Consider the following 72,089-nt stretch of genomic DNA (forward strand, 5'->3'; position numbering starts at 1 on the left):
AATGCTTAGGTCTCTGTGGATGTTTTGGTTGCGAATATACCATGGTGCCCCAGTGATAGTTCGCAGGATTTTCGATTGAACGCGCTGTATAATGTCTATGTTGCTTCTGCTAGCGTTCCCCCATAGCTGGGAGCCATACGTCCAGATGGCCTTGAGAGTGGAGTTGTAGAGCAAAACCTTGTAGTCCAGACGCAGTGGCGAACGAGCGTTAAGAATCCAGTGGAAGCTGCTGGCCTTTAGTTTTAGATGTACTTTCTTGCGTTCGATGTGTCTTCTCCAGGTTAATCGTCTGTCAAGGTGCACGCCGAGATACGTTACATCGTTGACTTGGGGAATCTGCGTATTATTCAATAACAGTGGAGGGCATGTTTGCCTGTTGAGAGTAAACGTTATGTGTTTACATTTTTGTTCATTTATTTTAATCCGCCAATCAGATAGCCACCTCTCTACTACGAGGAGGTGGTTTGCTAGCTGTGTTGTGGCTCGGCCTGGGCACCTCGAGCGACTTAAAATTGCGGTGTCGTCAGCGAACGTAGATGTTGTTAGTTGCTCGTTCGTGGGAATATCCGCTGTGTATAGGAGGAACAGAGTAGGCCCTAGCGCGCTTCCTTGCGGGACTCCAGCTTTGATAATGTAGTCGTCGGATGTTGTTGCATCTTACTGCGAAGGTCCTGTTGTATAGATACGACTCAAGAAGCTTGTGAGTGTAATCAGGTAAGTGTGTTTTGATTTTGTGCATGAGGCCATCTAGCCATACTCGATCGAAGGCTTGAGATGCATCGAGGAATATTGCGCTGCAGTATTCCCGATGCTCAAAGGCTGTGCGTATTTCTGATGTTATTCTGTTAACTTGTTCGATTGTTCCATAGTTTTGACGAAATCCAAATTGATGAGCAGGGATAACATTGTGTGAAACAATGGTGGTAGGGAAATAGATTCAGATTCGATTTGTGGTAGGAAAAATGAACCAGTGGCAGGGTTCGGCTGGAAGACGTTTCTTAGATGTAAAGCAAAAGTTTCGGCTCTATCTTCGTCGCTGCGGGCCCAGATGCCAGATGAGTTTCTTATCGGAGTGACTGTTTCGATTGGAGAGCTCAGATTTGGGTGAGCCCTCCACAGAGGATGTTTTGTACTAGTTGGCGATAGTTTTTTAATGTACTGCAGCTGTGCATTTAGAGCTCGATTTAGTGAGCGAGCGGCTTTGTTAAGATGTTGTTTTGATGACGGCAATCTGTTGGTTTGCCAGGCACGTCGCAGGCGCCTCTTTTCTAGGACTAACCGTTCAATTTGCAGATTAGTTTTGAAGTGGTTGGCTTGCTCGTCCCTGCCTTTTGGTGTTGAGATAGTGGCTTCCTCCACGAATACTTCTTCAAGAGCATCGGTAGAGCAGTCGATGTCCGCTTCGATGTTGAAGTGAGGGGTTAATTTGATGTGTGAGCTTACATACTTTTTATATTTTAACCAGTTAGTTCTGTGCGACGTCAGCCTGAGGGGGTGATCTGTGGTTTTTGTGCTTTGAAGAAGAGTTATTAGCACTGGCGAATGGTCTGACGACAGGTCTGAAAGCGCTTTGGCGCTTATTATATTGCGGGGAATGTTTTTTGTCACCGCAAAGTCTATTAGGTCTGGAACTTTCCTGGGGTCTGTTGGCCAGTATGTGGGGCTGCCAGGGGAAACATAGTCTAATTTGTTGTTCGGTTTTATGATTGCATTGTATAATTGCCTTCCTTTGGGAGTCACAAGGCGTGATCCCCAGTGCGTGTGTTTGGCATTATAGTCCCCTGCAGCTATAAAGCGGTCTCCAAGCAAGTTGTAGAAGTCCATGAATTGTCCTTCAGAAATTGTAAAGCGAGGCGGGCAGTAGACAGCGGCTAAGGTGAGGTTTCCGTTGCCTGACTGCACTTTGATAGACGTGGCTTGCAAGTAATTAGTTGAAATCCTTTGGTGAAAGTGGTGCTTGATGCCTTCCCTGATTAGGATGCCGATTCCGCCGTGGGCTTTACCATCTGGATGGTCTGTGCGGTAGAAAGTGTAGCCTCGTATTTGGAAGTTGTATTTGTTTGTGAGGTGCGTCTCTACCAGTAGCATAATGTCGATATGATTTTCATTCAGGAACTGTGTTACTTCAAGGTTGTGCCGTGAAACGCCATTGGCGTTCCACATTGTTATTCGTAGATTTGCCATCTGATTATTTGGACTGCTTAGCTGCAAGTAGCTGTAACACCATGTTCTGGTTTTAACCAGTGTTTGCATGGTCGTTTTCATGAATGACATGAGTTCCATCATACTTTGTTGCATGGTGACCATCATAGTTTCCAGAGTGCTTTGCGACTGTTCTTGGATCTGCTGAGCGTTTCCTAGATTAGACTGGAGTGGGTTTTCCGTCCCCGATCGAAGGGCATCGGCGTATGAGAATCCCTTCTGGGTATTTAGTTGACCAAAGGAGGATCTTGCAGCCGTGCCGAAAAATACTTCCGGCGTCGTACGCGAGTAAGTGTACGCATTTTAGGTATTCTGATGACGCGTTGCTATCACTTTTCGCATGCGGTCCTTCATCTCCTTGTAGACCGGACAGCCCCTGTAGTTTGCCGTGTGGTTACCTTGGCAGTTAACGCATTTTTTCTTTTTTGGTGTCTTCTTTGTTGGCAGGGCAGTTAGCCGAATTGCGGAAGTCTCCACAAGCTACACAGACTGTTCGGTTGGGTCTCCTAAGCCCGTCTTGATTCATTTTCTGATAGAAGCGCAAATCGATTGCTGTCGGATCTCCCGGGTAATATATCTTCTACTTGGACTCGGTTTATTTTTGACTTGTTACCTACCGCGGTGTTCTGCGGGCTAAGCTTACGCTTGATATGGATGTACCGATCTAGTATGGCCGGACCCGCTTGCTGAATTTTGTTTTGTTTTTGATTTGTTGTCGTGGTTTTTGTTGCCGTTGTATTTAGAGCTGCGGTTGCAGTCGATTCCGAAATAATAGTCGTAGCTGTGGTTGTCGTTGGTTTTTTTGCCGTAGCTGTAGTTGTTGCTGACAATTTAGTGCGGATGCAGAAGTTTTACCGTTGCATGTTGTTGGTGCGCCAGGGGTCGAAACTGATGGTGGGGGGGGTTTTGCATTGTTGACTCCACGCCGTCGGAGTAGGGGTAGCCGTAAGTAAGCATGGTGAGCAAGATCGTGCTCTTTGGCTATCGACCGACAGTAGGGTCGTTTTTTGCACTTCGCTATCACGCTTTGAGACATACGAAAAGTAACCGTCTCTTCGGCTCGCGGAGATGAGTCGCTCTTTATTCTGTTTGTAGCTCATTGAGCTTTTATTAGCGTGGCACTTATTTATTATTATAAGATGAAAAAAATGTATGTGCTAGTTAAAGTCATTACATCGATTTTGTGTTGAAACCTAAATTTCTTTGGGTTTTAGCGTCTTTTCGCTTATTTGAAATTAACCAGTTTAGTTTTTGTGTTTTGTTTGCATTTAATTTATCAACTTTCTTGCACTTTTCGCGGAGCTCGCACAAGACACGTCCACTCTCTTCAGCGGTCGCGACTTCCAAGCTTCTTCAAATGGTTTATATCGGTTTTATGACTCATGCCCAGCTCTTGACCGATGCTACGGCTGCTACTATGGCGGTCTCTTTCGACCAAATCAGCGATTTTATCGCAATTTTCGAAGACAGGCCTTCCGGAGCGTGGCGCATCTTCGAGCACCTTTTCACCAGAACGAAAACATTGAAACCATCGTTGTGCGGTGGAAATGGAAACTGTATCGGGTTCATAAACTGCTCAAATTTTATTGGCTTGAGATGCATTTTTGTCTTTATCGTAGTAGTACTGTAAAATATGCCGTATTTTCTCTTTATTTTGTTTGCGACGCTACTACTAACGAACGACTCAAAAGAAATAACGTGTTAGCTCGTGAAAAAATAAAAAGTCGGATATAAGAGTTATTAGAACAGGAAGTAATTAGGCACAGTCACTCACCTTGGAGTGCACCAGTTTGGCTGGTACCAAAGAAAATGTACTATTCAGGGAAACAAAAGTGGAGATTGGTGGTCGATTTTAGGAAGTTGAACGAAAAGACGATAAAGGATAGATATCCGATGCCGGTAATCGGCGAAGTATTGGATAAACTGGGAAAGGCCATGTACTTCTCAGTATTAGATTTGGTATCCACTAGTACCATCAGATTGAGATGAAAAAACAAGACATTCCGAAAACGGCATTTACAACAGATAACGGGCACTTTGAATATGTAAGGATGCCATTTGGATTGACAAATGCTCCGGCCACATTTTAAAGAGTGATGAATAACCTGATGGGAGAGTTAGTAGCCAAGATTTGTCTGGTCTACATTGATGATATAATTGTTTAAGGACAGTTTTTAAATGATTAAGTGGAGCAAATTTTTAATTTCAAACCGACAAATCACAATTTTTAAAGAAGGAAATTGAGTATTTAGGGCTTATTGTGGCCAAAGAAGTCCACAAAGTTTTTTTTCTTGCCCAAAGCACAAAAAGAAATAAGGTCGTTTCTAGGACTCATTGGGTATTACAGGAAGTTTATAAAAGATTTCTCTAAAATATCAAAACCATCAACTAATAGACTAAAAGGAAAACAACATGTAATCATAAATGATGAGTACACAAAAACCTTTGAATTCTGCAAAACGTTTTTATGCGAGGACCAACTTTTGAGGTATCCCAATTTCACAAAGCCCTTTATTTTAACGACAGATGCTTGCAATTTTGCTATTGGTGCGGTGTTATCACAAGGAGCAATGGAAAGTAATTGCCCAATTCCACGGTGAGGTGGAAGCTGTAACTATTGGAGTAAGAACCGGAGGTGACCTAAAAAAAAGGGTCCCAAAACGTCATGGCAGACGCCTTGAGCAGAATTGAACTGCAAGTTCACAACAGTGAACTGGAGTCAAGTCAGGCCACTTGTGCGAATGCAGGCCATACAAAAGAACTGGAATTAAGTAGCATTCATGTGGATGAAAGGCCACTGAACGACTTTAACACCCAGTTAATAATTGGCCCAACAATTAGCATAACAGCGGTGACACCGTTTAGGAATAAAAAAGAAGAACAATAACGGCCATGGAGTTTAAAATAGAACAAATTGCAAAAATTCTAATGGAAGTGATAAAACCGTACCGTATGCGTGCTATATACACATCAGATGAGATTTTTAAAGAGGTAGGAGAAACGTTTCAGATTTATTTAGCAAGGCAAACTGTTTAAACAGATGTCTAAGCTTCCTGCGGGAAATAGCGGAAATTAGTGACCAAATGGAAGAAATACGGAGGTATCATACTTCAGGTAATAATAGGGGAATAGATAAAACGTTTTGGAAAATGAAACGTGACATTTATTTCCCATTAATAAAAAACCGAATAACTCAGGTCATTAATGCGTATGAAATTTGCCATACCTTAAAATATGATCAGCAACCACAAAAGGTAGTATTCCAAAATACAGAAATCCCGTGCAAACCACTTGACATCATACATTCAGATTTATACACAATCAACAAAAACCACGTCATAACAATCATAGATAAGTTTTCTAGGTTTGCTGTAGGGTACACCATACCGGCAAGAGATAGCTTAAATACAGTTAAATCAATCAAAGGTTCATAAATCAGTACGGTGTTCCCAAGAAGATCATATGTGACAAAGGCGCAGAGTATGCCTCGGCATTGTTAATGGATTTCTGTATGCAATATAGAATTAAACTACATGTGACGTCATTTTACCAATCGTCTAGCAACCGGTTAAAAGACTACATTCAACGCTGACAGAAATCTACAAAATAATCGAAACCAAGAAAGGACTTGAAGCTTGAAAATGAGCATGAGGAAATTTTGGATGAAATATTCCTAACTTATAATAACTCAATACACTTCAGTACCAAATTAAAACCATTCTAATTGTTTTTGGGATAAACACACGTTTTCAAACGAGAAATCAATTTTGACACTGAGCATGAGTACTTGAGGAAGCTAAATGCTTATAAGGAAGAAGTGTATAAGAAAGTTAAAGAAAAGTTGGAAGAACTTAAACAAGGTAATACCGTAAACTCAATGAGGGAAGAGTTGGAAGAGGGAGATTTACTCCATGAAAGGAGAATAAAAGAAATAAGCTAACGCCTTGATTTACGAAGCACACAGTAAATGAAGATATTGGGGTAACATTTGTCACTAAAAGAAACCAAAAAATCCACAAGTCAAAAATAAAGAAAAGAATAAAAAGAAAATTAATACTAATTCGTTTACGGATACAGATGCATATTGGTCCAGCAACAGACAATAGATGAGCGAAGATTAAAACAGGAAGAAACGATCGTAAAGATGTAGCTTGGGTAAGCGAGAGTCATGGTCGGAGCAAAGACGTTCGACCATATTATAAACTTTAAGGATTATTAAGGTAATATTGAACATATAGAAAGAGCGTTGTTGGCCATAGAGAACGTTAGATTCTCAGGAGAGGCAGTAAAGGTCGTTAAGGGAAAATGATATCAGGTTAAGGAAAAACAAGAGAAACTTAGACCAAGGACAAGGGTCAAAAAAGGTATTTTTAATGGGTTACGTAGTATGAAAGGGGTAGTATCTGGAAACATTGAAGCTTATGATGAGCAGGAAATAGAAAATAGGATAAAAAAACTAAGAAATTAATAAAGAAAGCGGATGAACAAAAAAGCTTTTGCTAAGAAACTTTAGGTAGATTTACAAAAAAAAATAAATACATTCAACATTACAAAAATTACGTATTCAAGGAATTAACGCAAGAGCCCAATGAAATACATATGCTTTAGCACTTAAGTAGAATTAGTTACAGTACTGATTTGTTACCAGTACACACGAACAATATTGCGGAAAGGAAATATGCTAGCGAAACTTCGCATTGTGCCTAAATTTATTTTAGCAGAGGCAAGGGCTTAAAATTGATTTAAATGAACAAGCAATCAAATTTGCAAGCTGCTCGATCGAAATAAAGGGCATAAAGTATGATTGTTGTTGTTGATGACCAAGTTATGGAACAAAAAGAAGACCACATAGTACTTACCACTACAATAAGTAAACAGATATTTATTAATAAGCAAGAAATGAAAAACAGTAAAGACATTATCCTGTAATATACGGTAGCTCTTGCATTAACGGTACTGGCACTGTTTAGAGTTAGAAAAACAGAGACAATCCTCGCCCCCAATGCTGTTCTTCACAATGTCGCTCTGAATATACCACAAATGTGGCCATCGCTCCATTCTCGGGGGAAGAGTTACCGTATCGCTAACATACACTACGCCACAGCCTAAACCTCCTCGTGCTACCCTATTTCATTTGGACAACGACCGGCAGTTGGCCGTTCATTTTCCCACATAAGATTTCCACAAGAAATGCAACACAGCAAGCCCAAGAAATACTTTTTTTGTATTTTGAAATGATTGAAATGTTACATTTTAAATTTGGTTCAGACCCACGTTAGAAGCTTTGATAGTTTCTGAGATATCAGCGTTCATTTGGACCATTTTTTGAAGTTTGTGGAATTTTTTGGGCGTTAGAGTGGGCGTGGCAATAATTTTGTAAGGTCAATCCATAGGTTTTTACAAGACCAATACATTTGTAGGAGCCACAGTGCTTGGAGATTCATGGTCGTTAAAGTGGGAGTGGTATATTTGCGTATAAAACTTGCGCTGCGTACGAGGATAAGGAATCTTAATCTTATATCGCATTTTTCTAGCTTTGATAGTTTCAGAGATATCTGAGTTCATTCGGACGATTTAGAGTGGGTGTTTAAACATTTTTTTAAATCAGCTTTAGTTTTCAAACTGTAGGCTCGAGTTCGTGTACGTTAGAGTGGGCGTGGCACTTTCGCGTACCAAACTTGCACTGCGTTGAAATCCCAACCTTCTAGATTTGATAGGTTTGGAAATATCTAAGTTTATTTGGATATTTTTTAAAGTTTGAGTGGGCGTGGCATCCATCTTTTTTAACCAATCGATCGATATTTCGAGACAAATACATTTAAGTTAAAATTTTTTATCTAGCCTTAAAACTGCAGAATCTAAAGTTTTGGGAGGTTTTTGGGCGAAAGATTGGGCGTGGCATATTCGCATAACAAACTGGCGCTGCGTACAAAGCTAAGAAATCTAAAGCTGAAATCCCAACTCTCTAGCATTGATAGCTTCCAAGATAACAGAGTTCATTTGGACAATTTTTTTAAAATTTTGGGCGGTTTGTAGGCTTTATAGTATGCGTGGCCTCCTTTTTTTTAACCAGCTGTACTATGCCGAATTATTGGGCCGATTCGCCGCCGAATTGCAGAAAATACAACCCCATTTGGCGAAGAACAAAGTACTCTTCCATCTTGACAACGCACCGGCTCACACTTCCGCCCTCGCCAAGGCCAAATTGGTCGAATTGGGCTACGAACTTCTACCCCATCCACCATATTCTTCAGATTTGGCCCCGAGTGACTTCTTTTTGTTTCCAAACTTGAAAAAGTCACTCGCTGGACAGAAATTGGCGTCGAATGAGGAGGTCGTCGCCGCCATAGAGGCCTATTTTGCAGACCTCGAGAAAACGTATTTTTCAGACGGGTTAAAGAAGTTGGAGCATCGCTGGGTCAAGTGTATCGAGTTAAAAGGAGATTGTGTTTTCCAAAATGTTCGTTTTTCTTTTGGAGGCTTAAGCCTTGCAAAGCTTAAGCCGGTTTCAAAAAAAAAGGTGGCCACGCATCCTATAAAGCCAAAATTTTCAAAAAATTGTCCAAAGGAACTCTAATATCTTGGAAGCTATCAAAGCTGGAGAGTTGGGATTTCAGCTTTAGATTTCTTAACTTTGTACGCAGCGCCAGTTTGTTACGCGAATATGCCACGCCCTCTCCTTCGCCCACAAGCCTCCCAAAACTTTAGATTCTGCAGTTTTAAAGCTAGATAAAAAATTTTAACTTAAATGTATTTGTCTCGAAATATCGATCGATTGGTTAAAAAAGATGGATGCCACGCCCACTCAAACTTTAAAAAATATCCAAATAAACTTAGATATTTCCAAACCTATCAAATCTAGAAGGTTGGGATTTCAACGCAGTGCAAGTTTGGTACGCGAAAGTGCCACGCCCACTCTAACGTACACGAACTCGAGCCTACAGTTTGAAAACTAAAGCTGATTTAAAAAAATGTTTAAACACCCACTCTAAATCGTCCGAATGAACTCAGATATCTCTGAAACTATCAAAGCTAGAAAAATGCGATATAAGATTAAGATTCCTTATCCTCGTACGCAGCGCAAGTTTTATACGCAAATATACCACTCCCACTTTAACGACCATGAATCTCCAAGCACTGTGGCTCCTACAAATGTATTGGTCTTGTAAAAACCTATGGATTGACCTTACAAAATTATTGCCACGCCCACTCTAACGCCCAAAAAATTCCACAAACTTCAAAAAATGGTCCAAATGAACGCTGATATCTCAGAAACTATCAAAGCTTCTAACGTGGGTCTGAACCAAATTTAAAATGTAACATTTCAATCATTTCAAAATACAAAAAAAGTATTTCTTGGGCTTGCTGTGTTGCATTTCTTGTGGAAATCTTATGTGGGAAAATGAACGGCCAACTGCCGGTCGTTGTCCAAATGAAATAGGGTAGCACGAGGAGGTTTAGGCTGTGGCGTAGTGTATGTTAGCGATACGGTAACTCTTCCCCCGAGAATGGAGCGATGGCCACATTTGTGGTATATTCAGAGCGACATTGTGAAGAACAGCATTGGGGGCGAGGATTGTCTCTGTTTTTCTAACTCTAAACAGTGCCAGTACCGTTAATGCAAGAGCTACCGTATATTACAGGATAATGTCTTTACTGTTTTTCATTTCTTGCTTATTAATAAATATCTGTTTACTTATTGTAGTGGTAAGTACTATGTGGTCTTCTTTTTGTTCCATAACTTGGTCATCAACAACAACAATCATACTTTATGCCCTTTATTTCGATCGAGCAGCTTGCAAATTTGATTGCTTGTTCATTTAAATCAATTTTAAGCCCTTGCCTCTGCTAAAATAAATTTAGGCACAATGCGAAGTTTCGCAGGCATATTTCCTTTCCGCAATATTGTTCGTGTGTACTGGTAACAAATCAGTACTGTAACTAATTCTACTTAAGTGCTAAAGCATATGTATTTCATTGGGCTCTTGCGTTAATTCCTTGAATACGTAATTTTTGTAATGTTGAATGTATTTATTTTTTTTTGTAAATCTACCTAAAGTTTCTTAGCAAAAGCTTTTTTGTTCATCCGCTTTCTTTATTAATTTTTTAGTTTTTTTATCCTATTTTCTATTTCCTGCTCATCATAAGCTTCAATGTTTCCAGATACTACCCCTTTCATACTACGTAACCCATTAAAAATTCCTCCTTTGACCCTTGTCCTTGGTCTAAGTTTCTTTAGTTTTTCCTTAACCTGATATTATTTTTCCTTAGCGACCTTTACTGCCTACGCTCTTTCTATATGTTCAATATTACCTTCATAATCCTTAAAGTTTATAATATGGTCGAACGTCTTTGCTCCGACCATGACTCTCGCTTCCCCAAGCTCCAACTGTACGATTGCTTCTTCCTGTTTTAATCTTCGCACATCTATTGTCTGTTTCTGGACCAACATGCATCTGTATCCGTGAACGAATTAGTATTAATTTTCTTTTTATTCTTTTCTTTATTTTTGACTTGTGGATTTTTTGGTTTCTTTTAGTGACAAATGTTACCCCATTATCTTCATTTACTGTGTGCTTCGTAGGTCTAGGCGTTAGCTTATTTCTTTTATTCTCCTTTCATGGACTTAATCTCCCTCTTCCAACTCTTCCCACATTGAGTTTTACGGTATTATCTTGTTTTAGTTCTTCTAACTTTTCTTTAACTTTCTTATACACTTCTTTCTTATAAGCATTTAGCTTCCTCAAGTACTCATGCTCAGTGTCAAAATTGATTTCTCGTTTGAAAACGTGTGTTTATCCCAAAAACAATTAGAATGGATTAATTTGGTACTGAAGTGTATTGAGTTATTATAAGTTAGGAATATTTCATCCAAAATTTCCTCATGCTCATTTTCAAGCTTCAAGTCCTTTCTTGGTTTCGATTATTTTGTAGATTTCTGTCAGCGTTGAATGTAGTCTTTTAACCGGTTGCTAGACGATTGGTAAAATGACGTCACATGTAGTTCAATTCTATATTGCATACAGAAATCCATTAACAATGCCGAGGCATACTCTGCGCCTTTGTCACATATGATCTTCTTGGGAACACCGTACTGATTTATGAACCTTTGATTGATTTAACTGTATTTAAGCTATCTCTTGCCGGTATGGTGTACCCTACAGCAAACCTAGAAAACTTATCTATGATTGTTATGACGTGGTTTTTGTTGATTGTGTATAAATCTGAATGTATGATGTCAAGTGGTTTGCACGGGATTTCTGTATTTTGGAATACTACCTTTTGTGGTTGCTGATCATATTTTAAGGTATGGCAAATTTCATACGCATTAATGACCTGAGTTATTCGGTTTTTTATTAATGGGAAATAAATGTCACGTTTCATTTTCCAAAACGTTTTATCTATTCCCCTATTATTACCTGAAGTACGATACCTCCGTATTTCTTCCATTTGGTCACTAATTTCCGCAATTTCCCGCAGGAAGCTTAGACATCATTCTGTTTAAACAGTTTGCCTTGCTAAATAAATTTGAAACGTTTCTTCTACCTTCTTAAAAATCTCATCTGATGTGAACATAGCACACATCTGGTACGGTTTTATCACTTCCTTCAGAATTTTTGCAATTTGTTATATTTTGAACTCCATCTTCGTTATTTTTCTTCTTTTTTATTCCTAAACGGATTCACCGCTGTTATGCTAATTGTTGGGCCAATTGTTAACTGGGTGTTAAAGCCGTTCAGTGGCTTTTCATCCACATGAATGCTACTTAACTCCAGTTCCTTTGTATGGCCTGCATTCGCACAAGTGGCCTGACTTGACTCCAGTTCACTGTTGTGAACTTGCAGTTCAATTTGCTCAAGGCGTCTGCCATAACGTTTTGGGACCCTTTTTTGTAGGTCACCTCCGGTTCTTACTCCAATAGTTGCAGCTTCCACCTCACCAACGTGGAATTGGGAAATTACTTCCCATTGCTCCTTGTGATAACACCGCACCAATAGCAAAATTGCTAGCATCTGTCGTTAAAATAAAGGGCTTTGTGAAATTGGGATACCTCAAAAGGTGGTCCTTGCATAACAACGTTTTGCAGAATATAAAGGTTTTCGTGTACTCATCATTTAAGATTACATGTTGTATTCCTTTTAGTCTATTAGTTGATGGTTTTGATATTTTAGCGAAATTTTTTATAAACTTCCTGTAATACCCAATGAGTCCTAGAAACGACCTTATTTCTTTTGGTGCTTTGGGCGAGAAAAAAAGCTTTATGGACTTCTTTGGGTTTTGTTTGACGCCCTCTTGTGCCACAATATGCCCTAAATACTCAATTTCCTTCTTTAAAAATTTGATTTTTCGGTTTCAAACTAAAAATTTGCTCCACTTAATCTTTTAAAAACTGTCCTTAAGTCTTGCATGTGGCCTTGAAATGATGGGGAACAAACAATTATATCATCAATGTAGACCAGACAAATCTTGGCTACTAACTCTCCCATCAGGTTATTCATCACTCTTTAAAATGTGGCCGGAGCATTTGTCAATCCAAATGGCATCCTTACATATTCAAAGTGCCCGTTATCTGTTGTAAATGCCGTTTTCGGAATGTCCTGTTTTTTCATCTCAATCTGATGGTACTAGTGGATACCAAATCTAATACTAAGAAGTACATGGCCTTTCCCAGTTTATCCAATACCTCGCCGATTACCGGCATCGGATATCTATCCTTTATCGTCTTTTCGTTCAACTTCCTAAAATCTACCACCAATCTCCACTTTTGTTTCCCTGAATAGTACATTTTCTTTGGTATTAGCCAAACTGGTGCACTCCAAGGTGAGTGACTGTGCCTAATTACTTCCTGTTCTAATAACTCTTATATCCGACTTTTTATTTCCTCTCTTTGTTTAAACCCATATCTGTATGGCTTTTTATATATTGGTATATCATCCGTTGTTGGTATCGAATGGGGCACCGCGTTGGTAAGTGTCAGTCGACTTCCTTTTGTATGAAAAATATTCGGACATTTTGAACACAGCTTTTTAGGATTTCCTGATTCTTCTGTATTTAGATGGGACACATCCCACTTTCCCAGCCTTGCTTCACCCTTGGTTAATTCCATTGTGTTTAATTGTTTTTCTACATACTCCTGTTGAAATGGTTCAAGCATTTCGATTTCTACATAGTCCTTGCAATCATATGCAGTGACCGCCAAGGGCTTTTCCAGGTTTAATTTTCTTGCTGTAAAATAAACTACCTTCAAACTTTTTTCCAATCTTTGCTGTCGATCCTTACTAACTGTTGCGGGATATAAATATGAATTTGTAGCTCCCAAGCCAATAAACAATTTTAGTTCGTCTTGGTTCTTCTTATTAATTATCAAAGCTCTGCCTGTTAAATTCCCCTGCAGTATTGAAATTATTGTTTCTGAGTACCTCCTTGGACCGGTAGTAGATGTTTTTCTCTATTATCGCTATCTCATATGTTTCTTAGAGCGTCTATGGAACTTTTCCCCTGACAGCACTACATAAATTGCCCTTTAAACCTGTTACGAACGCCTCCAGGCACGTTTCCTCATATAACATCTTCTTGACCTGAATTGCGATGGAGTTTGTATCAGTCCTGTCAATAACATTACACAATGCCTTATACCAAGCAGAAACCTCCGAGTAAAATATTTCTACAGTTAGTCCTTTATTTGTCAACTGTTTTAATTATCTTAGTAAATCGGGTTCTGACCTCTTATCTGCGAAATGGGCTATTAAAATTATTTTAATTTAATCTCAATTTAGTCTACAACTTTTTCCCCATATAAACGTGCATCGACCGGATTGCATCGGAAATTTTTAGCGTGCCTAACATCTCAAACGTTGCCTGTTGCATTCCCAAATGTTCCTGTTGCGCTATTGTATTAACTTCCTTGTTCTCTCTTGCTCTTAATGTCGAAGGTTCAAAATGTAATTGTTCCACTATTGTCGGCAAACTAGTACCCTTTTTAATAACTATACTTCTACTCGGCCGTAGTGACTCTTTGACTTTATTAAGTTTTGACATTTACAAATTTCCTTTTCTACTCTTTTAATTATGTCTTTCTTGTTCCTCTCTTTTTTAAAATTTTTTTTTTTATACTTATTATCTATTGTATATATATAAGGTTGTCAAAAAAGTCTTTCATATTTTACAGAACTACTACGATAAAGACAAAAATGCATCTCAAGCCAATAAAATTTGAGCAGTTTATGAACCCGATACAGTTTCCATTTCCACCGCACAACGATGGTTTCAATGTTTTCGTTCTGATGTAAAGGTGCTCGAAGATGCGCCACGCTCCGGAAGGCCTGTCTTCGAAAATTGCGATAAAATCGCTGAATTGGTCGAAAGAGAGCGCCAAGGTAGCAGCCATAGCATCGGGCAAGAGCTTGGAGTCACTTAGAAGCTCGATGTATGGGTGCCACACGAATTGACGCAAAAAAACTTCTTTGACCGTATCGACGCATGCGAATTGCTTCTCAATCGCAACACAATCGACCCGTTTTTGAAGCGTATGGGGACTGGCGATAAACAGTGAGTCACTTACGACAAAGTTATTAAAATAAGTAAGTAAGTAAGCGCAAACGACCCAAACGGTGGTCAAGCCTGGATTGAAGGCCCGGAAAGTTCTTCAGTGTGTTTGGTGGGATTGGCAGGGAATCATCCACTCTGAGCAGCTGCTCTATGGCAAAACGCTCAATTCGGACCTGTACTGCCAACAACTGGACCGCTTCAAAGCAGCACTTATGCAGAAGAGGCCATCTTTGATCAACGAAGGCCGAATTGTCTTCCATCAATACAACGCCAGGCCACACACATCTTTGGTGACGCGCCTGAAGCTCGGATGGGAGGTTCTTTTGGATCCACCGTGTAGTCGGGATCTCGCACCAAGTGATTACTACCTGTTTTTGTCCATGGCGAACGCGCATGGTAGTCTAAAGTTGGCCACAAGACAGTCCTGTGAAAATTGGGTCTCCGAGTTTTTTTCCAATAGGGAAGCGAGCTTCTATAAGAGGGCCATTATGAAGTTGGCATTTCGTTGGAAACGCGTCATCGAACATAACGGCGCATATTTGACTTGAATCATATAATTGTAACCTATTTTATAAACTATTCAGTATTCAATAAAAATACCGCAGGACTTTTTTGACAACCATATATATACTTGATCAGGATCACTAGTCGGGTCGATCTAGCCATGTCCGTCTGGATGAACGCTGAGATCTCGGAAACTGCAAAACCTAGAAATATTACCTTCATAATTCTTAAAGTTTATAATATGGTCGAACGTCTTTGCTCCGACCATGACTCTCGCTTCCCCAAGCTCCATCTTTACGATCGCTTCATCCTGTTTTAATCCTCGCACATCTATTGTCTGTTGCTGGATCAATCTGCATCTTTATCCGTGAACAAATTAGTATTAATTTGGTTTTTATTTATTTTTTTTTCTTGACTTGTGTGTTTTTTGCTTTCTTTTAGTGACAAATGTTACCCCAATATCTTCATTTACTGTGTGCTTCGTAAATCAAGGCGTTAGCTTATTTCTTTTATTCTCCTTTCATGGAGTAAAGGAATATTTAGGAATATTTCATCCAAAATTTCCTCATGCTCATTTTCAAGCTTCAAGTCCTTTCTTGTTTTCGATTATTTTGTAGATTTCTGTCAGCGTTGAATGTAGTCTTTTAGCCGGTGAATTGCTAGACGATTGTTGAAATGACGTCACATGTAGTAAAATTCCGTATTGCATACATAAATCCATGAACAATGCCGAGGCATATTCTGCGCCTTTGTCACATATGATCTTCTTGGGAACACCGTACTGACTTATGAACCTTTGATTGATTTAACTATATTTAAGCCATCTCTTGCCGGTATGGTGTATCCTACAGCAAACCTAGAAAACTTATCTATGATTGTTTTGACGTGGTTTTTGTTGATTGTGTATAAATCTGAATGTATGATGTCAAGTGGTTTGCATGGGATTTTTGTATTTTGGAAAACTACCTTTTGTGGTTGCTGATCATATTTTAAAGTATGGCAAATTTCATACGCATTAATGACCTGAGTTATTCGGTTTTTTATTAATGGGAATTAAATGTCTCGTTTCATTTTCCAAAACGTTTTATCTATTCCCCTATTATTACCTGAAGTACGATACCTCCGTATTTCTTCCATTTGGTCACTAATTTCCGTTATTTCCCGCAGAAAGCTTAGACATCTTTCTGTTTAAACAGTTTGCTTTGCTAAATAAATCTGAAACGTTTCTTCTACCTTCTTAAAAATCTCATCTGATGTGTACATAACACACATCCGGTACGGTTTTATCACTTCCTTCAGAATTTTTGGAATTTGTTATATTTTGAACTCCATCTTCGTTATTTTTCTTCTTTTTTATTCCTAAACGGTGTCACCGCTGTTATGCTAATTGTTGGGCCAATTATTAACTGGGTGTTAAAGTCGTTCAGTGGCTTTTCTGCAACATGAATGCTACTTAATTCCATTTCTTTTGTATGGCCTGCATTCGCACAAGTGGCCTGACTTGACTCCAGTTCACTGTTGTGAACTTGCAGTTCAATTCTGCTCAAGGCGTCTGCCATGACGTTTTGGGACCCTTTTTTTTAGGTCACCTCCGGTTCTTACTCCAATAGTTACAGCTTCCACCTCACCGTGGAATTGGGCAATTACTTCCCATTGCTCCTTGTGATAACACCGCACCAATAGCAAAATTGCAAGCATCTGTCGTTAAAATAAAGGGCTTTGTGAAATTGGGATACCTCAAAAGTTGGTCCTTGCATAAAAACGTTTTGCAGAATTCAAAGGTTTTTGTGTACTCATCATTTATGATTACATGTTGTTTTCCTTTTAGTCTATTAGTTGATGGTTTTGATATTTTAGAGAAATCTTTTATAAACTTCCTGTAATACCCAATGAGTCCTAGAAACGACCTTATTTCTTTTTGTGCTTTGGGCAAGAAAAAAAACTTTGTGGACTTCTTTGGCCACAATAAGCCCTAAATACTCAATTTCCTTCTTTAAAAATTGTGATTTGTCGGTTTGAAATTAAAAATTTGCTCCACTTAATCATTTAAAAACTGTCCTTAAACAATTATATCATCAATGTAGACCAGACAAATCTTGGCTACTAACTCTCCCATCAGGTTATTCATCACTCTTTAAAATGTAGCCGGAGCATTTGTCAATCCAAATGGCATCCTTACATATTCAAAGTGCCCGTTATCTGTTGTAAATGCCGTTTTCGGAATGTCCTGTTTTTTCATCTCAATCTGATGGTACTAGTGGATACCAAATCTAATACTGAGAAGTACATGGCCTTTCCCAGTTTATCCAATACTTCGCCGATTACCGGCATCGGATATCTATCCTTTATCGTCTTTTCGTTCAACTTCCTAAAATCTACCACCAATCTCCACTTTTGTTTCCCTGAATAGTACATTTTCTTTGGTACCAGCCAAACTGGTGCACTCCAAGGTGAGTGACTGTGCCTAATTACTTCCTGTTCTAATAACTCTTATATCCGACTTTTTATTTCCTCTCTTTGTTTAAAACCATATCTGTATGGCTTTTTATATATTGGTATATCATCCGTTGTTGGTATCGAATGGGGCACCGCGTTGGTAAGTGTCAGTCGACTTCCTTTTGTATGAAAAATATTCGGACATTTTGAACACAGATTTTTAAGATTTCCTGATTCTTCTGTATTTAGATGGGACACATCCCACTTTCCCAGCCTTGTTTCACCCTTGGTTAATTCCATTGTGTTTAATTGTTTTTCTACATACTCCTGTTGAAATGGTTCAAGCATTTCGATTTCTACATAGTCCTTGCAATCATATGCAGTGACCGCCAAGGGCTTTTCCAGGTTTAATTTTCTTGCTGTAAAATAAACTACCTTCAAACTTTTTTCCAATCTTTGCTGTCGATCCTTACTAACTGTTGCGGGATATAAATATGAATTTGTAGCTCCCAAGCCAATAAACAATTTTAGTTCGTCTTGGTTCTTCCCATTTATTACTACGTATGGTAATGTCGCCTGATGGGTATCTTTCCTTACATATCCTCTTTCTTTCTGGAGGCATTTTGACGAAAATTTCCTTTGTCTTCAATGTTATTTATTATTGTCCTAACTACTATCGTTTGGCACTCCTAGGCCCAGTTTACAAATATTTTGCAACCTCTTGTTTTGGCAAATTTGCTTTCTATTGTAACCTGTAGAATTAGAGGTCCACTGGTCGTCATATTCTCTATTTCTTTTCTCTTCCCTATTCCACCTGTGATTCCTGTTATTTCCTTCTTGTTGTCAATATTCTCCATTATCCCGGGTATAGTAATTATTATACCTTCTGTTACTATTGAAACCAAAGCTCTGCCTGTTAAATTCCCCTGCAGTATTGAAATTATTGTTTCTGAGTACCTCCTTGGACCGGTAGTAGATGTTTTTCTCTATTATCGCTATCTCATATGTTTCTAAGAGCGTCTATGGAACTTTTCCCCTGACAGCACTACCTAAATTGCCTTTTAGACCTGTTACGAACGCCTCCAGGCACGTTTCATCATATAACATCTTCTTGACCTGAATTGCGATGGAGTTTGTATCAGTCCTGTCAATAACATTACACAATGCCTTATACCAAGCAGATACCTCCGAGTAAAATATTTCTACAGTTAGTCCTTTATTTTTCAACTGTTTTAATTATCTTAGTAAATCGGGTTCTGACCTCTTATCTGCGAAATGGGCCATTAAAATTATTTTAATTTAATCTCAATTTAGTCTACCACTTTTTCCCCATATAAACGTGCATCGACCGGATTGCATCGGAAATTTTTAGCGTGCCTAACATCTCAAACGTTGCCTGTTGCATTCCCAAATGTTCCTGTTGCGCTATTGTATTAACTTCCCTGTTCTTTCCTGCCCTTAATGTCGAAGATTCAAAATTTAATTGTTCCACTATTGTCGGCAAACTAGTACCCTTTTTAATAACTATACTTCTAGTCGGCCGCAGTGACCCTTTGACTTTATTAAGTTTTGACAATTACAAATTTTCTTTTCTACTCCTTTAAATATGTCTTTCTTGTTCCTCTCTCTTTATTTATTTTTTTTATACCTTTTTTATAAACTATTCCAAATTCAATAAAAATACCGCAGGACTTTTTTGACAACCATATATATACATGATCAGGATCACTGGCCGGGTCGATCTAGCCATGTCGGTCTGTCTGTCCATCCGGATTAACGCTGAGATCTCGGAAACTACAAAACCTTCTTGCGCAGCCCAAGTTTGTTTTAGCAGGTTGCCACGCCCACTCTAACGCCCACAAGCCGCCCAAGCCGGTAGCGCCCACAATTTTTATGCTAGCAAATAAAATTTAACTGAAATATGTTAGTCTCGTCAATACCTGTCGATTAATCTAAAAAAAGTTTGCCACGTCCACTCTAACGCCCATAACGCTTAAATCTGTGTATCGCCGGTAGGTGACGCATTTTAATCTCGCATTGCTGCTTGAATATCTCCATCTACATCTACGTTTGCTGATGACACAGCTATTCTTAACCGCTCAAAATGCCCGATGCAAGCAAGCGTACACCTCGACAGAAGACTCACATGGCACCGGCACATTAAAACCAAAAGAACACCCCTAAAGCTAAAAGCCAGCAGACTTCATTGGCTTATCAACGCTCGGTGTCCCCTTAGCCTTGAATATAAAGTCCTGCTATATAACTCGGTACTAAAACCTATATGGATGTACAGCTCCCAGTTATGGGGGAATGCCAGCAATAGCAATATTGACATAGTCCAGCGAGCTCAGTCGAAGATCTTGAGAACAATCACCGGGGCACCGTAGTACGTTCGCAACGAAAATATACATCGTGACTAAAACATTCTACCAGTCAAAGAGGTAATCGCAGAACAGAAGAGAAAGTACTTTACCATGCTATCTTTGTACCAAGAACCAAGGTTGAGCAACCAATCCGTCTCCGTCACAATGACTTACCCACCCAGCGACTGACTTGAGAGACGCTCAACCAGAATGTAGTCTTCGTATACGGTTAGTTAAATTTTAATGTTAAGATTCGTAAACGTATTGCTAGCCATACCCTTCTATACCCTTGCGCGATGCAGTGGTATCCGGTTCCGTTATATGTCTTGTTCTTTTATTTCATACTTTAATTGTCGGCCAACCGTTAACCTTGCGCGATGAAGTGGTTTTGGATGCCAACAACTTCTCCTTTGTATGTGTTCTTGTTCGTTTTCTCTTTAATTTTGGTGTTTACTAAATACCTTTGCACGATTCTGTGGTTTCTGATGGTAACAATTAATCCAACTTTCGAACATCATACCCACGACACGCTCCGTCGAACTATGTGATTCAATTAATGTTACCGCTGCCGGGTTAAGTTGCAACGAGATTCACAGCCACTACATTTGTTTATTTAATTCAATTATTTCAATTCAATTCAATTTAAACTGCAACTTTTTTTAAATTTATTTTAATACATTTATTAATTTGGGCGTTATCTTTTCTTTTTATTTTAACACCACACACCTCACTTCCATTACATTATGTAATCATTATTTTTTTATTTAACTTACTGCTTCATATAGATTATAAAAATAATTGTTTTTATCATTTTGGCTCTTCCTCCCTTGCAGAGGGTATTATGATTTCTGTCAGAAGTTTCCAACGCAGTGCAGGAGACGTTTCCGACCCCATAAAGTATGTATATTCTTGATCACCATCACTAACGAGTCGATCTAGCCTTGTCCGTCTGTCTGTCTGTCCGTCCGTTTCTACGCAATCTTGTCTGTCAGTTTTGCAGCTACCGGACTGAAACTTTCACAAAAGTCTTCTTTCTTATGCAGGTAGTATCTAAGTCGTATCAGGCCGGATCGGAACACTGTATCTTATAGCTCCCAAAGGAGCTTTTTTCGTGTTTCATAACATATAACCTCCTACGCTTGGAAATACAATTTTTAATTAGTTCTGAATTTTGAATTTAATTTTATCAAAATAGCTGCCATAGGAACGATCGGAAAATTGGTGGGAAAATTATTTGAAACAAGTCATAGCTTCGGTGTTTTGTAACATATTACCTTATACTATTGGGAGTACTATTTTTTGTATTTATAAGAATTTCGAATTAAGTTAAATAATTGTAACTGCAAGGGTATACAAACTTCGTCTTGCCGAAGTTAACTTCCTTTCTTGTTATACCCGTTACTCGTAGAGTAAAAGGGTATACTATATTCGTTGAAAAGTATGTGATAGGCAGAAGGAAGCGTTTGCGACCCCATAAAGTATATATACTTGATCAGGATCACTAGCCGAGTCGATCTAGCCGTGTCCGTCTGTATGAACGCTGAGATCTCAGAAACTATAAGAGCTACAACACTGGGATTGGGCATGCAGATTCCTGAGATTCCTGCGCATCGCAAGTTTGTTTCAGCAGGGTGCCACGCCCACTCTTACGCCCACAAGCCGCCCAAGCCTGTGGCGCCCACAATCTGCATGCTAAAAAAACTCATTTTGACTGAAATGTATTAGTCTAATCAATACCAATCGATTGGCCAAAAAAAAGTTTGCCACGTCCACCCTAACGCTCACAAACCGCCCAAAACTGTGGCTCCTACAGTTTTGATGCTAGAATAAAAATTTTAACGCCCACTTTAACGCCCATAAACCACCCACAAACATCAAAAAATTGTAAATATGAACCCGTATATTTCGGAATTTTTCAAAGATGGAATTTAAGATTTAGATTCCGCAGCCTTGTACGCAGCGCAAATGTGTTATGCAAATATTCCATGCCCACTCTAACGCCCACAAGCCGTCCAAACCTGTGGCGGCCACAATTTTCATGCTAGATAAAAAATTTGATCTGAAATGTATTAGTCTCGTCAATTCCTATCGATGGATCAAAAAAAAGTTTGCCACGCCCACTCTTGCGCCCACAAACAGCTGTGCGCCATATGCACACATTCTTCATGATAAAAAACATTTTTAGCTGATATGTATAGTCTCTTCAATACCTATCGATTGACCCAAAAAACAGTTAGCCACGCCCTCGCTAACGCCCATAACAGTTAAATCTGTCTATCGCGCACATAACCACATATTGAGATCACGCGTAGGTGGCGAATCTAAATCTCGCTTTGATAGTCTGATAGTCGAGATAAGTAGCTATTAAAAGCATTTGCGGAGATTTTCTTCAGCGGTTTTAAATGTATTTTGTTATGAGTTGTTTTTAATTGCAAGCATATACACATCCCATAATCAATGTGTTTGGTATCCTCCCGTTTTATTGCATTATAAATGTTGTGACCCATCATTATATTCTATGAATGAGCAGGAGAAAGTGAACCCGCGTACCCACAAACCCGAATTTCAACCCCTACCATCGAGTGTGAAATTATAAATTTGTGAGTCTTGTTTAAAATGAATTTTATATTTTACAGCGAAGAAAATTATACCATTGGAAAGGGCTTAAAAAATGCTTTCCAATGACACCAAACTTTTTTTTTAGTGAGGGGGCATACTAATTAGGGTATCATTGTCTTTTTTTGCCTTTTTCAGTCGAGTGAATTGCGGCGGATTGGATGGACGCTAGTAGTAGGGAAACGCGGATTCTGGGACAATTAGCATATTAATGGCCCCCGCCCCCTTACTAATTATCATATTAATGACCCCCGCCTCTCACTAATTAACATATTAATGGCCCCCGCCTCTTCATTAATGTATGCGGGTGTGGGACAATTAGCATAATCCATAAATTATCTGATTTTAAGGGGTTTAGATGTCATAAAAATGTCACGATTCTCCCCAACCCCACACCACCATGTGACAATACTGATCACGTGACCTTTTTGCCTCATTATCAGCAATTAATATTCAGCAGGTGTTGCTGTACACGGGAGAAAGGTCGCACACTTTTCCCACATCCCCATGTGACAATATTGATCATGTATCCTTTTCCTCATTATCAGCAATTAATATTCAGCAGGTGTTGCTGTGCACGTGAGAAAGGTCGCAAGCCCAAAACATCTAAAGCGATCATGTTGGGGAATAACGTTTCCTATGATTGTAAAACTAATTTAGAAATCAAAAGAACCCCAATAAAATAAATCCCACAAGTTAAACGGGTCATAAACATATCATAAAAGGGATTCAAGCAAGAGCTACCCGAACATGCGCACCTGTCTATTACCTGACCGGAATAAAAGGGACACATGCACAAGTCTGAAGGCGCACGCCCATTGACAAGATCGTGGGCCTCACGCCAACGCCCTCACGGCTGACTGCTAGCTCTAATACGTTCCCATAATAGGGGTTGAAATCACGACCGCGCAACAACTCGCAAGTAGCCGACATATCTCAGTCAAGGAAATATTTTTCATTCTCCGTACCTGTAATTTTAACTCGAAATAAAATGTCAGAAGTTTATTTTGTACCATAATAATACATTTATTCATTTATTTTGGTATTGCGAACATTTTTTTATATATAGAAATTAATTTTCTGCTATGAGTCCGGCGATTTGCATAGAAGAAGCAGGCGCACGTTTCCGACGTCATTTCTGGATTACAAAATGTAAAGTGTTCACCATAATTCGTAGTTTTGAGGTCATGTCCACCTCGATTCATGAACATATAGGGTATTCAATTGCGTTGCAAACGTTTGAAAAGTGTAAAAGTGTAAGCAGTTCTGACAACAATTTCCATACAAAATAGTTTTCAAGGCCTACAACACCCCCGCCTATGTATACAAATCTGTTGTACTTGTGTAGAAATAGGGGGTTAATAATGGGTAGGAATTTTATCGAAAATACTAAAAATATACTGAAAAGTCGGGTTTAAATCCATGGAATTGACAGTGAAAGGAAAGAAATAAATTTGAATTTTAAATGAAAAGAAAAAAAGTTGTCTTCTATTAAACAAAATCATTTAATAACAATTTCAATTGAGGAAAAACCCTCAAGAAAGCAAGCCAGGGAGGTCGAAACTAAGCAATGGTCTGAGAGCGAAGTTAGTAAAGCCCTGGATTATATGCTGGAGCAATACAAAAATTTAAAAGTTATCTTTTTTTTGTACGTCAATTTCCTGCAACGATGTTTAAAATAGAGGGCGTTCACAATTCTCGTCTGGCAAACTAACAAAGTTTACACTTTTGCAACGCAATTGAATACCCTAATAGTTTTTGTGTTTAGAAGGTATTGAAAATGCTGACCAATTATCTCTCCTTTAAATTGTTCAATAAATTGGACAATTTCCTCATGAAACTTAATTTGGTTAATTTTGTTTTCTTGCACATCTTTACACATCTAGTCTCAACTTAAAAATAATGTATAAAAGTTATTTTATTGTTTTGAAGCTACTTTTAAAAAATGTCAAAATAATGTATGCATTGTTTAGAGCACAAACCCCGCCCTTAAGGTGTGTTCCACAATAGGGAAACCAGTTTCCTTTAAACTTGTTTAATGACGGGCAGCCCATTTCCTCGACATTAATGAGCTGACGACTCCCAAAAAACGTCTGTAGAAATCGTTTCTTTTCCACACCTTTACAAATAATTTGTTTTCCGCTTGTAATTGTCCTTAGATACTTTCGAGTTTGTGGAAAACTATTTTCTCCATCCTTCCAAAAAATTTTGTGATGTGTATTGGTTAACCAAATTGCAGTCTTTCGAGATTTTGTATTTAGCAAAGTAAAATCATATGGTGGTTCTATTAAAAAACTATTATTCAAGTTTGGATCATTTTCGAATACAATTCCAATTTCCTTTAGAATTAAATTATTATTATTATCAAAGAAAACTTGAACATCAATCGAAACAGTATCTTTCAACATTTTTCTAATGTTAAACAACTCGTTGTACTAGTCCGTTTAGTGGGTTATATTCAACTAAACGGTCTTGTATGAGTAGACAGTAAGCTTGGGTATTTTTATGACTTGGTGTCTTTAGTTCTATTGAAATTCTCACATCAATAGGACCAATTTTTACTGATTCATTTTGATATGAAAGATCAACCACAATAATAGGGGTCTTCAATTTAAATTCATTTGGGGTCAAAAATGGTTGTGATTCACGATTATAGTAACTAGATTGAAATCTTGTATACATTTCATATAGGTGAGCATACTAATTCTTACTAAAATCAACATTCCGATTATTATGGATATGACTCAGAATTCAAGTGAACTCTAAAGTTTGATAAGTTATTTGTGATAAGTTCTCCGTTTAGTGTAAATCCAATTATGGCAAATCTTGGTTTTTCGCGGTTAGCCGACAATTTCACATTTCAGCTGTGTTGACTCCCATACCCCAATTTGGGGTTAACATATAAATCCCAACTCTTGAATGCGATTGGTAGGTTTACACAACTTTTAATAATATCGTACATCTTAATTTTTGTAAAATCGCTCAGAGTTACATGGGGAATTTTCCAGATTTTATTCGTAATTTCCAGTTTAAAAGTTTGTTCATTTCTGATTTGTTCAAACACATCACCAAGATTCTTAGTTAGCATCAACACTAGTTCGTGTTTACAATTTAACAAAACTTTTTTATAATCCTCAGCCAATCCCAACAAATTTTTTAATGGTACAGAAAAGTTAAAGTGGGGTCCCGTAGAAATTTCGTCTCCACTGCTCCATCCAGAATTTAATAGGTATTGACTTTGAAGATTATCCAGAGATATACAATTTTTTAGGTAGTAGTCATACCGACATAGACTTGACACGTTGGACTCGTTGTATTTAGTTGTTACCTAGCAGTATTTTGATGGTTACTTTCTTTTTAGTCTTGCTTTTGGATGGTTACTTTTTGTATAGTACCTGTACAGTACTTTATTTTGGATGGTTACTATCTGTTTAGTATTTGTAAAGTACTTGGTTTTAGATGGTAACTAAATGTTAACAAGTATTATGAGTCGCTATAGTCTCTTATTAAGAACTATCAAAGTACACAAGTTAAAGTTTCTAAGATGTGTTAGTCAAACACACTTGCAGTGAACTATCATTACCTGACCGTCATCAAAGTCACATGCCCAAGACCCAAGGACATTGAATAAAATACTTCCCCTTCATTTGTACCTGGAGTTTTAATTACAGTCAGATACAAAATTTGTAGGATCATTCAATATTTCTTTATATATTTTATTATTGTAAACATATTTCATTAAATTCATAATTAATTATATTTTATGTATATTTGTATATAATTAATTTTCTTACTCCATCCCTCTGTAAGAAACATGTCGCTTATTAATCTTCGTTCCAAGCGCAGATTTTCGCTTGGTTCCCATAGATAGATGTAAAATAATTTTCACAATGTAATCTTTCTCAGATGTTGAATTATTTTTAAAGCATTCATTTGTTCCATCCCATAATAATATTGTAACATATTTCGAAAGCATCATTAGCTAGCATAGGAGCGTCTATCAATTTAACTTCTGATTCAAGTTTATGATAGAGGTGTTGGGACCTGGTAATATCGGTTTTTGTTGTCAACTATTTTTCTAGTTCTAGTTTTTTAATTCTATTCTATTTGTATACTATTTGTATGAGTAAGGCATCATTGTCTAAGATTCTGAATAAGTTTATTAAACTCTTTAAATACAATACTGATTAGCTGGTTACTATCTATTTAGTAGATGTATACAAGTTGTTTAGTATCTGGTTTCTATATGTTTAGTAGATGTATACAAGTTATTTACTAGATCTATACAAGTTGTTTACTAGCTGTTTAGTATCTGGTTTCTATTTGTTTAGTAGATGTATACAAGTTGTATAGTAGATGTACACAAGTTTCTTACTAGCTGTTTAGTATCTGGTTTATATATGTTTAGTATCTGTTTACTTGATGTTTACTAGTTATTATTAGCTGGTTACTAGTTGTTATTAACGTCTACGAGCTTTTACAGTCTTTTGTTAAGAATGATCAAAAATTCTTGATCACTAGACGACTTTCGATGTGAAGTAAAAACTTACATTATGATTTTCAACGTGTTTGCTATGTAAGTAAGAAAGAATGCAAAGCCAAAATAGCTCAAGATTGATATATAAATTTTAGAGGAACATGTCTGATTATGTTGGGGGAAGATGTATCCTGCGATTGTAAAACTAATTAAGATATAAATTGTTCACAAGTTGTCTAAAAGCTGTGTAGAAGCTGCTTTGATAAACAATTTTGATTCATAATTACAGATATTAAGAATATATAATAATATCATCGACTTTAACTAGTATATTGTTAAAATAAAACATTTCCATTTTTCATATTCTTTCATCTTATGTAGGTATAATAAATGTAATCTTAACTACGATAGCTAGCCTTAAATCCCATAACCATAGTTATTAGCTACAATAAAATGTCTAGAAAGAACAAAATATATGAATGTCAAAAATCGATTTAAAACTAACTATAATTGGGAAAGTAATTGAAATCGCTCCGGCGTAATACAGAAAAAAACAAAAAACACTGTGAATTTCCCATTTTCTATCCCCATAGCAAATGTGTATACCCACACCTAAATGACCAATTGTATCCTTTGTCCAAAAATGTCTGTGACTTTCACTTATAAATTTGTCATCGATAATTTGAATCAGTACCGTAATTTATCCGTACCATAACCCCAGAGTCAAGTTGGTTACCTACAATAAACATAGGTGGTGGTGTAAAGGATTGCTAAAATGCATCGACGCAGACGCAAATGTCATAAAAAATGATCATAAAAATATAATTAGGAAAGTATTTTTTTACTTGCGAACCATTTATAACTGTTACCAACAACACAAATAGTTATGTTACAAAGGATTTGCTTCAATGCCTCGACGCAGGCACAAAGGTCAAGGTATTGGAAAAAAATTCAAGGAATATTATCCCTTCATAAAAGAGGTCATAAAATATATAGTTAGGAAAGTATTTTTTATTTGCGAACAATTTATAAATGTTACCAACAACACAAATAGTTGTTACAAAGGATTGCTAAAATACCTTGATGCAGGCGGAAAGGTCAAGGTAATGGAAAAATTCATGGAATATTATCCCTTGACCAAAAACGAAAATTTCTTCTATTTGGATAATAAAAAAATACAGATTAATTCAATACTTTGATTTTTCCATAAAAATGCTTAATAAATCTAGTTGTTTGATATTCTCTAACTAATTTAGTAATATGTTTTCAAGTGCCTATTTAATTTACCAAAAACAGTATTAGTCTTCTCTCATAAAATTGATCTTTTGGATCCCTCTAATTCCCCACCGGTGAAATATATGTTCCTCATATTTAGTAATGATGGTTTGTCATAAAATGGGTACTTGTAATTCATATTTAAGATACTTACATCCTTCTCTAACTAATATCCTTTTATCCATCATGTAAACAGGTTTAGAATTGTATTGCGTGCTTCAACCCCTAGCCACACCCACTGTAACAGATTTCACATTTCCAATGGCTGCCCCAGCTACCTAAACTGTACATTTCTTTTGATTTTCTCTTTTCCTTTCTAAGCAATGTACACAATTTTTAAGCTGGTTCTGACCTCCCGCTTTAATGGCATCCTCTACATTATTTTCGTTATATTTCTGATCTTTTCCTAACAGTAGGTTGTTAAACTTTTATCATTTTATGATATTAACTCATAACATGTAACTAGCAGAATATATTAAAAGATATCAGACTCTAAAAAGACTAGACTTACCTACAATTCAATTTACCATCTACAATCCCTGGAGAAGAGCTTAGTATTTGCAGTTTAATTTTCAAATTTATTGATTTCACAGATTCCCGCTGGTGAATACCAATTTTTAACAAATGGCTGCCAACTCCATTCCATTCAGACACTGGTTTACAACCTCATAGAACTGACTCTCAAGGTACCTGTAATGCACAACATATTTCTGTCTCTTTTCTTCTAATCAATATTAAAAAATTTCAAAAACTGGTTTTGGAGTTCATTTCATTCTTAGAATTAAATTATTAAAAATTATTAAGCCAACAGAGATAATAATGTTTTTGTGATAGTATCCCGTTAATAATACATAATTCTTATTTGTATATTTTCAATTTTTTTATATTAGAAAATTATTTATTAATCACATTCAAATAATATTCATAATATATCTTACAATTTTTTAAATTTATCAATAAAGTTTCCCAATTATTAATATGAAATGATATTGCATCATATCTATTTTTAATATTAAATATTAAGAATAAAAATTCTGTTCCACTCCTACTTAATGATGACCATTATAAAATTATAATTATCAACAACTATTATATTAAATACAATTAAATGTACGCATACTCATATAACAACAGTTCCCAATATCGATATATGATGGCCTACAATCTTACTTTGCCTTTGATTTCCGGTTTCTTATGTATTCTTCTTCTCACTTTGACACAGTGTGGAATGGTTTTACTTAAGCCAATCGGATGGGATGGTGGTTTGATTCTTGGGGAGGGGGTTTGATCCTTGGATATAAAGTACCTGCTCGATTCTACGTTCTGTCTTTTCCTGGTTGATGAGATTACAAAACCTAAAACAGTACAAAATTTGAATCGAAAGACAAAAGATGACTGAAATCAGCAAGCAAATCAACCACTGTGACTTTAAAATAAATGAAGATTTGTTGGTTGAGATAGGAATCTTCAAGGAAATTTTAAAGGTTTCCAAAGAGTTGCGGCGAGAATTCGGTAGTATCTATTATGATACTATAGAGGAGTTGGACATCCTGAAATGGCGCTTGGTGGATTTGCAGAGCGAAAACAATATCGATTCCCATCTCTTTGATATTGAGAACGTGGAAAATCGAATCACCGAGCTGATGATGGAGACAACCAAGTTTCAACAGCAATTGATCTTCCAAAAAACAAAAATTGAAGAAAATGGTGATGGTACAGATTGTGTACAACAAGCAAATGTTTGAGAAATGTGATGCAAATGCTGAGAAAATGCTATTGATGAGAGAATCTACTGGTCAGAAGGAAGAGCAAGCACCTGCGATAGAGGGGGCTATGTTTATATCCGGAGACAAAACAAAGTTGAAAGTTGAAGAATCGCGAGGAAAGCTAGAAGAGAGCCTACCAAGCAATTGTGAAAGTTATGAAAGTTTGCCGCTACATCCACTTGTGTGAAAGAGAGTACGAGCGAAAATGTTTCCGTTTATCAACGGTATATCTACGTTACCAACGTGTGTCTAGTATGACAGTATCGAGATATTCTATCTAATGAGACGAATACTACAAACAAAACGACGCGGAAATCGAAAATTATCCGCTGTCACGACTGCTACTGGAAGTTAAGGAGATGATTTTCCGTATAAGGGATTCAATATCAGACTTAGAATGTCTTAAATTTAATGGTGAGGCAGACCAATGTGAGTTGGTCAGCGATATGTCTCGCGAGGACGAACCCATCTTAATATTTAATCTTAAGAATAGATATGATGCAATATCATTTAATATTAATAATTGGGAAACTCTATTGATAAATTTAAAAAATTGTAAGATATATTATGAATATTATTTAAATGTGATTAATGAATAATTTTCTAAAATAAATAATTTTGAAAATATACAAATAAGAATTATGTATTATTCATGGGATACTATCACAAAAACATTATTATCTCTGTTGGCTTAATAATTTTTTATAATTTAATTCTAAGAATAAAATGAACTCCAAAACCAGTTTTTGAAATTTTTTAATATTGATTAGAAGAAAAGAGACAGAAATATATTGTGCATTACAGGTACCTTGAGAGTCAGTTCTATGAGGTTGTAAACCAGTGTCTGTATGGAATGGAGTTGGCAGCCATTTGTTAAAAATTGGTATTCACCAGCGGGAATCTGTGAAATCAATAAATTTGAAAATTAAACTGCAAATACTAAGCTCTTCTCCAGGGATTGTAGATGGTACATTTAATTATAGGTAAATCTAGTCTTTTTAGAGTCTGATATATTTTACTATATTCTGGTAGTTACATGTTATGAGTTTATATCAGGGATTTCGGGTGCTCAATAATCCCATAAAATGATAAAAATTTAATAACCTACTGTTAGGAAAAGATCAGAAATATAACGAAAATAAAGTAGAGGATGCCATTAAAGAGGGAGGACAGAACCAGTTTAAAAATTGTGTACATTGCTTAGAAAGGAAAGGGGAAAATCAAAAGAAAAGTACAGAGTAGGTATCTGGGGTAGCCATTGGAAAAGTCAAATCAGTTACAGTGGTTGGTGTGGCTAGGGGTTGAAGCACGCAATACAATTCTAAACCTGTTTACATGATGGATAAAAGGATATTAGTTAGAGAAGGATGTAAGTATCTTAAATATGAATTACAAGTACCCATCTATGACAAACCATCATTATTAAATATGAGGAACATATATTTCACCGGTGGGGAATTAGAGGGATCCAAAAGATAAATTTTATGAGAGAAGACTAATACTGTTTTTGGTAAATTAAATAGGCACATGAAAACATATTACTCAATTAGTTAGAGAATATCAAACAACTAGATTTATTAAGCATTTTTATGGAAAAATCAAAGTATTGAATTAATCTGTATTTTTTTATTATCCAAATAGAAGAAATTTTCGTTTTTGGTCAAGGGATAATTTTTCCATTACCTTGACCTTTGCGACTGCATCAAGGTATTTTAGCAATCCTTTGTAACAACTATTTGTGTTGTTGGTAACATTTATAAATTGTTCGCAAATAAAAAATACTTTCCTAACTATATATTTTATGACCTCTTTTATGAAGGGATAATATTCCATGAATTTTTTTCCAATACCTTGACCTTTGCGCCTGCGTCGAGGCATTGACGCAAATCCTTTGTAACATAACTATTTGTGTTGTTGGTAACAGTTATAAATGGTTCGCAAATAAAAATTACTTTCCTAATTATATTTTTATGATCATTTTTTATGACATTTGCGCCTGCGTCGAGGCATTTTAGCAATCCTTTACACCACCACCTATGTTTATTGTAGGTAACCAACTTGACTCTGGGGTTATGGTACGGTTAAATTACGGTACGGATTTAAATTATCGATGACAAATTTATAAGTGAAAGTCACAGACATTTTTGGACAAAGGATACAATTGGTCATTTAGGTGTGGGTATACACATTTGTTATGGTGATAGAAAATGGGATAATCACAGTGTTTTTTGTTTTTTACTGTATTACGCCGGAGCGATTTCAATTACTTTCCCAATTATAGTTAGGTTTAAATCGATTTTTGACATTCATATATTTTGTTCTTTCTAGACATTTTATTGTAGCTAATAACTAAAGTTATGGGATGTAAGGCTAGCTATCGTAGTTAAGATTACATTTATTATACCTACATAAGATGAAAGAATATGAAAAATGGAAATGTTTTATTTTAACAATATACTAGTTAAAGTCGAAGATATTATTATATATTCTTAATATCTGTAATTATGAATCAAAATTGTTTATCAAAGCAGCTTCTACACAGCATTTAGACAACTTGTGAACAATTTATATCTCAATTAGTTTTACAATCACAGGATACATCTTCCCCCAACATAATCAGACATGTTCCTCTAAAATTTATATATCAATCTTGAGCTATTTTGGCTTTGCATTCTTTCTTACGTACATAGCAAACACGTTGAAAATCATATTGTAAGTTTTTACTTCACATCGAAAGTCGTCTAGTGATCAAGAATTTTTGATCATTCTTAACAAAAGACTGTAAAAGCTCGTAGACGTTAATAACAACTAGTAACCAGCTAATAATAACTAGTAAACATCAAGTAAACAGATACTAAACATATATAAACCAGATACTAAACAGCTAGTAAGCAACTTGTATACATCTACTATACAACTTGTATACATCTACTAAACAAATAGAAACCAGATACTAAACAGCTAGTAAACAACTTGTATAGATCTAGTAAACAACTTGTATACATCTACTAAACATATAGAAACCAGATACTAAACAACTTGTATACATCTACTAAATAGATAGTAACCAGCTAATCAGTATTGTATTTAAAGAGTTTAATAAACTTATTCAGAATCTTAGACAATGATGCCTTACTCATACAAATAGTATACAAATAGAATAGAATTAGAAAACTTGAACTAGAAAAATAGTTGACAACAAAAACCGATATTACCAGGTCCCAACACCTCTATCATAAACTTGAATCAGAAATTAAATTGATAGACGCTCCTATGCTAGCTAATGATGCTTTCGAAATATGTTACAATATTATTATGGGATGGAACAAATGAATGCTTTAAAAATAATTCAACATTTGAGAAAGATTACATTGTGAAAATTATTTTACATCTATCTATGGGAACCAAGCGAAAATCTGCGCTTGGAACGAAGATTAATAAGCGACATGTTTCTTACAGAGGGATGGAGTAAGAAAACTAATTATATACAAATATACATAAAATATAATTAATTATGAATTTAATGAAATATGTTTACAATAATAAAATATATAAAGAAATATTGAATGATCCTACAAATTTTGTATCTGACTGTAATTAAAACTCCAGGTACAAATGAAGGGGAAGTATTTTATTCAATGTCCTTGGGTCTTGGGCATGTGACTTTGATGACGGTCAGGTAATGATAGTTCACTGCAAGTGTGTTTGGCTAACACATCTTAGAAACTTTAACTTGTGCACTTTGATAGTTCTTAATAAGAGACTATAGCGACTCATAATACTTGTTAACATTTAGTTACCATCTAAAACCAAGTACTTTACAAATACTAAACAGATAGTAACCATCCAAAATCAAGTACTGTACAGGTACTATACAAAAAGTAACCATCCAAAAGCAAGACTAAAAAGAAAGTAACCATCAAAATACTGCTAGGTAACAACTAAATACAACGAGTCCAACGTGTCAAGTCTATGTCGGTATGACTACTACCTAAAAAATTGTATATCTCTGGATAATCTTCAAAGTCAATACCTATTAAATTCTGGATGGAGCAGTGGAGACGAAATTTCTACGGGACCCCACTTTAACTTTTCTGTACCATTAAAAAATTTGTTGGGATTGGCTGAGGATTATAAAAAAGTTTTGTTAAATTGTAAACACGAACTAGTGTTGATGCTAACTAAGAATCTTGGTGATGTGTTTGAACAAATCAGAAATGAACAAAATTTTAAACTGGAAATTACGAATAAAATCTGGAAAATTCCCCATGTAACTCTGAGCGATTTTACAAAAATTAAGATGTACGATATTATTAAAAGTTGTGTAAACCTACCAATCGCATTCCAGAGTTGGGATTTATATGTTAACCCCAAATTGGGGTATGGGAGTCAACACAGCTGAAATGTGAAATTGTCGGCTAACCGCGAAAAACCAAGATTTGCCATAATTGGATTTACACTAAACGGAGAACTTATCACAAATAACTTATCAAACTTTAGAGTTCACTTGAATTCTGAGTCATATCCATAATAATCGGAATGTTGATTTTAGTAAGAATTAGTATGCTCACCTATATGAAATGTATACAAGATTTCAATCTAGTTACTATAATCGTGGATCACAACCATTTTTGACCCCAAATGAATTTAAATTGAAGACCCCTATTATTGTGGTTGATCTTTCATATCAAAATGAATCAGTAAAAATTGGTCCTATTGATGTGAGAATTTCAATAGAACTAAAGACACCAAGTCATAAAAATACCCAAGCTTACTGTCTCCTCATACAAGACCGTTTAGTTAAATATAAGCCACTAAACGGACTAGTACGACGAGTTGTTTAACATTAGAAAAATGTTGAAAGATACTGTTTCGATTGATGTTCAAGTTTTCTTTGATAATAATAATAATTTAATTCTAAAGGAAATTGGAATTGTATTCGAAAAAGATCCAAACTTGAATAATAGTTTTTTAATAGAACCACCATATGATTTTACTTTGCTAAATACAAAATCTCGAAAGACTGCAATTTGGTTAACCAATACACATCACAAAATTTTTTGGAACGATGGAGAAAATAGTTTTCCACAAACTCGAAAGTATCTAAGGACAATTACAAGCGGAAAACAAATTATTTGTAAAGGTGTGGAAAAGAAACGATTTCTACAGACGTTTTTTGGGAGTCGTCAGCTCATTAATGTCGAGGAAATGGGCTGCCCGTCATTAAACAAGTTTAAAGGAAACTGGTTTCCCTATTGTGGAACACACCTTAAGGGCGGGGTTTGTGCTCTAAACAATGCATACATTATTTTGACATTTTTCAAAAGTAGCTTCAAAACAATAAAATGATTTTTATACATTATTTTAAAGTTGAGACTAGATGTGTAAAAATGTGCAAGAAAACAAAATTAACCAAATTAAGTTTCATGAGGAAATTGACCAATTTATTGAACAATTTAAAGGAGAGATAATTGGTCAGCATTTTCAATACCTTTTAAACACAAAAACTATGTTCATGAATCGAGGTGGACATGACCTCTAAACTACGAATTATGGTGAACAGTGGAGACGAAATTTCTACGGGACCCCACTTTAACTTTTCTGTACCATTAAAAAATTTGTTGGGATTGGCTGAGGATTATAAAAAAGTTTTGTTAAATTGTAAACACGAACTAGTGTTGATGCTAACTAAGAATCTTGGTGATGTGTTTGAACAAATCAGAAATGAACAAACTTTTAAACTGGAAATTACGAATAAAATCTGGAAAATTCCCCATGTAACTCTGAGCGATTTTACAAAAATTAAGATGTACGATATTATTAAAAGTTGTGTAAACCTACCAATCGCATTCCAGAGTTGGGATTTATATGTTAACCCCAAATTGGGGTATGGGAGTCAACACAGCTGAAATGTGAAATTGTCAGCTAACCGCGAAAAACCAAGATTTGCCATAATTGGATTTACACTAAACGGAGAACTTATCACAAATAACTTACCAAACTTTAGAGGTCACTTGAATTCTGAGTCATATCCATAATAATCGGAATGTTGATTTTAGTAAGAATTAGTATGCTCACCTATATGAAATGTATACAAGATTTCAATCTAGTTACTATAATCGTGAATCACAACCATTTTTGACCCCAAATGAATTTAAATTGAAGACCCCTATTATTGTGGTTGATCTTTCATATCAAAATGAATCAGTAAAAATTGGTCCTATTGATGTGAGAATTTCAATAGAACTAAAGACACCAAGTCATAAAAATACCCAAGCTTACTGTCTACTTATACAAGACCGTTTAGTTGAATATAACCCACTAAACGGACTAGTACAACGAGTTGTTTAACATTAGAAAAATGTTGAAAGATACTGTTTCGATTGATGTTCAAGTTTTCTTTGATAATAATAATAATTTAATTCTAAAGGAAATTGGAATTGTATTCGAAAAAGATCCAAACTTGAATAATAGTTTTTTAATAGAACCACCATATGATTTTACTTTGCTAAATACAAAATCTCGAAAGACTGCAATTTGGTTAACCAATACACATCACCAAATTTTTTGGAAGGATGGAGAAAATAGTTTTCCACAAACTCGAAAGTATCTAAGGAAAATTTCAAGCGGAAAACAAATTATTTGTAAAGGTGTGGAAAAGAAACGATTTCTACAGACGTTTTTTGGGAGTCGTCAGCTCATTAATGTCGAGGAAATGGGCTGCCCGTCATTAAACAAGTTTAAAGGAAACCGGTTTCCCTATTGTGGAACACACCTTAAGGGCGGGGTTTGTGCTCTAAACAATGCATACATTATTTTGACATTTGTCAAAAGCATTTTTTAAGAGTAGTATCCATGCAGTTCCACAATTGAGCTAAGCGCCCAATCATCACGAAGCCGACTGCGACGTCGGCAGAGAAGCCAGCGACGCCGGCAGAGCTGAGCCGGCGGCAAAGCGACGCGCCCTCAGTCGGGTCCGCAAAGAGAACGCACAAAAAGTAATTTTGAGCTCTCCCTCTCTCGCCATGTCTCAGACGGAAAAGTGCGTGTGATGGGAAGGAGGCCCAGCAACTAAAATATATAGACTTTTGTGCATCCTTGCCTTTTGAATAATGCGACATTTGTTCGTAAATGATAAATAAACCATTTAAAATAATAGGTTTCTGTTTTAAAATATTTGTGTTTCTTAAAAAAATGTATAGGTTTATTAATATTATTTAATAATATGTGAAGTTTTAAGAATATATTTTTAAAAACCGATTTGCATAGTCGGATATGTCTATAAATACGCTGCTTTTATGTGCAAGATGCATAGACCAAACGGGACATGCCAAAAAAACAGAACAACAACGGATTAGCGGAACCGTAGTTGTTGTTGCTTGTTGTTTTTCTGAAGGGCACGCGACTTTTTTCGTCTTTTTCACTTGGGTTTACTTATGTGAAGGAGTTAGAATTGCACGCAATTAAGGTAGTTAAATAAAATAAACCAGTGGTTTAAAAGTGATACCTATACGATTGCCAGGTAAGTCTGTCGCAGACCAATATTAATTTAATCAGTGAGAGTAAAAACAAGTTAATGTATATATTTAAAAAATGGAAAATCCAAGATTCCCAAAAAAATACGTGGCGGAAAAAAAATAGCTGTGAAAAATATTAATTTTTGACGTGAAAAACAACAAATAATGCATATAAATAAACAAATGAATGAATCTGTGAAAAAATTTGAAAATCTTATTGAGTGCTAAGTTCCTAGGGACCAAAAATAAGAGATGTTTGTTTTTATAACTTATGATTTTTTGTATTAATAACATTAAAGCACAATTTTTATTTTTGTGTAAGTAAACAAACATGGCTATTTAAATATAAATCTCAAACATCTCTAATTTTCCGTCCCTGGAAAAGTGGTATTTTTTCCGCATCTGCAAAATAAATAAATAATTTAATAAATAATAAAAAAAATACATAAATAATTTTATACAACAAAATAAAATAAATCAAGTGACCGAAAACAAAAGTTTGCAAATTTCTTCTCGATATTTTTTTAATTTTCTTATATTCTATAAAAAAATGGAAGGCTAAGTCGTTCCATCTTAAGCATATTATCCGAGGAACTTGTTCTGTCCCACAACTTGGAGGGGGCAAAACAAGAAGAGGCTCAGACTACCCAAATTACGCCCGTGCCTTATTAAGTAAGTTTTTGTTGAGGCTGAAAACTATTTTTTGTAAGTTTAATTTTTAAAAGACTTCTGGGATTTTACATTGAATGCCAAAGATAACATTTCTTTTATTATAAATAAATCTTACAAATAACGATTACTTTCGGTCACTCGTTTTTATTCTCGTCTTGTTTTATTTTTAAAACTAATTTTTTTCTAATACTAGATGCAATCGCCCTAGTGGATCCCTCGGAGCCTCCCGAAAAGGCGCTGCAGAAGGCAATGCGGTGCGTTAAAAACTTGAGTTGTACCAAAAAAAAGGCAACGCCGGCACCGATAACACCGGAAACCCCCGAGCTCAAATTTTAAAATAAACAAATAAAAATTACAACTGAAATTTTATTTGCTGCTAAGCGCTCAACGTGTGCTGAATGTGCGCTTTTTCGCTGCTTGAATGAGCGCTCAACGTGTGCTGAATGTGTGCTTTTTCCGCTGCTCAATCGAGCGCTCAACATGTGCTGAATGTGTGCTTTTTCCGCTGCTTAATCGAGCGCTAAACATGTGCTGAACGTGTGCTTTTTCTGCTGCTCAAAAAAGCGCTCAAAAGGGTGCTTAAAAAAGGGCTCAATGCGTGCTATTTTATGAGCACTGATGAACCCTAGGACATGCCTATGTTAATTTAAGCACTTAGTTCCATACAAATTGTGCGCTCATTGAGCGCTCAGTGATGAGCTTTTTGCAGTGATTGAGTGCTCAATAAGCGCTGAATGGTACTGCAGGGATTATTAACGTATTCGGGTTCTAGGATAATTAGCATAATTCAATAAATGAACTGATTTTAATGGGCTTTGAAGTCATAAAAATGTCACGATCATGTCCACTTAATTGCCTCTCGTGAGGAAGCACGTACCAGTCTTGATTTTGGATAGTAATTCGAAATTCATCGATTGGTTTAAATGTTTGATTATACGATGAATAAGTATAAACCTCTTTCTTCGAAATACTCTCATCTGAGTAAAAATTTTCTCATGGTTTTCTTTTCCACCTTTTATGTTATACTCGAATCCTAACGACTTTAAAAATAGATTATTTTTCAAAGTAAGTGAGCTTCTTTTTACTGTTGATCCTCTTTCTATAGCTTAACAATTAGTAATGCTTGGCTGAGGACTTAAGCTACTTCTTTTATTATAAATAATCATTCTATTAACCGAATAAGCCAGCGAATCGAAACGTTTTCACAGAGTAAATTCACAAAATCACCGTTTTGATCAACAATGTGTGCTTATTTCGTCACAGTTGATTGGTAAATAAATTAGGTTATGTGGTGTCACTGTCATTTATACCCAGGCGGAACATTAATGCCAAACTCATGTAACGTATGATTCGGTGTATTATCTACATAAGAACCGCTGATTACATTACATTCCAAACGAATGGTATTAATTTAAATATGTTCACAGTCTGATCTGATCGATAGGTTTTTGTAGAATGTGGTTCTAGTACTTTTTGATGGAAACCAAACAGTTGTCCAACCGATCTTTCCTTATTAAAGTAAACTGACTCTCGCATGGTAGTTATTTCAACCTGAAGTGTATTATTGTTACTTTGAATTTTAAATGTATTTTTAAGGTAATAGTCTTTTAGTTTGTTGTAAATGAAATCGGTGATATCATCCAATTCGTATGATCCAGTAGGAATTTTAATAACATTGTCATCGATGTGAAAGAGATTTTTTTTTTCAACAATATTTGGTATCGAATTACACATATGAAAATCGATAAGAGCGCACTCATACCGACCATTCAATTCGATAGCTGGAATAAAGTTTGTATTTATAATGGAACAATTTCCATTCAAGGATAATGCAAGTGATCTAGACATATTGAAATCTCTTGATAAACTGTGGATTTGTAAGTATCTAACCCAGCTTTATATTGAAATATCATAAAATAAATCATAATAAATTGATCAAATCCTTTTCTGTATCTTCCGTTATCCATTTCGTTATCTAATTAATAAGAATCCGTGCCTGTCCTCCCAATATTGTTGACAAATTTTATCCAATGTTTCATAATTCATTTCTGTGTTAATATGGTTCCGATATACATGCCGCATATTTAAATCATCTTGTTTAAACATTATAATAAAGTCGGCATAGTCACGAATCAGATGTTTCGGTATATGACTATATGTTCGACATAAAAAAAAGGGTCGATATTTTTATGTCGACCGATACAAATATAAGATCTTGTGTTATCTTGTTTTTCACAAGCTACGTCATCGAATATCATAATGGAATTGTTTTTGGCTTCACTGAGGTCTATTACACCGTCATTATGGGAGAATGTATGATATCCCATTCCTTTAATCGATTTGATTTATTTCTACAAGAACTCATATTTAGGTTGATATAAACTTTTGGAAAATATATAAACATTTTCGAATTTTAGTCCATTAGGACTCTCTATTAAACATAACACAATATTAGTTTTACTACAAGTCGAAGCCCCAACAATTAGAGCTCTTATTGTGTTCGGTATGAGAGAACTACGTCGTGGCGGTAGATTTTTCTCGATTTCATCGTTAATATTTCTATCTATATTTTTTTGTTTTTGACTTATTAAACGCATCTTTCAATATAATGTACCTCATTCAATGGAACACGTTTTTAAATTCAACTCAGTTGTATCTTTAATTGTAAACTCGGTGGTGGTCTTGTCGATAAGCTAAACAATACAATACCGTTTGAAGCCCATATTCCGGGATATAATTTTTGTGGGCCCCGTACAAAGTAACAGAAACGGTTGGAACGCGGTAATCAATAAATATACCTTTTGGATGAAGCTTGCAAAGAGAACGATATTGCATATTCTCAAAACAAGGCATTAAGTGAACGACATAGGGCAGACTCCAATGGGGCCGTATTTTCTGCAATTCGGCGGCGAATCGGCTTGATAAATTGGCATGGTACAGTCCTGTAACCGTTTTGCCCTTCTACAGGTAGTCGATGTAGATCACACCTTGTGAATCTCAAAAAACGGTGGCCATCACCTTTCCGGCCGATGGGACAGTCGCCTTCTTTGGAGCAGGTTCGCCGTGTGAAGTCCACTGTTTCGACTGTTCCTTGGACTGTGGTGTGTACCAGTAGATCCAAGTTTCGTCGACGGTTACGAAACGACGCAGAAACTCCTTCGGATTGCGCTTAAACAGCGTTAAACACTGTTTTGAAGTAATCTCACGGCTGCGTTTGTTGTCCGGAGTGAGCAAACGCGGCATCCATCGCGCTGGCAGCTTTCTCATGCCCAAAATTTCATGCAGGATATGAGCCACGCGGTCTTTTGAAATGCCTACTGTCTCGGCTATCTTGCGTATCTTCAATCGGCGGTCTGCCAACACGAGATCGTTGATTTTTGTCACGTTATCCTCCGTGGTAGCCGTTTTAGGGGCACCTGGGCGTGGCTCATCAAATACCGACGTGCGACCACGTTGAATTTCGTTAAACCAATTTTTGACGGTCGCCATCGAAGGAGAAGAGTCATCGTACAAAGCATCCAAGCGCTTTTTGATTTCGCTGCACGATTTCGCTTCCAAAAACAAGAATCGAGTCATGGAACGATATTGCTCTTTCTCCATTTTTCTAAAATCCGCGGACACGTCCGATTCCACACGCAGTCAAAACAAAACTACGAGTCGGATTTGGCTGCAATTTCGACAGTAGCCGTCTACGAGAATGTACTACACGATAGTAAATTTCTCTTGCGATAGTGACGCCATCGGGTGGTGAGGCTAAGTACTTATCGGACTGCCCTCATACTTTGTTACAAACATAATGAAAGCCAAGAAAAAATTTGGTATGGGATTGAATAAAACGGAAAAGAAAGGAACGAAAAAGATACTGAAGAAGACAAATCTTTCGACTGTTATTAATGATGATACTAAGACATTAAAAATCAAAAACCATTAGAAATTATGACTGCAATTAAAGTTGCACGTAAATCAATTCATCAATCAATGGGTTCTAAAAGATATGTTAAAGTACCTCGTGTAATTAATGTACCCAAAACTGAAGGTTTTCTACCAATCGTGCCAATCTTGACAGCCCTCAGCGCTCTTGGTAGTTTTGCAAGTGGTAGCGCAGCAATTTCAAAAACAACTAACAATGCGAGAATGGCTAAAGAAGGTATGGAGGAGAAGAAACGTCACAACAGGAAAACTAAAAGTGTTGCTGTAGGATAAGGATTATATCTCAAGCACTATAGAAAGGCTTATGGTTTCTTTCTTAAGCCCTATAGTAAGGGAAAAGGAATTAAGAAGCAAACAACTAATTTCTCTGCTACCCAATAGACCACTCTCAAATATCGACATTATCCTCTTTCTATAGCTTGACAATTAGTTATGCTTGGCTGAGGACTTAAGCTACGTCTCTTCTTATAAATAATCATTCTATTAACTGAATGTGCATGCGAATGGAAACGTTTTCACAAATCACCGTTCTGATCAACTATGCGTATAGATAGTGTGCTTATTTCGTCACAGTTGATTGGTAAATAAATTAGGTTATGTGGTGTAACTGTCATTTTATACCCAGGCGGAACATTAATGAAAAACTCATGTAACGTATGATTCGGTGTATTATCTACATATGAACCGCTGATTACATTACATTCCAAACGAATGGTATTAATTTTAACATGTTCACAGTCTGATCTGATGGATAGGTTTTTGTAGAATGTGGTTCTAGTACTTTTTGATGGAAACCAAACAGTTGTCCAACCGATCTTTCCTTATTAAAGTAAACTGACTCTCGCATGGTAGTTATTTCAACCTAAAGTGTTATATTGGTACTTTGAATTTTAAGTGTATTTTTAAGGTTACAGTCTTTTAGTTTATTGTAAATGAAATCGGTGATATTATCCAATTCGTATGATCCAGTTCGAATATCATAATGGAATTGTTTTTGGCTTCACTGGTGTCTAGTACACCGTCATTATGGGAGAATGTATGATATCCCATTCCTTTAATCGGTTTGGTTGATTTCTCCAAGAACACATATTTAGGTTATATAAACTTATAGGACTCTCTATTAAACTTAACACAATATTAGATATACCATAATTTGAAGGGCCAACAATTAGAGCTCTTATTGTGTTCGGTAAGAGAGCACTATGTCGTGGCGGTAAATTTTTCTCGATTTCATCGTTAATATTTCTATCTACAATATTTTGTTTTTGACTTATTAAACGCATCTTTCAATCTAATGTACATCATTCAATGGGAAATCTTTGATGATAAAACATCAATAAAATGGGGAAACGTTTTTATAATCGCATCAGACGTATTTTTTATTGTAAACACGGTGGTGGTCTTGTCGATAATCTAATCAATACATTACCGTTTGAAGACCATATTCCGGGAGATAATATTTGTGGACCGGGTACAAAGTTACGGAAACGGTTGGAGCGCGGTGATCAAGGAATAAACCCATGGGATGGAGCTTGCAAAGAGCACAATATTGCATATTCTTAAAACAAGGCGTTGAGTGAACGACCTGGGGCAGACTCCATATTAAATGACAAAGCCTGGTCGCGTGTCAAGGCACCAAATAGCAGTCTTGGTAAAAAAGCAGCATCATACTTTTTTACAAATATAATGAAAACCAAGAAAAAATTTGATTTGGGAGTCAATAAAACGGAAAAGAAAGGGAGGAAAAACATAATGAAGAATAAAATGAAGAAGTCAAACCTTTCGACTGTTATTAGTGTTGCTACTAAGACATTAAAAACAAAAACCATTAGACATTATTAGTGCAATTAAAGTTGCACGTAAATCAATTTATTAATCAATGGGTTCTAAGAAAGATGTTTAGGTACCTCGTGTAATTAATGTACCCAAAATTAAAGGTTTTCTTCCAATCGTGCCAATCTTGACAGCCCTCAGCGCTCTTTGTAGTTTAGCAAGTGGTAGAGCGGTAATTACAAAAACAATTAACAATGCGAGAATGGCTAAGGAAGATATGGAGGAGAAGATACGTCACAACAAAAAAATTGAAAGTGTTGCTGTAGGAGAAGGATTAAATATCAAGCACTATAGAAAGGTTTATGGTTTCTTTCTTAAGCCCTATAGTAAGGGAAAAGGAATTAAGAAGCGAATAAACTAATTTCTCTGCTACCCAATATACCTCTATCAAGTATCGACATTATCCCCTTTCTATAGCTTGACAATTAGTAATGCTTGACTGAGAACTTAAGCTACGTCTTCTGTTATAAATAATCATTCTATTAACCCAATGTGCATGCGAACCGAAACGTTTTCACCAAGTAAATTCACCAAATCACCGCTTTGATCAACTATGGTATTACGAATGGTATTAATTTTAAATATGTTCACAGTCTGATCTGATAGTTAAGTTTATGTAGGATGTGGTTCTAGTACTTTTTGATGGAAACCAAACAGTTGTCCAACCGATCTTTCCTTATTAAAGTAAACTGACTCTCGCATGATAGTTATTTCAACCTGAAGTGTATTACTGTTACTTTGAATCTTAAATGTATTTTCAAGGTTATAGTCTTTTAGTTTATTGTAAATGAAATCGGTGATATCATCCAATTCGTATGACCCAGTAGGAATTTTAATAACATTGTCATCGATGTGAAAGAGATTATTTTTTTCATCAATATTTGGAATCGAATTACACATATGAAAATCGATAAGAGCGCACTCATACCGACCATTCAATTAGATAGCTGGAATAAAGTTTGTATTTATAATGGAACAATTTCCATTCAAGGATAATGCAAGTGATCTAGACATATTGAAATCTCTTGATAAACTGTGGATTTGTAAGTATCTAACCCAGCTTTATATTGATATATCATAAAAAAAATCATAATAAATTGATCAAATCCTTTTCTGTATCTTCCGTTATTTATTTCGTTATCTAATTAATAAGAATCCGTGCCTGTCCTCCCAATATTGTTGACAAATTTTATCCAATGTTTCATAATTCATTTCTGTGTTAATATGGTTCCGATATACATGCCGCATATTTAAATCATCTTGTTTAAACATTATAATAAAGTCGGCATAGTCACGAATCAGATGTTTCGGTATATGACTATATGTTCGACATAAAAAAAAGGGTCGATATTTTTATGTCGACCGATACAAATATAAGATCTTGTGTTATCTTGTTTTTCACAAGCTACGTCATCGAATATCATAAAGGAATTGTTTTTGGCTTCACTGGGGTCATGTACACCGTCATTATGGGAGAATGTATGATATCCAGTTCCTTTAATCGGTTTGATTAATTTATCTAAGGACTCATATTTAGGTTGATATAAACTTTTTGAAAATATATAAACATTTTCGAATTTTATTCCATTAGGACTCTCTATTAGACTTAACATAATATTAGTTTTACCGTAATTCGAAGGCCCAACAATTAGAGCCCTTATTGTGTTCGGTAAGAGAGCACTATGTCGTGGCGGTAGATTTTTCTCGTTTTCATCGTTAATATTTCTAACTACAATTTTTTGTTTTTGACTTATTAAACGCATCTTTCAATCTAAATTACCTCATTCAATGGGAAATCTTTGATGATTAAACATCAATGAAATGGGGAAACGTTTTTATAATCGCATCAGTCGTATTTTTAATTGTAAACACGGTGGTGGTCTTGTCGATAATCTAATCAATACATTACCGTTTGAAGACCATAATCCGGGATATAATTTTTGTGGACCGGGTAAAAAGTTACAGACACGGTTGGAACGCGGTGATCAAAGAATAAACACATTGTATGAAGCTTGCAACGAGCACGATATTGCATATTCTCAAAGCAAGGCATTGAGTGATCGACATAGGGCAGACTCCATATTAATTGACAAAGCCTGGTCGCGTGCCAAGGCACCAAATGGCAGTCTTGGTGAAAAAGCAGCAGCATACTTTGTTACAACTATAATGAAAGCCAAGAAAAAATTTGATATAAGATTCAATAAAACGGTAAAGATGGGGAGGAAAAACATAGTGACGAATAAAATGAAGAAGTCAAACCTTTCGACTGTTATTAGTGTTGCTACTAAGACATTAAAAACAAAAACCATTAGACATTATGAGTGCAATTAAAGTTGCACGTAACCAATTCATCAATCAATGGGTTCTAAGAAAAATGATAAAGTACCTCGTGTACTTAATGTACCCAAAATTGGAGGTTTTCTTCCAATCGTGCCAATCTTGAAAGCCTTCAGCGCTCTTGGTAGTTTAGCAAGTAGTAGTGCAGCAATTCCAAAAGCAATTAACAATGCGAGAATGACTAAAGAAGATATGGAAGAGAAGAAACGTCACAACAAATAATTTGAAAGTGTTGCTGTAGGAGAAGGATTATATCTCAAGCACTATAGAAAGGGTTATGGTTTCTTTCTTAAGCCCTATAGTAAGGGAAAAGGAATTAAAAAGCGAATAAACTAAGTTCTCTGGTACCCAATATTTCACTATCAAATATCGACATTATCCTCTTTCTATAACTTGACAATTAGTAATACTTGGCTAAGCTACGTCTTTTGTTATAAATAATCAATCGAAACGTTTTCACCAAGTAAATTCACCATATCATCGTTTTGATCAACTACGCGTATAGATAGTGTGCTTATTTCGTCACAGTTGATTGGTAAATAAATTAGGTTATGTGGTGTCCCTGTCATTTCATACCCAGGCGGAACATTAATGACAAACTCATGTAACGTATGATTCGGTGTGTTATCTACATATAAACCGCTGATCATATTACATTCCAAACGAATGGTATTAATTTTAAATATGTTCACAGTCTGATCTGTTTGGTGGAATTTTTGATGGAAACCAAACAGTTGTCCAACCGGTCTTTCCTTATTAAAGTAAACTGACTCTCGCATGGTAGTTATTTCAACATGAAGTGTATTATTGTTACTTTGAACCTTAAATGTATTTTCAAGCTTATAGTTCTTTAGTTTATTGTAAATGAAATCGGTGATATCATCCAATTCGTATGATCCAGTAGGAATTTTAACAACATTGTCATCGATGTGAAAGAGATTATTTTTTTTCACAATATTTGGAATCGAATTATACATATTAAAATCGATAATAGCGCACTCATATCGACCATTCAATTCGATAGGTGGAAAAAAGTTTGTATTCCTAATGGAACTATTTCCATTCAAGGATAATGCAAGTGATCTAGATACATTGAAATCTCTTGCTAAACAGTAATTATCTAACCCAGCATCATATTAAAAGTACTACTTAAGTCATAATAAATTGATCAAGTCCTTTTCTCTATCTTCCGATATCCATTTCGTTCTCTAATTAATAAGAATCCGTGCCTGTCCTCCCAATATTGTTGACAAATTTTAACAAATGTTTCATAATTCATTAATGTGTTAATATGGTCCCGATATATATGCCGCATATTTAAATCATCTTGTTTAAACATTATAATAAAGTCGGCATTGTCACGAATCAGATGTTTCGGTATATGACTATATGTTCGACATAAAAAAAAAGGGTCGATATTTTTATGTCGACCGATACAAATATAAGATCTTGTGTTATCTTGTTTTTCACAAGCTACGTCATCGAATATCATAAAGGAATTGTTTTTGGCTTCACTGGGGTCATGTACACCGTCATTATGGGAGAATGTATGATATCCAGACAGTAATAGAGCGCCCGCTCGCTGCCTCAGCTATAGCCGCCGCTAAAGGAAATGCAGCGTTAGCATATGGGGCTTAGCAAGTAAATTCGTAAAGATTGAATACAAAGACTTAGAAGGAAGAGACGAAGAAGCTAAACCTGACTAGTGTGAAGGGTAGCTATTCGAGTGGTGTAGGTTTTATTTAGGATAGTTGTGTTGGATATATTATTACATATAGAAATTATAATTATAAGTGTTCTGCACACGTTCTGCTCTGGAGTCTATCTCTGTCTCGACTACCTTACATTTTCAGAGTCTGGTAACATTATAAAAAGGGACTTATTCTACACTAATATCGAAGGTTTGGTATATACTATATTAGGCGCTGTTCACAGTCGGCCTCTCCTGACAAATCTCTGCGTCCTCGCAGGATTCATGGGGTGGATCACCTTCAAAGTCGTCATCTTCATCGGGCTCCTCAGGTGGCAGCTCACACCAGCGCTTCATCTTGTCGGACGAATACACCGACTTGTAGTGTCTCTGCTTTCGTTGTGCGCGAGGGATATCTTCTACAAGATATCTGTCGTTCGGCAGGACCTTGGTGATTACAAAAGGTCCTTTGTAGCGCGGCTCCAATTTGCGTGATGTGCCCGTGCTGAATGGCTCATTCTCGACCAGCACAAGGTCTCCAAGGCTGTAAACAGTTGGCTTCGCATGCTTGGCATCGTAGCGTTTATTGGCGGCAGCTCGGTGATCGTTGACAGTTGTCGCAGCATCTGCTCTAAGTTGCTCCAATTCCGCATCGGTTAGCATCTTTTGGTCTTGGCTTTGAATGATGTTGGTTATCCCGTTCTTCAGGATATCTCGAGGTTCATACCCGTACTGGAGCTGAAAGGGAGAGCATTTAGTAGTACTATTTACCATGGTATTAATGCTCCACTGGATTGATCGGATATTGTCATCCCAACGTTTATCGATGTCATTGGAAGGCAACAACATTGACAGAATGATGCGATTTGGGCGCTCTGCGTGACCATTGGCTCTGGGTGTCCTTACAGCGTTTAAAATGTGCTTTACATTGTTTGACTTGCAGTACTTCTCGAAATCTTTTGATGTAAATGCTGTACCACGATCGGTTACAATTCGATCTGGCATTCCCAGGTAGCTGGTTACATCTTGCAGGACATCCAGGACGTGTTTAGTTGCTGTGCTTTTCACCGCTCGTACAATGGTGAATTTGGTGAATGCATCGACTATCACAAGAATATGCTCGTTTCTCTTGGAACTCTTCGGAAATGGCCCCAGGTGGTCCATGTGTATCGTGGAAAAGGGAATCGGGTTGATGTCATCGTAGTGGTATTGACCTTCCTGACGTCCACCCGGTGTTTTATAAAACGCACAGCCCACACAGGATTTGATGTAGCTTTTGACATAGTTTCGCATTCGGGGAAACCAAAATAAGTTTAGAATTCTTGCCATAGTCTTATCCGTGCTCATATGTCCGGCCTTATCGTGACATTCATGTAAAATGTGGAATCTCAACTGCCTCGGCACAACCCATAACAAATTGTTACCATGTTTTCGAAACAAGCGATCTTGGTCGATCACATACTCGTCGGTCTCAGATTTCTTTTCCAATTTCATGTCGGAGACAATTTTCTGTACTTTCTCGTCCTGTAGCTGTATAGAAAATATCCAATCCTCTTCGTCGATTATCGTTTTTGCTATTTTCAGACTTGCGGTATCCATCTCTCGAGCGTCTTCGAACGGAGCTCGACTGAGTGCGTCTACGTGGTTTATCTGTGTTCCTGCTCTGTGAACGATGTCTATGTCGAATTCTTGAATGCGTAACCACCATCTTGCAATCCGGGGTATCAGTTCTCGTTTCTCCATCGACGTCTTTAGGGCATTGCAGTCGGTGATAACCTTTATCTTTTTGCCATAAATGTAGTATTTGAATCGCTCCAACGATTCCACGACGGCTAGAGCCTCAAGTTCATAGCTGTGGTAATTTTTCTCCGGCTTAGAAGTAGCTCGGCTATAATAAGCGATTGGTTTCAGCTGGTCCTCCTCACGTTGTAGCAAAACTCCGGCTAAACCAACGGCGCTGGCATCGGTATGTAGTTCATGTTCTGCGTCTAGACGATAGCTGGTGACAACTGGATTTGATATTAGACATTTTTTTAATTCGTCGAAGGCTTCTTCTTGTGGCGCTTTCCACGAAAACGGCTGATCCTTGCGCAATAGGATTCTTAATGGCGCTGAAATGATGGCATACCCAGGAACGAATTTGCGGAAATAACCAGTGAGACCCAAAAACTTTCTCACATCGGTAATATTGGCTGGTTTCGGGAACATTCTGATGGCGTTCGTCTTAATTTCTCCAGGACTGATTCCTTCTGCGTGTATCTGGTGACCAAGGAATGTTATTGACTGCTTATATAACTCACATTTGTCCAGGTTTAACGTTAATCCGCCCTCCTTTAAAACTTTCAGGATCCTCTCAAGCTTCTCGTACATCTCATCAAATGTTTGACTGCCAATAAGGATGTAGTCCATGTAGTGTATCATGTCGCCTTTCTGCACTCTCTTTTGTAACTCTGCCATGAGTCGATTGAAAACCGCAGGTGCGTTCTTCAATCCGAACGGAAGTCGCTTGAATTCGTATAATCCATCTGTGGTGGTGAATGCAGTAAATTTTCGGCTCTCTGGGGCTATCTCTATCTGATAGTATCCACTGTTGAGGTCTAGGGATGAGAAGTTCTTAAATCTTTTCGCCTGCTGCAGACGTTCTTCGATGTTTGGCACTGGAAAATTCTCCTTCTTGATCAGCTTGTTTAGGCGGCGGTAATCGACGCACATTCGATCGCTACCATTCGGCTTCTTGATGAGCACCACCGGGCTGGCGTACTCTGATGTTGACAACGTTATGATGTCCTGCTTTAGCAGCTCGTCGACCATTCTGCTTACGATTTCTTTCTTTGGCTCGGATACTCGGTATGGGGCTTGTGCTACTACCTGATTGCTTTCGACGGTGATGTCTGCTTTGACCACGCTTGTCTTTCCTATGCCTTCCAATCCTGTCGAGAAAACATCGGCGAAGTTCTCCAGTAAGCTGCGCATCTGCTTACTTTCTTTGTCGTTCTGAAAATTTTCTAGCAGCTTCCCGATATTGGTGCTTACAGGGGTTGTCGGCTGATGGACTGCTCGTTTGATTTTAGAATCGCCTGACTCAAAGTTGAGCTCGAGATGAGCGGAGATGATGACGTCCTGTCCCAACAGAAAGTCCTCCTGCAATATATCGTTGTCTGCTATATACACTTTCGCTGTAATCGTCTTCCCATCGATATCCATATCCACAGTCATCGCTTCTGTGAGGATACATGAACCTCCGCAAATGCCTCTAATCTTCATAGAGCACTTGTGGCGCTTGGCGTTAATTTGCTCGGCAACCAATTGTCGGATGAGACTGGCTTGACTACCTGTGTCGATGAAGGCGCTGTAATCGTGCGAATGTACGCAGATTTTCCTCGTGAAAAGTTTGTCCTGATTTGCGGCTCCTAAACGCATGACATTGGTGGCTTGGCAACTTCCATTTGGCTCGTGGAACTTGTTGCACTTCGTACAGCGTGACTTTTTCTTCTCCTTCGGACACGAATTAGCAAAGTGTCCCTTTTCTCCGCAGTTGTAGCATATAACGGATTCCTTTGTCCTTGGTGGCTTAACATCGCTGTCTGGCTTTTGCTCGAAGTTGCTGGCTTTCGGTGAATACTCTTTCTTGGTCGTACTTGACCGACCTCGATTAACGAAATACGATTCGGTTGCATCACGAAGCTGTTTCATTGTGGCGAAATGAATTGCTGCAATACTGTTTTGCAATTCACGATGCTGTAGACCTGCGCGAACATATCTGATGATCGCTGCCTCGCTGAGCTTGTAGCGCACCCCAAGGGCTGACATCCTGAAACCGTACTCCTTTACCGTCTCCTTTGGTCGCCTGGTTGCATTAACCATGTTGAAATGCACTTCTGCTTCGTCTGGATTAGCGCCGAACTCGTCCTTTATAGCTACGGCTAAGTTTTTCCACGTAGTGTGTAGAATGGGTGATGAATCTAGCCACATTTTGGCTGGACCTTTTAGCTTTGTATGAATGGCGAGTAACAGGAATTTCTCGTCCCACTGGTAGGCATCAACCACTTTGTTGACACGATCGATGAACTGATTGACTGAAATGGCGTTGTCGTCGTTGGGATCAAATTCTGGCAAGGTGTTGGCAATTTCCTTGACTGAAGCTTGCCTCACGTTGCTAGTAGCCTGTACAGGAATGCTCTCGTTGTTAACCTCGTTGATATCCAAATCGATTATTTGGTGCTGTTGCTGATTTCCTGCATGTGCTGGTGCTGCGTTTCCCATTTGAACGGTAACTAATTGAGCTAACATGTCCTTTAGTTCCTTCATCTCGTTTTGCAATTGTGAAATTGCCGCTGACTGTGCTGACATCGTTTCTTCTTGCTGCATGTTGATACCCACTGCTGCTGGCAGTTCTACGTCCTCCGATTTTTCAAACGCTATTAATCTTTGAACCAATTCGGCTCTGGTGCCCGAAACTGACACGTTTCTAGATCTCAGCAGGAATCTTAACACGTCGCCTTTAAGATCTGCTATCTTCGGCATTTTAATGTTGTTTTAGCGACTAGGTTGGCAGTTGTCTTTGCGAGCGAGGCAACTATATGTACCTCACAAATTTCTGCATCTGCTTTCTCCCTTGACCAATACACACAAACTCCTTGTATGCATGTATGTGCTCCGGCTTCTAGAAAATTCCACCAATACTCACAACCGCTTTGTGTGTATGTGCTTTGGCTTCTCTTGAGACTTCTGCTGCTCTTGAGACTTCTGCGGCCACAGGCTCACTAAGAATCCTGATCTAACTGATGTGCTTGACTCCACGGGTTCACTAAGATTCCCGATCTGCTTTTCTTGAATCCGCCTGCCACGTAGAACTGGAACACATCCGTAATTTGCAATTTAAGCTGTCACATAGACCTGGGAACACATCCCATTGCAAACTTTCCACGCCGACGATTCTTGCTGCTTTCTTAGAGTTCTTGGCACAACTCCTCCGCTTCACACATATCCAACCACACTGATCCCACTTCTGAACTGAGAAGGGTGGTGTAGGTTTTATTTAGGATAGTTGTGTTGGATATATTATTACATATAGAAATTATAATTATAAGTGTTCTGCACACGTTCTGCTCTGGAGTCTATCTCTGTCTCGACTACCTTACATTTTCAGAGTCTGGTAACATTATAAAAAGGGACTTATTCTACACTAATATCGAAGGTTTGGTATATACTATATTAGGCGCTGTTCACACTAGGTAATATCAGGGAGAGTACTCCCCCCTCTGGCCATATCCGGCCATAATTAGCGCCCGAACAGTGTCCACTTTCTCGCGAAGTGAAACCAAAAACCCCCCAAAATAAAAAAAAAAAGATAAGAAATGTTAACTGCAAAAATTAAACAAAATTTAAAAAAAATTTAAATTATAAAATATTAAAAAAAAACAAAAATGTGGCGTTGTACGTGTACTTGTAAAATTAAAAAAAAAAAAAAATATACAAAAAATTAAAATACGAGAATTTTTTGCAAAAGTTTTGGTGTGTGTATGTGGCAATCTGCTGAAAAGGCTAACGGTTGTGGAATGCATTCAAAAAAAGCTGCCCAGTTGACTGTGAGACAACCGTACCTTAGTAGGCGAAACGCCACAAAGGACAAATACGGACCACTGCGCCGATAATCACAAGTACACAAAAAGGAAAAAGAAAAGATAAAAGAAAGAAAAGTTTTAAAAACGCACAACCCCAGAACGATGATTTCCATACAATTTCCATACAAATTTAATTTCAGAATAATAACCCTGTAAGAAGCGAAAACGGATTACAATCAAAGAAACAAAAACAAAACAAAGGAGAAAAATAATAAGGGTGAGTGAAGCGATTCTACGTAAATTTCGCATAATAATAACCCTGTAAGAAGCGAAAACGGATTACAATCAAAGAAACAAAAACAAAACAAAGGAGGAAAATAATAAGGGTGAGTAAAGCAATTCCAGGTAAAAAAGAAAAATTAAAAAAAAAAAATTAAAAAAAAACTGTTGCTTATTTCCCCACCTCGACCCAGAATAAGCATGAAAACTTAAAATTCCAATTAAATAATCACTTGAAAATATCGACATTAAAAATGGAGGAAATTATAGAGGTATTGAACCGTCTTACTCCACCATTACGTCCCTAACCACTAAGATGGTGGGCATGAAAGATGAAGTTAGGAAAATAGGGAATATGGTGAACACTCTTGAAACCGACTTCGAACAGCGCAACCACGTAGCGGACATACCGCTACCATTAACGCGCCCGCGTACGGAGTACGGCCGTACCGGACTACGTAAAGGAACTTTTGACTCTCGAGGGTGATTCCGAAAAGTACATTTCTTGGATCAATAGGGTACAATCCATCATTAACGATTACGAGGTCATTCGGGAGAAACCCATATATAGGTCAGTCCTTATCCAGATTAGACAGAAAATTAGGGGCAACGCCGACATGGCGCTCAATACCTACACTGTGCGGGATGACGACTGGACAGAAATTAAACGGGTGTTGGCATTACACTTCGCCGATAAACGAGATGTCGGTACGCTAGAGTACGAGATTACTCAAATGACCCAGGGAAACTAAAAGCTAGAAGACTTTTACCTTAGGATTAATAACCACGTCTCACTTATGAACAAAATGAAAAGCATGAATTACTCTACGGAGATATCCAATGCTTTCCTTGCGGGACAAAGGGACAAGGCTCTTAATGCCTTTATTAGGGGACTAAACACCGACGCTTCTAGACTTCTAATAATCCGTAAGCCTGTGGACATCCACGAAGCGTACTCTATTTGTCTAGAATTACAGAAAATGGAGCCGAGGAACCCTACGTCAAGGGCGCCTTTGCTTAGATAGACCTTCAACCAAAACTATCAGAACTATAGGCCACCTAACCAACCGAGGTTCCCCCAGGCGCATCAATTTACCAATAGGGCACAAACGAGTTCAGGGCAGAACTATGCTCCAAGCGGAAGCTTTCAGGGCTCCCCAAGATTCCAGGGGACCAGACCAGCGATTAAACAAGAGTCAAACCAATCAAGTCAAAGATATAGGTCAAATTTTAACTCGCGTCAAGGAGAGGCCGGCGGCATCAAGCAAAGCCCGGGCGCTAATTCTAATTTGAGTCCCTTCCGTAACGCCCAAAGGCTTTACCATATTCAATCCACCCCATCACCGAACCCCACTTCCAATAAAACAGGGGCTATTTTCGCCGGCTCTACAACATTATCCACGCCGTTTGTCGTTCAATCCGCGGGGGGTAATATTAAAATAACACACCGTATCACTGAACAATATTTTTAACCAATTGGGAACGATACTGTTCTCACCTTTTTTGTCCTTCCTGGACTAAAATCATTTGACGGCATCATTGGAGACGACACCCTAAAAACCTTAAAACCCCTGATCGACAGGAAAAACGATCTCTTGACAATATCACCCGGTATTAAGATACCTCTCCTTGCAAAAAAAAACCCTAAATGTACATCTGTTGTTGGATGCAAAACAACCCGAATATGCAATGGAAGCTTTAAACGCGCTTATCAGCGAATTTTCAAAATCTTTGAACCACTCTCGCCCGGAGAGGTCGTAAACACGAGCGTTAGGGCTGAGATTCGCACCAGCACCTCAGACCCCATATACACAATGAGCTATCCCTACCCTACCAATATGAGAGGGGAAGTGGATAGACAGATAGAGGAACTCTTGCGGGATGGGATTATCAAACCACCAAAGAATCCCAAACCGAATGGAGAGAAACAATACCGCATGGTCCTCGACTTTAAGCGCTTAAACGCTGTCACGATTGCGGACACTTAGCCAATACCGCACATTAATTCTATTTTGGCCAGCCTAAGGAAGGACAAATATTTTACCACTCTCGACTTAACCTCGGGATTCCATCAAATTTATATGTTGGAATCCAATACTCCAAAGACAGCATTTTCTACACTGAATGGGAAGTACGAATTTCTTCGTCTTCCGTTTGGGTTGAAAAATGCCCCAGCGGTATTTCAAAGAATAATCGACGATGTATTAAGGGAACACATTGGCAAGATTTGCTACATCGACGACATAACAGTCTTCAGTGAGGACTATGATAGCCACTGGCAAAACCTCCGCGCTGTCTTCAACAACCTGGGGAAAGCCAAACTGTAGGTCAACTTAGAAAAAACGAATTTCCTATCAACGCATGTTGAATTTTTAGGACATGTAGTAACTGCAGATGGCATCAAAGCAGACGAAAAAAGAGTAGAGGGTGTCACAAAAATGAAACCACCTACCAATGTAAAGGAACTAAACAGTTTCCTCGGCATGACATCCTACTATAGAAAATTTATTAAGGACTATGCAAAAGTCGCAAAACCACTGACTAACTTAACTCGAGGAGAGTTCGCTAGAGTTAAATCTTCACAATCAAAAAAAGTCCCTATTGAACTCGATGAGGCCGCGATCAAAGCCTTCAATGATTTGAAAACTATCCTCTCATCCTCTGAAATATTGGCATTTCCAAATTTTTTCAAACCCTTCCACCTAACCACAGACGCGTCAAACTACGCTATCGGAGCAGTTCTTTCTCAAGTGGACTCTGGCAAAGATCGGCCAATAGCGTATGTCTCCGAAGAGAACTACGCCACCAACGAAAAAAAAATGCTCGCGAAAGTGTGGGCCTTAGATAACCTTCGTTCTTATTTCTATGGTACTGGATCTATTAAGATTTACACTGATCACCAGCCTTTAACATTTGCACTGGGCAATAGAAATTTTAACGCCAAGTTAAAACGCTGGAAGTCTCGAATTGAGCAGTACAATTGCGAATTAATATACAAACTAGGGAAGTCAAATATAGTGGCCGATGCCCTTTCAAGAGTTACAGCGTATGTTAATCACCTGGCCTCTGACAATGATACCGTCTCCGAGTCGAATTCCATAGCTACGGTTCATAACGCTCTTCAAGACGCCTTTTGTTTAATTCCCCACGTTGAAACCCCGATTAACGCCTACCGGAATCAATTGATTTTTATTCAGATCTGTCCGATTATTCGTGTGGGCACCCACATGCTGGATATGTTCGCCACTCAATTCACTTAATTAATAATCACACCCCTTCAACCCTTCTAAACTCACTAAAGAAATACTTGAAACCTTCGGTAATCAATGGAATTAAACATATTCAAAAGAGTGATCAAGAAATAAACCCCTTGGATGAAACTTGCAAAGAGCACGATATTGCATATTCTCAAAACAAGGCATTGAGTGAACGACATAGGGCAGACTCCATATTAATTGACAAAGCCTGGTCGCGTGTCACGGCACCAAATATCAGTCTTGGTGAAAAAGCAGCAGCATACTTTTTTACAAATATAATGAAAGCCAAGACAAAATTTGATATGGGATTGAATAAAACGGAAAAGAGAGGGAGGAAAAGATAATGAAGAATAAAATGAAGAAAGCAAACCTTTCGACTGTTATTAGTGTTGCTACTAAGACATTAAAAACAAAAACCATTAGACATTATGAGTGCAATTAAAGTTGCACGTAAACCAATTCATCAATCAATGGGTTCTAAGAAAAATGATAAAGTACCTCGTGTACTTAATGTACCCAAAATTGGAGGTTTTCTTCCAATCGTGCCAATCTTGAAAGCCTTCAGCGCTCTTGGTAGTTTAGCAAGTAACAATGCGAGAATGACTAAAGAAGATATGGAAGAGAAGAAACGTCACAACAAATAAATTGAAAGTGTTGCTGTAGGAGAAGGATTATATCTCAAGCACTATAGAAAGGGTTATGGTTTCTTTCTTAAGCCCTATAGTAAGGGAAAAGGAATTAAAAAGCGAATAAACTAAGTTCTCTGGTACCCAATATTTCACTATCAAATATCGACATTATCCTCTTTCTATAACTTGACAATTAGTAATACTTGGCTAAGCTACGTCTTTTGTTATAAATAATCAACCGAAACGTTTTCACCAAGTAAATTCACCATATCATCGTATTGATCAACTACGCGTATAGATAGCTTATTTCGTCACAGTTGATTGGTAAATAAATTAGGTTATGTGGTGTCCCTGTCATTTCATACCCAGGCGGAACATTAATGACAAACTCATGTAACGTATGATTCGGTGTGTTATCTACATATAAACCGCTGATCATATTACATTCCAAACGAATGGTATTAATTTTTAATATGTTCAGAGTCTGATCTGTTTGGTGGAATTTTTGATGGAAACCAAACAGTTGTCCAACCGGTCTTTCCTTATTAAAGTAAACTGACTCTCGCATGGTAGTTATTTCAACCTGAAGTGTATTATTGTTACTTTGAACCTTAAATGTGTTTTCAAGCTTATAGTTCTTTAGTTTATTGTAAATGAAATCGGTGATATCATCCAATTCGTATGATCCAGTAGAAATTTTAATAACATTGTCATCGATGTGAAAAAGATTTTTTTTTTCAACAATATTTGGAATCGAATTATACATATTAAAATCGATAATAGCGCACTCATATCGACCATTCAATTCGATAGGTGGAAAAAAGTTTGTATTCCTAATGGAACTATTTCCATTCAAGGATAATGCAAGTGATCTAGATACATTGAAATCTCTAGCTAAACAGTAATTATCTAACCCAGCATCATATTGAAAGTACTACTTAAGTCATAATATATTGATCAAGTCCTTTTCTCTATCTTCCGATATCCATTTCGTTCTCTAATTAATAAGAATCCGTGCCTGTCCTCCCAATATTGTTGACAAATTTTAACAAATGTTTCATAATTCATTAATGTGTTAATATGGTCCCGATATATATGCCGCATATTTAAATCATCTTGTTTAAACATTAAAGTCGGCATTGTCACGAATCAGATGTTTCGGTATATGACTATATGTTTGACATACCCAAAAAGAGTCGATATTTTTATGTCGAACCCATACAAAAATAAGATCTTAAACTTAACTCTCTCTTAAACTTAACACAATATTGGTTTTACCACAATTCGAAGGCTCAACAATTAGAGCTCTTATTGTGTTCGGTAAGAGAGCACTATGTCGTGGCGGTAGATTTTTCTCGTTTTCAACGTTAATATTTCTATCTAAAATTTTTTGTTTTTGACCTATTAAACGCATCTTTTTATCTAATGTACCTCATTCAATGAGAAATCTTTGATGACTAAACATCAATAAAATGGGGAAACGTTTTTATAATCTCAACAGTCGTATTTTTAAAAGTAAAGACGGTGGTGGTCTTGTTGATAGGCTAATCAATACATTACCGTTTGAAGCACATATTCCGGGATATAATTTATGTGGACCTGGTACAAAGTTACAGAAACGGTTGGAACCCGGTGATCAAGGAATAAATCCATTGGATGAAGCTTGCAAAGAGCACGATATTGCATATTCTCAAAACAAGGCATTGAGTGATCGGTATAGGGCAGACTCCATATTTATTGACAAAGCCTAGTCGCGTGTCAAGGCACGAAATAGCAGTCTTGGTAAAAAAAGCAGCAGCATATATTGATACAAATATAATGAAAGCCAAGAAACAATTTGACATGGGATTGAATAAAATGAAAAAGAATGGGAGGAAGAACATAATGAAGAATAAAATGAAGAAGACAAACCTTTCGACTGTTATTAATGTTGGTACTAAGACATTAAAAAACAAATACCATTAGACATTATTAGCGCAATTAAAGTTGCACGTAAATAAATTCTTTAATAAATGGGTTCTAAGAAAAATGTTAAAGTATATTTGTAATTAATGTACCCAAAATTGAAGGTTTTCTACCAATCGTGCCAATCTTGACAGCCCTCAGCGCTCTTGGTAGTTTAGCAAGTGGTAGTGCAGCAACTCCAAAAATAACAAGGAAGAACGCTATAGTCGAGTACCTCGACTATCAGATACCCGTTACTCAGCTAAATAGAGATATGCAAGTAGCAAAGCGAGATTAAAATGCGCCACCTACCGGCGGTATACAGATTTAAGCGTTATGGGCGTTAGATTGGGCGTGGCAAATTTTTTTTTTGACCAATCGATAGGTATTGACGAGACCAATACATTTCAGGTAAAATTTTTTATCTAGCATAAAAATTGTGGGCGTCACAGGTTTTCGCGGCTTGTAGGCGTTAGAGTGGGCGTGGCATATTCGCGTAACAAACTTGCGCTGCGTATAAAGCTACGGAATCTAAATCTGAAATCCCTAAATAGAGAACTATCTTTGATAGTTTCCGAGATATCCACGTTCATATTTACGATTTTTTGAAGTTTGTGGGCGGTTTATGGGCGTTAAGGTGGGCGTGGCAAACTTTTTTTTAAGTCAATCGATAGGTATTGATCAGAACATTACATTTCAGTTAAAATTTGTATTCTAGCATCAAAACTGTTGGAGCCATAGTTTTGGGCGGTTTGTGGGCGTTAAAGTGGGCGTGGCACCTTACTGAAACAAACTTGCGCTGCGTAAGAAGCTCAGGAATCTGCACGCCAAATCTCAATAGCCTAGCTCCCATAGTTTCCGAGATCTCAGCGTTCATCCGGACAGACAGACGGACAGACGGACTTGGCTAGATCGACTCGGCTAGTGATCCTGATCAAAAATATATTTACTTTATGGGGTCGGAAACGCTTCCTTCCGCCTGTTACATACTTTCCGACGAATCTAGTATACCCTTTTACTCTACGAGTAACGGGTATAATTAACAATGCGAGAATGGCTAAAGAAGATATGGAGGAGAAGAAGTTTCACAACAAAAAAATTGAAAGTGTTCCTGTAGGAGAAGGATTATATATCAAGCCCTATAGAAAGGGTTATGGTTTCTTTCTTAAGCCCTATAGTGAGGGGAAAGGAATTAAGAAGCGAAAAAAGTAACTTCTCTGCTTCCCAATAAACCACCATCAAATATCGACACGATACATTTTGCTAAGAAATATATCCCACATTTTAGAGGGGTATTTATGAGAGACAAACTCCCAGAAGCACCAAAAAGTTGGGAGTGTGGTATAGTAAACCTAGATAATTCACGATCAAGTGGTACACTATAATATACATTATTTCGATAGTTTTGGAAATCTTCAGCCACCTAGAGAAGTTGTGAAATACTTGGGAATACAATAAAACTACGATAGAGCTAAAGACTTTGATACATACAACTGTGGATACCTGTGCTATGCTTTTCTACTTTCTTTCGTAGAAGATGTGGAGTCAAAACCGGTATGTTTAAATGGTTAATTTACATTCGGGGGGTTGAAAATCAATGTATGGGTACGTGAATGTGTGATCTCTGTATAGTATAAAAAGTGGACCTGCAGGCGTTCAAATTCACAGTCTAAGTTCTTACTTCACATCGATCGTCATCTAGAGGACAAGAATTTTTGATCATTCTTAACAAAACACTATAACAGCTCATAACAGCTCAAAACAGCTGGTGACCAGCTCATAATAACTAGTAAATAACTAGTTAACAGCTACTACAACCATCATGTTCAGGAAAACCAGATGAACATTGTTATTAAAGAGTTCAATAAATTTCATAAAAAGACACTGCTATTGAAGACAAGGATGCCTGAAAATGTAGGATCGGCAGATCCTCAAGGCGAAGCGCAAAACAACAAAGGTTGGAGAATCTATTGCTCTCGAGTTGGAGGAGCACATTCTGTACATGCCGGAAAGGTACACCTCTCTTCAAGATGATATCATTAATGAAATGGTTGATGCAAAATATTCGTCAAAGTAATTACAATTTGTACCTAGAAATAGGTCAATAATCATTAAAAAGATTGAGATTTTAAGAATATAACTATAAATACACTTTTTAAATATAAAGAAGAAAATGAATCGAATCTTTTTTATTCGAAAATGGTATAAAAATATTACAGATTATGGCGTTCCATAAACAGCATTTGTTTAGTAACTGAGGAGTGACTACATGAACTTCGGAAATTTAAAATTTTCAACCTAGGTAAGGATAGGTAGGAGTGGTTGGAGATTGGATACTAATCCCCACACTTAGGCCACAATGCGGCCCTTGTTACCACGTGATCTCTGAACAGATCCTTTTCCCTAGCTCATGGGTTATTTGCTTTCGCGAAGTATTTTGTTCTTCTTAGAAAATATACGAGTTTTTGAATGCTTACGTCCTGAATGGCCGCAAGGTTCGGAAGTGTGTAGCTACCTAGGGTTTGAAAGCGCTTTAGGTTATGCGCTGGGCAGAAGCATAGGAGGTGTTCGATGCTCTCCTCTTCGTCTATCTGTTTGCAGCTGCGACAGAAATCGTGGTTACTTAGACCCAGCCTTAGCGCATGAGTCCCTATAAGACAGTGGCCCGTGAGGGCATTTAGGAGAGTGGAGATGTCCTCCCTACTACATTGTAGGAGAGTTTTTGTTCTTTTCGAGTTGTAGTTTGGCCATGTGAGTCTAGAATTTTGGCATGTTGAGATTGAGTTCCAACGGTTGTTGCGTACAGTCTCTGACTGAGGTGGAGCATGGGAAGTACCCATGGGCATACCCTCCGTATCCATATCGCGAAGAATGTCGGCGGTTGTCCCTTGTCTTCCTAGCTCGTCTCGTTGTCCAGGCACCCAGATGAGGTTGATTCTCAGATGAGTGGCCATCTCGTTAAGAGATTTGCGGCATTCGGAGATGGTTTTTGAGTTTGTTGTGTAGGAGAAAATGTCTATGTCGTCATGTTATGATGTGTCCAGGTGGGCTTCCTGAATTGCCATGACTTCTGCTTGGAAAACACTACACTACACTAGGCGGAATGAAACTTTTACGAGGTGTGTTCAAAAAGTAAGGTGACTTTTCAAATTTCGCGGGCAACATATTTTCGATTATCGATTTTTTTATTTTGTTATGTTGGTACACTCTTCCCTAACATCTGTACCAAGTTTCAATTGAATCCCCTTTTTTGTTTAGTTGTGAGAGGCGTAAAGGTAACAAGTTGTTTTGCGTGCTCAGCGATTTTTTGCTATCGAAAAATATGGATCAAAGGATTTGCATCAAATTTTGTGTAAAAAATAAAATTAAGTCCTCCGAAACACTTGACAGTGGCATACGGTGAAACTGTTCTGAGTAAAAAAAATGTTTACAAGTGGTACAAACTCTTCCAAGATGGCCGGGAAGATGCCAATGACGAGCCTCGCTCTGGACGCCCAAGCACGTCAACAACTGATGAAAACGTGTAAGGAGTGAAGTAAATTGTTTTGAAAAATCGTCGAATCACTATCAGAGAAGTTGCTGAAGATGTCGGTATATCACTTTTTCAAACGTTTTGGGCATGAGTCGTGTGTCAGCGAAGTTTGTTCCAAAATTGCTGAATTTTGACCAAAAGAACCGTCGCATGAGCATCGCTCAAGAGCTGTTGGATGACGTCAACGACGACCCAGATTTACTCAAAAGGGTCATAACTGGTGACGAATCATGGGTATATGGTTATGATATCGAAACCAAAGCCCAATCGTCACAATGGAAGAGCCCAGGTGAGCCAAGACCGAAAAAAGCAGGCCAAGTTCGATCAAATGTCAAAGTTTTGATCACTGTATTCTTCGATTACCATGGCGTGGTGCATCAGGAGTTCTTACCATATGGTCGTACGGTCAATAAACAGTATTATCTGGAAAAACTTACGCTCCCCCAGCTTACCTACTCCCGCTCATTCTCTCCCGCTCTCTAACTCTCTCTTTTACTTGCGTAGCTTTATTCTCTTGGCACTGTGGTTCGGAATATCGCGATAATGGCTGTCTGCAATTTAAAGAAATGCAAGTCGTTAATTTCAGCTGGACAACAGAGCATTCCGTGCCATTCGTGTGAGAATATTTTTCATGCAAAATGCCTTGGCTATTCGGGCCTGGTACGCGATGCAATCGACATGAGAAGTGGCTTGCGCTACTATTGTGATGAATGCATTGCTTATGAAACCCAGGCACTCTCTATAAGGCGGCTTACAAAAAGCACTGTTACGGAATTAATCCGGAACAGCCGTAAAAATACGGCTCTGCTTGTGGCGCTTGAGTCGCAGCTCACTAGCCGTATGCTATCTGAGCCCGATTCTCCTAAGCGTAAAAAGATCGCGGTCGATGGACAACCCACGGTAGCCGCTAGTGTAACTCTCTCTGGCGATCCGGGGTCTGCAGCACAGCAGTCGATCTCAGCCGCCGCACAAATGGTACTGAGATCGAAAGCTAAAAAAGATTCGGTTTCCGAATGCAAAGGACGCGAGATTTTGCCGCATGAGACGCCCGAAAAATCTGCTATAAACAATACATTAATAATTCCAACGCCGCATGTTGACTTAACGTCCGGAGTACCGAATGAAACTGGTAGTGCAGCCGTAAAGGCCGTAGTACCAAAACCTGTCACATGCGTGGTACCTAAAACAGTCACCTGTGTACCGCAGCGGAAACAAATTTTTGTTTCTCGGCTAAATCCTGACCTTTCATCGCTGGACATTACGGCCTATATCCGTAACAAAGTTCAGATTGATGATCTAAAGGTTGAACGATTTAATTTTCCATATGCTAGGGAAGTATCATCTTTTAAGATCGGTGTTCCCTGTGCTCATTTTGCAACTATGTGCTCAGCCAATTTTTGGCCTGTTGGCATTTTTGTTAAAGAGTACGAAGCTAAAAAAAAGAAAATTCGTTCAAAGGAAGTTGGAAATCCCTTTAAAGAGCCATCCACATCTACATCCTCATCTATCTCAAAAAACTAGATTCTTTTCTTCAGCTTTATTATCAGAATACAAGAGGTTTACAAAGTAAGTTGACCAAATTGTATACTGATAGTTTTTCCTTGTCTTCCCATGTTATTGTTTTTACTGAAACCTGGTTAAAACCGGAAGTTCTAAGTTCCGAAGTTTTTCCAAGTAAGTACACAACTTACAGGCTTGATCGTCCGTCTCGACGTGGAGGTGGAGTTTTAATTGCAGTTGACTCAGAATTAACGTCTGAAGTAATAACGTCCGACGAAATAAATGACATTGAATTTCTGTGTATAAAACTATCCCTTCCGGGTATTTCTATATACATAACATGTTCATATATTCCGCCATCATCGGAATTCCCGACATATGCGAATCATCTGTCCGCTATCCAGTTTATTTCAAGTAAACTATCAGATAGGGATCAGCTAATAGTTTTAGGTGACTTTAATATACCTAGGGCGACATGGTCCACCGTCGAAACCTCAAATATATTGTTACCTTCAAAGCAGCATGATTTTCTTGATGGTTGGCTTGATATTTCATTGTCTCAAGTAAATCATGTATAAAATTTCTTAGGACGATTACTGGATCTATGCTTTGTTTCCAGTCCAGATTGTGTCTGCATAGCTAGAACCTCTGCAATTACTTTACCAGAAGACCCTTATCACCCAACGCTAGAGCTGACTATTGACACGGGTACAAAAGTGTATGAAGTATCTGAAAAAATAGCTAAACGCATCCCCTGCTTTCGTAAAGCGAACTTTGCACTCATTAATAGCCTTATAGCTTGCTCGGATTGGTCCAATCTGTACTTAAGTACTAATATAAATGAAACGGTTAATATATTTTATAACATATCAAACGAAGTTTTTGATACATGCGTTCCTACGTATTATCCTAATTTCAAACCAACCTCCGTGGTTTAACAAAGAGCTGGCACGACTTAAAAATGTAAAGTCTAGACTCTACAAAAAGTTTAGAGCTTCAGGTTCACAAGCTGCCTTTTCCCGATACTTAAGTGCTCGGTCTGATTTCACCGTGCTTAACGCCCAGTGTTATAAAAACTATTTAGCTCGTTGCAAGACCCAGTTTACACTGGATCCAAAACAGTTTTATAATTTTGTGAACACAAAGCGTAAATCTTCTAGTTACCCATCATCACTTAAATTTGAAAATTCGGCTGCTAGCACTGATCAAGCCATAGCCGATCTTTTTGCACAGTTTTTTCAAACCACCTATTCAACATCAAGTCCTCCAGATCAGTCCTCCAGATCAGTCTTACCCATATGTCATTCCTAAATCAAACTTTATTTGTTGTTCTGTTATAAGTAAAAGCTCACTTCTTTTAGAATTGCAAAGGGTCAAACCAGTCTACTCTCCGGGTCCTGACGGAGTCCCTGGATGTGTGCTTAGGTATTGCGCTGAGACTTTGTGTAGACCATTGCACAAACTGTTTACTTTGTCTTTAGAAACATCCGATTTCCCACACAGATGGAAGGAATCGTTTATTATCCCGCTTCATAAAAAAGGGAGTAAATTGAACGCATGTTATTACAGAGGTATTTCAAAGCTATCAGCTATACCGAAGCTCTTTGAGAACATTATTACGCCTCATTTACAACACAGTTGTAGGTCCCTTATTTCCTCTTGTCAACACGGATTTATAAAACGTAGGTCAACGACAACCAACCTTTTGGAGTTTACTTCATTTGTTATAGGAGGTTTTAGAAAGAATCGTCAGACTGATGTGGTCTACACTGATTTTAATAAGGCGTTTGATTCTGTAAGTCACCCGATTTTAGTCCGGAAATTGGACCTTTTAGGGTTTTCAGGTGATCTTCTTAGGTGGATTTTAAGTTATTTGAATGATAGGACTCAAAGGGTCATTTTTAAAAACTCTTTGTCATCCCTAATCCGAGTTACTTCCGGTGTACCACAAGGAAGTCATCTTGGTCCGCTCCTGTTTACATTATTTATAAATGACCTTCCATTAGTCTTAATGAAGTCACGGGTTCTTATGTACGCAGATGACGTTAAGTTGTGCCTGCAATATAATGACCCCGCACAAAGTTTAGCTTTACAATCGGATCTAAATGCATTTCAAACATGGTGCATGGATAATGAATTGAATTTAAATGGTTCTAAGTGTAAACTAATGACCTTTTTTCGTGTCAGCCCCCACTACTCAACGTATACTTTGAGTGGTTGTGCGTTAGATAGGATAACGCATGCTGACGACCTTGGAGTCTACATGGATCCTAGAATTACATTTTCCGATCACATTACTTACTACTATGGTAAATAAAGCCAGGGGCGTGCTTGCATTTATCAAAAGGTGGTCGAAGGAATTCGATGATCCCTATGTCACAAAGACCTTGTTTATTTCATTAGTCCGACCAATTCTTGAGTACTGCGCTCCTGTTTGGAGTCCCCAATATGGGGTGCATATAGACCGGATTGAGTCTGTGCAAAAAAAATTTTTAATATTTGCCTTACGGAGACTTAACTGGGATACAAGCCTAATACTACCATCCTACTCTAGTAGACCACTTCTAATTAACTTACCATCGTTAGCTAACCGTAGAACTATGCTTGGTATTACGTTTATTAGAAATCTTATTCATGGTGATGTAGAGAGTCCCGAGTTACTGGGTCGCCTGCATTTTAATGTGCCAAATAGATTCACTAGAAACTATATTCCTTTAGTATTAAATCACTGTATCTCTAATTACGCAATGCATGAACCTTTTAGAGTACTTTGCAATGATTATAATAGACTATATCATCTAATATCTACTACTGACTCACTTCCTATCTTTAAATCAATAATACTATCCTCCCTAGTAACTAATTAGTTTTACTTGATGTATTTTGTCTATTCGTATATTGACCTGTATTTTTAATTGTCTATTGTTACATTGTCTTTTTCTTTGTCCGCGATTATGTTTACTCGCCCAAAACGGTGATGGGCTCCGCGCGTAACAAGCTTTGCTTGGTGTCGTAGGGCCACTTGTTTGTACTGACCATAGTGCATCAACGTCCATATATATACAAAAAAAAAAAAAAATTATGCGCCGTTTGCGAGAAGCAATACGAAAGAAACATCCAGAATTGTGGAAAAACAATTCATGGCTTTTGCATCACGATAATGCCCCTGCTCACTCATCTTTGCTTGTGAGAGATTTTTTGGCCAAAAACAACACCACAATAATAACACAATAACACATATTCACCGGATTTGGCCCCATGTGACTTTTTCTTGTTCCCAAAACTAAAGAGACCTATGAAAGGACGGAGATTTGTAACGATTGAAGAGATAAAGACTGTATCGCTGGAAGAGCTCAAGGCTATACCGAAAAGTGCTTATGGGAAGTGCTTTGAGGATTGGAAAAACCGTTGGCATAAATGTATTGTATCTGAGGGGGGTTACTTTGAAGGGGACAACATTAATATTGATAAATAAATTAATAGGTTTTCTTGAAAATACAAAGTCACCTTACTTTTTGAACACACCTCGTATGTCTAGTTCGGGAGAGAAGATTCCCCCACCTGTTTGGGAGTTAGGCTTGGAGCCGTCTGCTGACGGCGTTTTTGAATTGGTGTGAGAGGTTGTCATAGTTTGTACGGGTGGGTATGAACATCTTGTATCTTCTTTCGAAGTTGACTATAGGTGGAACGTAGTCTGTACTATTTGGTATGGATGTCTGGTTTGTTAGGATACTGGAGTGACCCTTAGAGTCTGTTGTCCATGCCGCTGCTTCGCGAAGCCTCAGCGCTTTTGGGGTTGGAGATCGAGAATTGTGTTTAGTGCTTCAGTGGGGGTTAAGGGTTAGGCGCGTTTGGTGTAGTTTTGGGAGAGTTAGATTTACTTCCTTGTAAAAAGAACTAGTTCGGTCTTTTCTGGGTTAACTCCCAGTCCACAGACAGCCGTCCACCTTGAGAGGGTGGATAGGGCTGTCACCATTAGATTGCAAAGAGTTTGCGGGAATTTACCCTGCAGTAGGATAGCCACGTCATCCGCGTAGGCTCCCACTTTATTGCCCGCCTCTTCTAGAAGTGATAGTAGTTTGTTGACCACTATAACCCATAGAAGAGGTGAGAGTACACCCCCTTGTGGGGTTCCTCTGCTGATCCCATAGTGGAGTACACTACTCTGCTGGTCAGCATGGTGTGTATGAGTCCCATATGGGCCGCTCAATGCCCAGTTCAGTCAGAGCACCAGTAATAGCCGTTGGGGTGACGTTGTTGAAGGCGCCTTCTATACCTAGAAACCTCTCTCTATACTAAAGACTAGAGAGTGGAGGGCGGTATCTGTTGATCTGCCCTTACGGTACGCGTGCTGTGCGTCAGAGAGTAGGGTAGGACTGATGGTTAGTCGATATGGATGTCAATTAGCCTTTCCAGGGTCTTCAACAAGAAGGAAGAGAGACTTATCGGGCGGAAGCCCTTTGGGTTGGTGTTCGAGGGTTTGCCGGCTTTCGGTATAACAATTACTTTAACGTCCAGCCACCTTGTTGGAATGTGGTTTAGAGCAAGGCAGCCGTGGAATATGACTGTCAGCCAGGGTAGGGATATATCTAGTATCCGTTGTAGCTGGGCCGGGAAGAGCCCGTCCGGGCCTGGGGATTTAAAGGGCTTAAAAGAGTAAATAGCCCACTTAATGCGGTCAGGGTTCGAGATGTTGTCTATACTCTGGTCGTCAAGGTTCTCCTCTATGTAGAGGTCCTCCACTACTTGGGTGATTTTACTTTTTTTGGGTGTCTAACAGTAGTTTAAGGGTTTCCTGACTGTTTTCCGTCCAGCTGTCTACATTGGTTTTTGGGTAGCCAATGGTTGCTGGAGATTTTACTAAAATTCTTCTGAGTCTGGATGCTTCCGCAGTAGATTCTATGCCATTACAGAAATTAGCCCATGCTCTTCGTTTTGATATTCTGATTTTCTTTTTGTATAGGCTTACTTTTGTATGGTATAAGTTCCAGGAAGATTCGCTATTGTTGTATTTAGCTCTATTGAAGTATAAGTTCTACACTCTTTTTTAAGGTTAGCCAGGGTTTTGTTCTACCATAGAGGCTTGTGCTTTGACTGTTGTGCTTCGGCAAGCCCTTTTTATGGCCTCACCGCAGATGTCAGTAAAGGTATTAACTAGGTTATTTAATTCTTGGCCGTTGCGTACGTGCGTCGGTGGAGCGTGTGGGTTCCTATTGAGGAGATTTTTTTTTAGTATTCCCAGTTCGTTAATCTTAGATTAGTAATGTTCTCGGCGGGAGGACAGTCTAGAGTTATTGTAAATTCGGTGGTCTGAGACCTTCCACGGTTCTAGCTGATTAAGTAGGGGATCAGACTTGCCTCATATTTCTAGTGATCAAAGTTGGGTCATTACCTTTGTTGCAGATGAATATATTTGATTGAAGGAGATAGTCGTAGAGTAGCTAACCCCTTTCGTTTGTGTTTGTACTTCCCCATTGTGTGTGGTGTGAGTTAGCGCCCCCACCCATGATGAGTTCCTTAGATGAGTGTGCATGTATGAGTTGTAGTGTAGTTGTGTTTGGTAATGGCCCGTCATAGTCGAATGATGCCATGGTGTGATGAGTGTGTTCGTTTAGCTCCAGTCTGTGAGGTCGCCTTCGCTAAACTGTGGAATAAGAAAGTGTGCCTTTGTAAGAATGCCGGTTCTGGTTTTACCCTTACCCTTGGTGTCAAATAGCTTGTATAGGGGGGTTGATAAGCCACAGATGTTGTTACCAACAATCCAAGGCTCTTGAAAGAGGACTACGTCTATGTTGCCTGTTGCCAGGCGGATGAGGAGGGCAGCGTATGCTGCCTTGCTGTGGTGCATATTAATCTGCAGGAACTGCACCATCTTAAGTACCGTGGGGTGGGTACCCTCCGCTTCCTCCGCTATGTCTTGGAGAACAGTGCGCCCTGGTCGTCCTGATTGCACAGCTGCTTCAGGCTTTCTGTCAGCTCCGAGTCGGTTGACACATATCCAGTTAGGGTGGCCTCCTCGTGCTCAATTTCGTCGTCGCTCGGGGGTTCGGTTCATACGACGCACAGGCAGCCAGGTTGTCTGCCGCTAGTTTATCTGTGTCGTAGATGCGAAGTTGCACCTTATCGATCCCGTAGATCACCCGGTTTTGTTGCGCTGCGAGGGGTTCCATGCAGGGCTGGTTCAAGAGGATTACCACGTTCATAGTGACGCGCTCGGATTTCTCCACCTTGACCATCTGTCGGAAGCTTCGAGTTGAGCCTGGTCAGCAAGCTGAGGATAGCTCCTGGTTCCGAGGGTTCTGACGAAAGCCTCACCCTCGTTCTCGATCGAGACGGGAAGTCTACAGCCTCGCAAACTGCCAACTTGGCCCCGGTGTAGACCTCGCCGACCTTGTTAATGGCAGCCTTGTAAAGTGCTGCCGATCTCTCGTCTTCACAGGCGATCAACTTTACGTTGCCCTGATATCACCCTGCATCTGTGCAATCGGGTGGCGAACCTGGGTTCTCGTCCAGCACTTTTAAGGCTACTGACGCAAGGGCCCGTCTAACCAGACCCCATTGGTTCATTGGGATCTTTCACCTATAAAGTTTGTAAAATGTACCAAAGCTAGATTTGCTGTAAAGCGAAAATTGGATGTTCTTAAACAAGCCAAAATTCTTACGAATTTACAATTGAAGGAAACTTTTAAACCCATTACTGAACCCTTAAATAAACTTGTAAAAGAAAATAAAAAACAAAAGATTTTTTAAAAAAACACTTCGCTCTTTCAATGAACGGTCGTGTTTTTGTCTTGCGCTCCGAATTTCTTTTTCCTACATCTATTTAACTTTTTATGTCCCTAACAACATCCGTTCGCTTCGCGAGTGCATTGTGATTCTTTTGTGTTTAAATTAACAAAATTAGTTTTCACGTCTAATCTCTGTGCAGTTTTTGTTGTTATTGATTTTTCTAATTGCCTTCTTCTTTTCTTCCAAACGCTGCTTGGAGCGGTAAGAGTCTAAACGGTAGTTACACGCTCTCCCGCACTCCCGCATGTAACTTTGTTGTTGGAACATCAAAAACGTATGCTCCCCCAGCTTACTCACTCCCGCTCACTCTCTCCCGCTCTCTAAATCTATCTTTTACTTGCGTAGCTTTATTCTCTTTACTCTGTGGTTGGGAATATCGCGATACAATATAGCTGTCTGCAATTTAAAGAAATGCATGTCGTTGATTT

At 37.8% G+C, this 72,089-nt stretch overlaps 1 protein-coding gene across 1 annotated transcript; it reads right to left on the reverse strand.

Annotated features, from left to right (window-relative positions):
• Positions 1–41,374: 41,374 nt before the first annotated feature.
• LOC139354346 (protein GVQW3-like) lies at positions 41,375–41,977 on the reverse strand. The gene has a single exon (XM_070998572.1). It carries the CDS (start codon positions 41,975–41,977, stop codon positions 41,375–41,377), a length of 603 nt encoding a protein of 200 aa, XP_070854673.1.
• Between the last annotated feature and the right edge of the window lie 30,112 nt (positions 41,978–72,089).

This window comes from Drosophila suzukii (genome assembly GCF_043229965.1).
Source record: "Drosophila suzukii chromosome 2 unlocalized genomic scaffold, CBGP_Dsuzu_IsoJpt1.0 scf_2c, whole genome shotgun sequence".
Lineage (NCBI taxonomy): Eukaryota > Metazoa > Arthropoda > Insecta > Diptera > Drosophilidae > Drosophila > Drosophila suzukii.

Coding starts and splice junctions, on each gene's coding strand:
- LOC139354346 (XM_070998572.1), bottom strand. CDS start 41,977: ATGGAGAAAGAGCAATATCGTTCCATGACTCGATTCTTGTTTTTGGAA.